This window comes from Marmota flaviventris, chromosome X (genome assembly GCF_047511675.1).
Source record: "Marmota flaviventris isolate mMarFla1 chromosome X, mMarFla1.hap1, whole genome shotgun sequence".
Classification (NCBI taxonomy): domain Eukaryota; kingdom Metazoa; phylum Chordata; class Mammalia; order Rodentia; family Sciuridae; genus Marmota; species Marmota flaviventris.
In genome coordinates this window covers 35233850-35305938 of record NC_092518.1, presented here as the reverse complement: position 1 = coordinate 35305938, position 72089 = coordinate 35233850, and the positions used below count along the sequence as shown (strand labels likewise).

Sequence of the window (72089 nt, the reverse complement as noted above, 5' to 3'; positions counted from 1 at the left end):
TGGAAAAAAAGAATCCATTAATTATTTTAAGGATAATTCTTCACAGAGCTGTTGGTAAAATGGATTGAGCTAAGATATGATATAAAGCAGAATTGCCTGGCAGACAGCCAAGACTCAATAAACACTGGAGATCCAATAATCTCCAATGTGGCTCAATCCTTATCAGCTATTGTTACTTCTGAACATGACCCTCCTGAGTTGTTAGGACTGCTCTTTAGGGTCAGGGAAAACAGAAAGACCATTTGTCATATTTCAAGTCCAGAATTCCATAAGATTGGAAGATCATCCTGATCTATCTTGATTTCATTTTCTCCAGAGAACCATTCCCCTATCTTGAAGGAAATTGCAGTTGCAGGTAGGAAAGCAATTAAGTCTGAGCCTATTAGCTTTCCTCCTGTTGGTCTGGCCCAAACAGCCCCATTTGTTATCATCACTCCTCTCTCATGCAGGAGGAGCCAGGTGCAGGGGAGACAAGATGGATATAAAGGAGTCCCATGGCAACTTCAGTGAAGTCCAGAGCAGCACTCATCAAAATCCTCTTGAAATTCCTTGGAGAAATGCTTCCAGATGTATGAGGGGAAGGAAAAGTCTGCCTCGTTACAGCCTTACATAATATCAGTGCATAAACCAGCTGGGTCCTAGCAACTGCAATATAGTCATTCTCATTTAAGTCCTGTGCACTTACCAGAGGCTATATTATTAATGATCTGAGAAAGAGGGCAAATTGTAATTTGGAGGAGGTGAGCGCAGAAGAAGTAACAACCATCTGGATCAAAGGAACAAAACATTTAATGCAAACTGCCTATGAATTTCCTACCAGAAATAACTTATTTACAACAGGGGTTTTTGGCTTTTAGATAACTAAGCCTGAGTGTGTGTTTTCTATAGTGGCTTGTTTTATAACATAGGTTGAGCTCTGGAGAGATGTTATGGAGCCGGTTCTTCTTATATATTCTTAATGATTGTAAAGTGTCTGGATTTATTGTACAAAAAATGTAGGCTATAAAAGCAGAGTGGTGCATGCTATCAAAACTGCTATTTGTTCCTCTTTAATAGAATATAGTCAAACTGTGGCAATATTCAGTCACAAGTTGCAGTGGGAGAGCAATAATAAATAAAATATCCCTTAATAATATAGTTAAACAAGAGATGTCTAATCATTAAAGTTTTCTTTAAGTACACTGTATGTTTACTATCTAGAGCAAACTGAGCACACCAAACCCTATGCAAATGATAATTCTAAGGAATTTGGGGGCTCTTCCCTGTTGATGTGAATGATTCTGATAACCCTGCAAATACTAATGGTTAAGACATCAAAATAATGTACAACATTAAAGAGACAGGAGAAGCCTGCTATAATAGATCCACTTTTATTAATGCTGCTGCAGAAATCCATGAAGTAGCCATCTTTTCTTCCTTCTGTCTCTTAACTGGACATCCTTGATTGCATACAATCTTAAAACTCAGAAAAATCAGGAAATATTGCCATTAGCATGTGCCAAAGCTGTCTGCATCACACTATAGGATATATATTAGAAGCTTTTGCCAATTTGTTGCAGCTGATAAATATCACTTTTCCTTGCAGATCCATTTTCTGAAGTGTGCATTCTGTTTCTATAGCAACTTTCATTTTGTTAACCTGTTACTCACATTAAAAGTCTGTTATTTTTAGCATAACATTTCCAAAAATCTTTGACAAAGAAAAATGGGGAAAAAATTGCAGCTTGAAGATGAATATGATGTCCAATATGAATTCTAACATGTAGCATATTTAGCCAGTACCTCATCTATGGTGAGATTGCATAAATATATAGATTTTTAAAATGTATTTGTTTACAAACTTTGCATAAAAACACTGTATCTCATGTTTGTTTGGAACAATGTAGAATATAAATAAAAAAAATATCCAAATAGATTTATTTTCTACAGATTTTCACCGAAATACAGTCAAAGGCAAGAAACATATTACTGAGGATTTTGTGGATGTTGTATATTTTTTGCTGTTGGATTATAGTTATAAAGATACTGCCATAATATAAGGACATGTGTGGTTAATTGGATAAATTGTAGGTATAAAAATCACATAATAAGAAACTGAATTATGAGGGAAAGCAGTTCTGTATATATATGACATTCATCATGAATTGTGACATGGCCTCCCCTGTGGCTTCCCACAAATTGTCTTCTCTTTTTCCAAAATACTGACTCAGTATACTGACTAGTGTAATTTGATATAAGATTGTCAGGAATGAGTAACTTCATGAACACTCTGCCTAATTTCTCCCTTTGGATTTCAGTAAGGAGAACATTGCCCTTTGTTTATTAGAAGTGATCCTGAAAATCAAACTTCACTTTAATTCTAGATGGAAACAATTATTTTCTAATGTTCTAACCAGTATTCCATATCGATTAGAAGGGGGCTGGAGTGGAGTGGAGTGGTATGGAGAACCTGGCTTCTGGAACCAGGCTGCCTGGATTTGAATCCCAGCCTCATTGCTTGCTAACAGTGATTTTAGGCAATTTACATATCTCTACCAGATCTCAGTTTTCTCATTTGTGTAACAGAGATAATGATAGCATCTGCCATAGAGGTGTTGTGAAAATTAAATAATTAATACATATAAAATACTCTTGCAGAAGAATACCTTGCACATAGCTAGTTTTATCAGTAGTGTCCTCATTTTTATTCCTTAATTTCAAGCAGGATAGCTTTCCTTCACTGCCTTAAATGGGATGAACACACACACACACACACACACACACACACACATCTTTTTGCTAATTGGCTGATTTGTGTAAATCTGTGTAGTAGGAATATGTATTACCACAAGGTTCACAGTACTCAACATTCCCCCAATACATACAGACATCATGGCAAAAGTGGGTTGCAGACTAGAATGTTCACCTCATAGCAGGGAAGCAAAAGGAGAGATAGGAAGGGGATAGAGTCCCACTATCCCTTTGAGGGCATACACCCAGTGACCTATGTCCTCCCTGTAGGCTCCACCTCTAAAGCTTCCTTCACTTCCCAATAGTACTAAGCTGATGACAAAGCCTTTAACACAAGAGCCTTTGGGGAACATTTCAAATTCACAGTATAGCAGCAGGAAGGTAGGTAGATTGATGGATAGTTGTATTTGCTGATAGATACATATCTAAATTTAATCAAGGGAATGTTTTAGGAAGACATTTGAGAATAATTGACTATTAAAATTCACTATTTTCTTTCCAGTGGGACTGTAGCCTCTTCTTATTTCTCCTTTTCTTTCTTTCTTTTTTTCTTCTTTTTTAAAAATATTTTTTAGCTTTTAGGTGGACACAATATCTTTATTTTACACTTACGTGGTGCTGAGGATCGAACCCAGTGCCTTGTGCATGCTAGGCAAATGCTCTACCACTGAGCCACAACTCCACCCCTTTTTTTCCTTCTTTTAAGTCATAAGGTATTTACATGTGGTGGAGTTGGGGCAAGGGCATACCTTTCATGTAGTCAATGGTGATACCCCTGGTAGAACCTTCCAACTTGGTTCTGAATGGTCTTTTCCTATTATTTTGCTAGTTGTACTTATTCTTCCCAGCAAAACTCATGCTGATTTCACCTCAGTTGTTCCCCTGTATGTCCTACAAGGTTCCTTGTGTCAAGCCTGAATCACAAATTACATTAAATTCTCAGAAACCAATAAATAAATTCTCAGAAACAAATAGGTAATTAATTCTAAAGAAGAATATGAAAACTCTTCATATTTCTTGTCATTTACTCATTATCCTGATAGTGGTTTAGCTATTTATTTTCTTGGTTCTTCCCACTCCCCCCCAGCTTTTAAGGACCTTTTGTCGCTTTAGTGCTCAGCTCTAGTTGAGTGATGGAGTGGCAGAAGCAGAATAAACATCTCTGCTTTTATTAGCAGCTGTAATTTCCAGATTGGCCCCAAATATAAAAGCAGATTATTCAGTTGGACAGAATACCAAGAAAGATGTAAGCACCTCCTTTCTGTGTGACACTCCATTCTCTGCAGCAATTGGTGGGTTTTCCCGGTCATGCCTACAACTTTTACAGTTGTGGCATGCTCAAGGTTTATTATTGGACTATAAATAACTTTTAAGTTCTTTTTTCAGTGATTGATTTGCTCAGGACTATAAAAATGACATTTTTGTGTTTCTGTGCTGAAACTCTGGCCATGCATCCCAAGACTAAGGTCATACCTGCCCCTTGGCCTCTTCATTTGGCTTCACATTTGAGGGAGTCTCCCCATTTGTTTCCAGATAAGGTATACCTAAACCTACATCTCTAGGGCCTCTCCTTAGCTACCTTTGAAGTGGCTATCCTCATATGACTTGCTATATCCTAATACCAACATTTCCTTATAATTAGAAATCCCTATTTGCCCTCTCTCACACATAGATCTTCGATTCTTACTTTACACATTGCCCAGTAGAACAATGCATTCATTCATTCATTCACAACTCACCATTATTTAAAGTTCACTGGAAGCCTGATCTCCTCCAGTACTCTGTCTGTTCCCTAACATCATCATCACCACACTCATCTGGAGAGATATGTGGAAACAGCACCAATGCCAAGTGGCTGGTTTAGAACAGTAGGTCTGTGCTGTGTTAGTTGTGTTATGTTGGATAAGTCACTTAGCTTGCCTTGGCCTCTCTCTATTCATCAACAAAATGGGGATGATATAGTACTTAAACTCATTTAACTCACACAACAAGTTTGAGAAGGTCACAGGAAGAGTTTTGCAAAAGTTCTACTCATTCTTTTCTGTATGACTCATACCATTTTTGCCCCACATTGGTTCCCTAGACATGCAGGTTTATTTGTTTCATTAGTTTTAGTAATTTCTCAGAATCTATCCACAATCAGTGTGGTTACCAGCCAGCAGCATCAATACTGAATGGGAAGTTGGTAGAAATATAAATTGTCAGGTCCTACCCCAGGCCTATCAAGTCAGAAACAGTTGGGTAAGCCCTGTAAACTATGTTTTAACAAGTTATCCAGGTAATTCTGATTCACTCTAAAGTTTGACTGGCTAATTACCTTCTAATAACTCTATTCATCTACAATGGTTTAGTTCAGTTAAATTTATTTCCATACTCCCTCGAGACTGGAAACTTCCTGAGAGAAGGGATATGTCCTAGATATCTACCTCCAGCACTCACTAAAATCCTGTTGAAGGATTATTTCAAGGAAAATTATCTTAAGATGAGTCTTTATTTCAACCTGAAAATATCAGTTAAAATTTTCATTTTTACAAAGAAGATCATTTGGATTCATAACACTCTCAGAAATATACCTAATTGACCCATTTATTTTTCACAAAATATTGAAAAAAGGCCAGACAAAACAGTGCCAAATGGAAATCTCAGTTGGCAACTCTTATATGCCTCTATCCTCAGATAATTTTCCCAGAACTTCACAATGTCAGAAACTACAATGAGAAAGGAATGAGGAATGGAAGTTGTAGCAACTTAATGAAAGAAACCCTGAACTTCGCCCAGAGTCTTAACATTGCAGTAAATATAGTGCCCTGTGCAATGATGCACCAGGCCTCAATAATTGACTATGATGACAAAACTAGCACCTGTACCTGTATTCTGATTTTAATTAATTCTTGTGTTTTTTTTTCAAAGTGGGATTCTGAATCAAACAAAGCTGTTTTATACACTATGTGGAAATTCTGTAGACAAAAATTCACACTTTTGGAGTCAAGATCATTTTAAATTCTAAATGAAAGTCATATTTTCCACCAGATATCACTGTACACAGAGGTTTCTTATACTCAGCGAAATCACTGAAAGCTATACACGAACAAAAAGAAAATGATGCCAATTTGTAGACCTTCAGATACATTTTAATATAACACACATCAATGTTAGAATTTTTCTGCTTCACCCTGGTTATGTAATATTAGATATCATCATTTTTGTTCTTTTTTTAACAACAAAAAGCCAAGTTGGTATTTAAATATAGTTTTACTTGACTCTGATAGGCAAGAAAATGTTCTATACATTATGCCCACTCACCCTAGATTCTACCAAATAGTAAGAAAACCATACTGTCAAATAATCTTTTTGTCTTAGCATAGATGACATTTCTTGTCATGATGCATTCTGAACATTTAGGATTTAGAAAAAATATAAGTCCATGAAGGATTCTCAATATTAGTTTTTATTGGCATCTCTGTATTTCTGGTTTAATTTACAAAAGGAGGATAATGGAAAACTAAGAAGCAATATCTTCCTGACTTGTATGATTACAAAAAGGTCTTGCATTGGACTCATGAGGCAAGTAAATGCAATCTTTTCTATTATTCTGTCAATATTGACTTTTAGGAAATTGTTCCTTTCAGTGTAGGCTGGTGTTCTATGAAGCAACTTTAGTAATAAAACTTCCAGTCCTTTATGACTACATACATTTACTTTTTAAATTTAATATTAATTTCCTTTTCTTAACACCATGTTGTCCTTTTCTATTTTTTTCCTTATGCTTTTGTCCTTCAAATGAATTTTCTTATTTTTTTTAGATTTACCATTGTGGTGGGTTGATAATTTAGAATTAGAAAAACATAGGAGGTTACATTTTCTCTGATTTATAGAGCTTTGTTTTTTAAAAAAAAACTCTGACCCCTTTGAAATATTTTCCTGAATATTTATCCTCCAAGTATTCCTGACACATCTCAAAAAATGTAAAATTGAATTGGATAAACTTTTCAGGTAGTTTAAAAAACTAAGGGAAATCGTAAGAATAGAAAGACCAAATTTGAGGCATCATTTCATGTCCTTTTGCAAATATCAAGATAAAAAATAATTTTATAGTAATATGGTCAAATTCCCCTAATTTTCATACTTATAACACCAATATTTATTGGGCCAGAAAAGATTAAATGGGAGAACTAAAACTTAAATGAGAGTTTAAAAATATAACATTTAAAATGTTTCAATAAAATATGTTTTGAGTCAGCCTCCTTATATCAGAGAAAACATTCACCATTTTTTTTTTTTTTTTTTTTTTTGCGGGGGGGATTGGCTAACTTCACTTAAGCATTATCTTCTCCAACGCCATCCATTTACCTGCAAGTCCCATGATTTTATTCTCTGTTATTGCTGAGTAATATTCCATTGTATACATGTACCACAGTTTCTTTATCTATTCATCTATTGAAAGGTATCTAGGTTGGCTCCACAGTTTAGCTATTGTGAATTGTGCTGCTATAAACATTGATGTGGCTGTATCCCTGTAGTATGCTGTTTTTAAGTCTTTGGGGTATAGACTGAGGAGAGAAATAGCTGGGTCAAATGGTGGTTCCATTCCCAGATTTCCAAGGAATCTCCATACTGCTTTCCATATTGGCTGCACCAATCTGCAGTCCCACCAGCAATGCATGAGTGTTCCTTTTTCCCCACATCCTCGCCTGTTAGAGTCTGTAAACAAGTCAAAAATAACACCTGGCATTTAGCCAGGGGAATGTTAGAGTTCGTAAACAAGTCTGGATGGTGCCTGGCAAAATGCCAGAGGGAGTGGTTTGAGAAGTAACAAAAACAAGCCATTGAGTGTGGAGATTCCTTATTGGTTGACTGATGTATCTAGTTTATGCTAATTAGATAAGCTGTGTGGAATGTATAAATACTGCTCCTGTCCTGCAATAAACGGCTCCTACTCCTGCTGTATCAACGTACACAAGTTGTTCGTCACCCCCCGGTTATTTTGCAGCCAGCCGGACTGCGGCAGATGGTGGCCCGTTACGGGGAGCCCCGGGACACTCGGGGGGTAAGTGACGAAAAAAGCTGCCCATCCATAGATAGGACGGGAGCAAATCTGCTCGTCCCTAGGCAGATAGGGCGAGAGGAAAAATGGTCATTTCAAGAAAATGGAGAAGATTGATACAGTATGTTTGTGTCTTGTTTTGTCTCAGTGTATTGTATTGTCTTTGTGATGAAAATATGGAAGGGGTGAGAAATAAATTACTAAGGGAAGAAGGCACCCCAGTGGAATTGTTAGGGCATATGTTGATAAAAGCCCAGGAACTCTAGTCAGAAAGAAAAAGAAAGTTCAGAAGAAGAAGGATTATCAGGAAAAAAGTTGCAGCAAAAGGCTATTACTAAATACTTTTCGTTACCGGAGGGTGCGTGAAGCGGAGAGGCGGCTGCGGAGTGTGCAAGCCAGTCACAGTGCAGCAAGGATTTTCCAAGAGGCGGCGGCAACTGGCTCTTCCCGGCCTCCTGGCCAGGGAGCTGGCTCTTCCACTGCTGCGAGCCCAAATCTAGACCTGACCTGGAGGCACAGTCTCGCAGGCTCTTGCTCCCTGTGCCCAGTAGCAGTTTGAGTCCGGGACACTCCCCAGGGCGATCTGGGGCTACCCGGATGCTACAGCCAGCAGAAGACGCTACCAGCGTCCCTGATGTTTGCTCATTTTCAATGCCAATAACTAAGCTACAATGGTTCTCCCATACCTGGAAGCTAATGAGTAATGCGCACTATTAATGCTTATTTCAAATGTAGAAAACCTTGAGATAATGTACTAAATTGTTCAGAAGGTTGTTTTCTTAGTAGAATGCTACAGGATTTTCTTTAGCCATCCGGAGTTCCTGCCTTCGTCCCAGTGCCGGTGAGGATGAAGGTGGAAGAATTTCCAGTGTTGCTGAAAACCGGACAAGACTTCGGCTGAGAACCGGAGGAGACTTCGGATTAAGCTAGCTGCCTGCAGAACTTACCTGGACTGTGATTTAAGCTAGCTGCCTGCAGAACTTACCTGGACTGTGATTTACCTGGACTGTGAGTTAATCTATTGAGACACTGCTTTACCTGGACTGAGACAACAAACTGTAATCTATAACAAATTGTAACTCGGTGTCTTTGCTAAAGGTGTCATTGCTGGTATAATTTTTCCAAGGGCTTCTTGCATGGAGCCATCAATTGGCTTGGTATTGTGGCATTTTGTATCCTCCCTTTCTGTTTGTAGCAGGTTATTTATGGTGTTTCTGTAAAAACCACTATGGTTGTTATTTAAATTAAACAAAAGGGGGAAATGTTAGAGTCTGTAAACAAGTCAAAAATAACACCTGGCATTTTGCCAGGGGAATGTTAGAGTTCGTAAACAAGTCTGGATGGTGCCTGGCAAAATGCCAGAGGGAGTGGTTTGAGAAGTAACAAAAACAAGCCATTGAGTGTGGAGATTCCTTATTGGTTGACTGATGTATCTAGTTTATGCTAATTAGATAAGCTGTGTGGAATGTATAAATACTGCTCCTGTCCTGCAATAAACGGCTCCTACTCCTGCTGTATCAACGTACACAAGTTGTTCGTCACCCCCCGGTTATTTTGCAGCCAGCTGGACTGCGGCACTCGCCAACACTTATTGTTGTTTTGCTTTCATAATAGCTGCCATTCTGACTGGAGTGAGATGATATCTTAGAGTAGTTTTGATGACTCATAGTGGGGTAGGAAGGGGGAGCATGGGAGGAATAGATGAATTCTAGATAGGGCAGAGGGGTGGGAGGAAAACAGAGGGGGGCAGGGTATTGCCAAGGATGGTGGAATGTGATGGACATCATTATCCAAAGTACATGTATGAAGACATGAATTGGTGTCAACATATTTTATATTCAATCAGAGATATGAAAAATTGTGCTGTTTACATGTAATAAGAATTGTAATTCATAAAAAAAGTGTTTAACAGGAATGGTGAGAATAGAAAAACATGCTTCCTTCAAAACTTGGTGGAAAACCATTCAGTCTTTTACCAGTAGGTGTTATGTTCAGTAGGGTGTGTTTAAATGAATTTTATCATATTAAAGAGTTTGCTGAGAAATTTTAAAAAGTATGTTTTGAAATATGTTTCAAAACATAATAGTTTCAATCTCAAGTAAAGATCCATAGGTCATTGACTCATACCCTTCTAATACCTTTTTTGAGAATTCAGCTTTTGGTAGAGCTTGGTCTTAGTCCATTTTCTGTTGCTATAACAGAATAACTGAGAAGGTAATTTACAAAGGAAAGAAGTTTATTTAGCTCATGATTCTAGAGACTAGAAATCTAGTAAGGGCCTTATGCTGAGTCATAACAGAGGAAAACTGGGAGTACAAGGGAGCATGTGCAAAAGAGAAAAAACACCAGATGCAGACTTTATTGATAACAACTCACTCTTATGATAATTAGTTCAGCTCTGAGAGAGCAAGAACTCACTCATCCAAGAAAGACATTAATCTTTCTTAATGACCTAATCACCTCTTAAAGGCCCTACCACTTAACAACCCTGTTATATTGAGGACCAAATTTCAACATGTTTTGGAGGAGAAAAACCAAATCCAAACACTATAATCTAATTATCAAGCTCAAGACCTAATTCTCTGCTTTTTCTGCTCCATGGCTCTCAAGCAGACCATCTAAATTGCACATTTAGTTATAAATTACTGATCCATCAATTTCAGTCTTGCACTGCCTTTATCTCAATAGCTATCCATTTCCATAACCCCTGAAATTAATATTTCCCCTGTATATCTGAAATGCTTGGATATTGCACCCACTAATGTATTGTGCTCCACCAATATTCCACACAAGTTCACAACTGGTGAAAGTTTTAATAATTGTACCAACAAAACATTCCAGACTTTTGATATTCCACTTATCAGCAGTATTGAGGTCTTTATTGCCAACCAACCTGCAGGTGTCCATCACCAGAAAACCCTTTTAGAGTCTGCTATTTGGGACTACTTCCTATGTGAAAAGTCACATGTCAGGTGTCTGGAGAAATAGACTCTGAGACTCTGAGATTTGCATATAAGAGGATTATTGGGGAATGCTCTTGGATAAAAGTACCTGAGAAAAAACAAGGGAAGCGAGATTGGACAGAGGGAGAGGTTAAAATATGATATCTTTATACCAGTAGCCTCAGCCAAGCTAATGGGGGAACTCTGAAGTTAACATGGCCTTTCAGATAGATATACCACTTCAACATAAGGAAGCCTCACCTCTGTACACCACTATCAACCAATCCTGAAATGAAAGTTTGGGTTAATCAATCATGAAATGCAACCTTAGTTGATGAAGCATCCTCTGGCCAAAGATAATCTCCAGAGAGGGCAATGCTATGATCTTTCAGTAGCAACACTCCAGGAAAAACTTGAGGGTAAGGTTTTTCTCCTGAAGTGGCATCTGGGTGGTTTAGTGTAGTATCCACTGCATTAATGATATACAAAGAGACCTATAAATGAATTAAGAAAAATAATTTTAAGGAAAATTTAATTTCTAAAAAAGCTAATTCTGATGGAAAAATATTTTTAAATGCTCAACTTCATTTGAATTTAGGAAAATTTAGTCCTCTCATGCTCCCCCTCCCTACCCCACTATGAATCAGCCTCTTTATATCAGAGAAAACATTCAGAATTTTTTGGGGGGATTGGATAACTTCACTAAGCCTTATCTTCTCTACCTCCATCCATTTACCTGCAAATGCCATGATTGTATTCTCTTTTATTGCTGAATAATATTCCATTGTGTATATACACCACAGTTTCTTTATCCATTCATCTACTGAAGGGCATCTAAGCTGGTTCCACAATTTAGCTATTGTGAATTGTGCTGCTATAAACATTGATGTGGCTGTGTCCCTGTAGTATGGGGTTACAAATGATGGTGGAATGTGATGGTCATTATTATCCAAAGTACATGTATGAAGACACGAATTGGTGTGATTATACTTTGTATACAACCAGAGATATGAAAAATAATTTATGCCCTATATGTGTAATAAGAATTGTAATGCTTTCCACTGTCATATATAAATTTAAAAAAATAATAAAAAAGGAAAAATAGAATTTAGGAAAATTAAATTAAAATGGCAAGATATTATTTTCATTCAACAAACTTTATGCATGCACAAACACACACACAAACACACACACACACACAACATGGATTGAACCCTGAGATGCTTAACCACTTAGTCACATCCTTAGTCCATTTTTTAAAAATTATTATTTTGAGATAGGGTCTCACTAGGTTTCTTTGGGCCTCGCTAAGTTGCTGAGGCTGGCTTTGAACTTGTGATACTCCTGTCTCAGCCTCCAGAACTGCTGGGATTACAGGCATTTGCCACAGTGTCTGGCAATTTTATATATATATATATATATATATATATATATATATATATATATATATATATAAATATAAATTTTTTAGACATTGATGGACTTTTATTTTATCTATATATTTGTATGTGGTGCTGAGAATTGAACCCACTGCCTCACACATGCTAGGCAAGAGCTCTACCACTAAGCCACAACCCCAGCCCAATAATATATATATAAAATGCTTAGTGATGACAAGAACACAGAGAAGTAAGCACTTCACATACTGCTAAGACAACTGTGTCTAGGAACATAATTGGACAGTATTTAATAGCATTTAAGTTGAAAACTAAATGCCAATTTACCTCCAATTTATTTAGAGACTTAATGCAAACCCAATGAAAACTCAAGAAAATTGTGCAAATAGAAATAAAAAAGATCAAAAATTATTGAGTTGGATTTAAACAAGAAAAACAGTTGGAAAAACTGCATTGCCAATATCAGTGTATAAAAAACAGGAATTAAGATTGAATGGTATTACATCAACAGATGAATGGATAAAGAAGTTGTGGTATATATACACAATGGAATATTATTCAACCATAAATAAGAATGACTATGACATTCACCAGTAAATGGACAAATCTGTAGACTATCATGCTAAGTGAAATAAACCAATTCCAAAAAAACAAGGTCAAATGTTTTCTCTGATATGAGGATGCTAACCCACAATAAGGTGGGGGGAAGGGAAGAATAGAAGTTCAGTGGATTAGACAAAGGGGAGTGAAGGAAAGCAAGTGGGTAGGCATAGGAAAGACAGTAGAATGAACCTGACCTAACTTTCCTATGTACATATATGAATACACCACAGTGAATCTCACCAGCATGTACATCCACAAGACTGGGATCCTAATTAGAATAAGATATATTCCATGCTTGTATAAATATGTCAAAATAGATTGTACTGTCATGTATAACTAAAAAAAAAGTAGAAAAAATTATAATGAGGAGATTATTTGTGATGCCTGGCACTATTGCCTCACAGATATTTTCTTCTATTTTTTATGATTTGTGAATCATTAGCTCAACAAATAAAGAAGTGAATTGTAATGGGTGAAAATTGGTACTGTGAATCCAAATCAATACAATAATTCCAGTCTGGCTATAAATCATATGCTAACATAATGGGATACAAAGGAGGAGAAGAAATACTGTTCTTGTCAGCAATCTCTAGAAATTAAAATTTATCTCTTCAATCAAATGCTTGAGTGAGATGCACTAAAAAGTTATAATAATGTCACATTGTACTTATATTAAGACTCTATACAGTTGTTAGTCAATAAAATAATTAACATCAGAATTGTCTATTCTACTTTTAAATAATCTTTTTTATTATACATCTATTGGGTTGACTATTAATGATGGAGAACAATGTGGATAATATACATCTCACAGCTTGAATTATTTCTCCATGTTTAGCCATGCAATGAATTATATTTATACCCTCAAAAAAGATTGAGTGATATTATATAGATTGAATAATCTATGTAATATCAGACCAGACAGATTGCCACATATATGGTCATTCAACTCACAGCAAAGGTACCAGCCACTGAAATGCAGTGAAAATGAGTGAACTTTTCAATAAATAATGCTGGGTCAATTAATTAAACCTAATAAATGAAAAAAATAAATCTTGATCCCTAACTTTCCCTATAATTAAACATGAACTCCAAACAGGAGACTGACTTGTGAAATAGCACTGTTCAGTAGAACTTTCTCAGATGAAATAGAAATACCCTTTCTCTGTGCTAACATAGTAGCCACTTGTGGTTACTGAACACTTAAAACTCAGATTGTGTGACTGAGAAACTTAATTTTTAACTTTATTAAATTTAAATTGAAGTAGCCAAATGTGACTACCATATTGGACATAACACTTCTAGATGATGGCATAGAAGATATATATGATGATTATTGATACGTTAACTTGGCTAGGTTGAATTCTTTTTTTTTTTGGTACTGGACACTGTACCCAAAGGCACTTACCATTCAGCCACAACCCCAGCTCTTTTTATTTATTTATTTAGTTTTTGAGACAGGGTCTTGCTAAGTTGCTGAGGCTGGCTTTGAACTTTTGATACTCCTGCCCCAGCCTTCCTAGCCATTGGGATCATAGGTGTGCACTCTGCACTCTATAAATTCCATTTCTAATGTGTTTCTGGATGAATGCAAAGCAGCTATAAGGGAAATTTGCTTGCAAGAGTTGGGAGTGAATGGGAGGTCGTAGCCATTTTGTGATATACACAGGCCTTTTCCCAGTTATTGAATCAAATGCTAATCTGGGTGTTGCTATAAAGGGATTTTGGAGATGTGATTCAAGCCATAGTCAGTTGATTTTAAGTTAATCTCAAGGGATATAATCTTTGTGGACCTAATTTAACACATTGGGAGAAGGGGGTCTTTAAAAAAGGGCTCAGGCCTTCCATTAGCAAAGAAACTCCAAAGAGCACCTGGGTCTGCAGTTGCTCTTCCTTTCTTCTAACTGCTGCTTATGAACAATAAATAGCTCACACTTGTGCTAGTCCAGTCTTCTGATGGTCTTTGCTTCTTGCCTGCCTGCCTGTGGACAAACATCAACTCATGTCCATGAGGTTCCAATCTGTTCATGACCCTACCTTCTCAATTGCTTGCTCTGCAGATTTGGGGCTTGCTTAACTAGTCCCCACAAAATGCACTAATAATTAAGGGAATGATCAGGCAACTATATTCCATTAAAATTGGCAATACTCTTCATCAAAACACTGAAATAGTGAAGAGGCAAGGTCCAGATATTTTATAGTGAGTCCAGAATTTATTTAACAATTCCTCCAAGTCAATAAGAGAGAGACAAACCATTTGTTTCTGTATTTTTTTTATGAACAAAGACTTTAACAGATACTCCACAAAAGAAACTAAACAAATAGCTAATGAAAAGGTACTCACTTTCATCAGTTATCCAGGAAGAACATCCAGAGTGATGATGAGATTCATACCAATCAGAATGGCTAAAATGAAGACAACGGTCATAATAATAAAGATTAAAAACCTTACAATACCATGTGTGGAAGAAAATGTGGAACAACTAGAACAACCATATGCTATTGATGTTATTATAAATTGGTACATTTGCTTTGGAAATCAGAGCAGAAGCTTGTGTGTGTGTTCAATTTATCAAGTCTTATCATCTATGATTAGTGTTTTATCGGTTCTGTTAAGAAACCTCACCTACTGCAAAGTCATGACTGTATTCTCCCATGGGTTCTTCTAGAAGCTTTATAGTAAAAGCTTTAACATTTAGGTCTACAATCCATATCAAAATAATTATTTTATGTCTGTGAGGTAGAGGTTCAAGAATCTTATTTTGTCCATATATATATTTAGTTGCTCCAGATCTATTCAGTGAAAAGACTCTTTTTCTGGTGTTGAATTGCATTGACAACTCTAGTTCTACATATCTTAGAGTTTCATTTCATTTTGTTTTGTGTTTTTTTAAGAGGAGTTGCACAAAAAGATACATAGGATGATCCTATTTTTTTCTGGCAAAAGAATAAAAAAGTTTGAATATCTTAATATGAAAATCTAGAAATTTATGGAAGTTACACATCAAATATTTGACACTGGTTACCTTGAACAGAGGCAGAGCTGAAAAGATGGAGGAGCAGATTATGAACTACTTCTTTTTATGCTTCTGTGTTATTTGACCTGTTATACCATATCCCTTAACTCTTGTAATTTACAAAATTTTGGATAAAATAGCAAAGCATCAGAAGCAAAACAGGGAGTGTGATCTTTCCTTCCTTTGAAATTTCTCTTCTGGGCCCTAACAATTTCTACATTATATCAAAAGTATTTGTATATTTGTTCTGGTTGCTGTTCTTAAATAACTTGTCAAGTAGTGGGACCATATTACATCCCTCTTTGCAACCCCTGTACAGTCCTTTCCAACAAATAGCAGGTTATAATTGGATCAAAGAGGATGAGCAAAGCAGGGGTTTCTCCTCAGTTTGTTTCCTTGGGTTACATCTGTGAATTAATTCTTTTATGGTAAATAATTATTTCTTTTGCATGAATCCTAGATCATTATATGGATCCCTTTCATTTTAAAATTTCATTATGAATAGGAATACAAGTCTTTTAAACTAGATACATAATAAGATGAGTTCAAAAGGCTAGCTTTGAAAACTAGCTCAGCCATTAACATGGACTATACTTCTTATATTCTAAAAGCCATGCTGAGGATTCATCTGTTTCTCTCTTTTAACTTTTGCATCTAATTAATCTTTGTCTTAAGGGCATGTTCCCAGTATTCAGAAGCATGCCTCAGTGGTGCCAATGTGAAGCAGAGTGATCTTGAGTGAGAAAACAATTTTCACCCCATCATTTTCCAGCCAATTATCTCCAAAGGTATAGAGAAGGAGTATTTATTATGCTCTCCTCTCTCACAAGGGAAGAACATCAAAAAATTAATTTTGTTTCCTTAGGAGATATTATAAACATATAGAATAATATGTTATGAAAGAGAAATATATTGCTGATGTGATTGCAATATATCTCAGAATATTCAGGCAGCCCTAAGGGGCATCTCCGGATATTGTTTAGTTGTCTATAATGTATGCTTAGTAAACAGGAAACTGCTAGAACAAGGACCTAAATATTGAGATGGAAGTGTTTTTTTGAATACACGTGGAATTTTTACATTTGCAGTACAGAACTCATACTAATGAGCATTTTACCAAGTGGTATCTTGGATCTCAAAGAAGGAGCATAGGTTGGCAAGAAATTGTTCCAATAAATTAAAAGCTTTCAGAGCAATAAAAGCTAAAATCCATGATGCTATGCTTTTGTCTTATAATTTTTATCAACACTAGGAACACAGGAAAGCAGCACAAAGTTGAAAATTCACAACCCAGTGAAAACTGTTTTGGATTAAGAGAAAAAATTTTAAACCTCTTTACTGGACCATAGTGAAGGCCCCCAAATGCAGAGTTTAGCAATGGAAAGTCTTAAATGTCTTGCTTTGTAGTAAGTGGTGAGTTGATATGAAGATGTTATATTCATATGACCAAACATGTGTTTTCCCATTTTTCTTTTTATTAGTTCTTTTTAGTTATACACATAACATTTGGATTCATTTTGACATAATTCTAAAAGCATGGAATATAATTTGCTCTAATTTAGTCCTTAGTATTTCCTCTGTCCCTGTCTTCCTCCCTCCTCCCTATTCTCTTCCCTCTATTCTACTGATCTTTCTGCTGTTTACTTATAGTTTATTTTTTTAGTTAGTGTTTTGTAAACATACATGAGTCACTGTGAGATTCACTGTGGTATATTCACATATGTACATAGGAAAGTTAGGTCAGATTCATTCCATTGTCCTTCCCTTAGTGCATCCCTCTTTCCTCCTCTTCAATCCCCTTCATCTAGTCTACTGATCTTTCTTCTGTTTTGATGGAATCTCTTCCCCCCTTTTCTTTTCTCTCTCCTCCTTTTCTTTTCTCTCTCTCTCTCTTTTCTGGCTCTCTCTCTTTTTTTTAATCACCTAATTTTGGACTAACTTCCCAATATCAGAGAAAACATCCGACTCTTGACTTTTTGGGACTGGCTTATTTCACTTAGCATGATAGTCTTCAGTTCCATGCATTTACCAGCAAATGCCATAGTTTCATTCATCTTTATGACTGAGTAATACTTGACTGTGTATATATATATACCACATTTTCTTTATCCATTCATCTGTTGAAGGATGAATGAATATGTGATTTGTGCTACTATAATCATTGATGTGGCTTTATCCCTATAATATGCTGATTTTAGATCTTTTGGATATATATACTGAGGAGTGAGATAGATGGGTCATACGGTGGTTCCATTCCTAGTTTTTAAAAGAATCTCCATAATGCTTTCCAAAGTGGCTGCAGTAATTTTCAGTCCCCCCAACAATGTATAATGTATGAATGCACCTTCCCCCCTACATCCTCAACAATATTCATTATTTGTATTCTTGCTAATTGCCATTCTGACTGCAGTGAGATGAAATCTTAATGTAGTTTTTATTTGCATTTCCCTAGTTGCTGGAGATGTTGAACTTTTTTTTCAAAGATTTGTTGGCATTGATCACACATGTATTTAGAAAGATAATGTAGCTCAGTGGTAGAGCACTTGCCTAGTATGTGTATAACCCAGGGTTCAATCCTTAGCACCACCAAAAAAAAATTTTTAATTAAAAAATAGAATTAACTCTATCAAAATGTCAGCTAAACATCTATACAAAGGCCCCAAATGAACTTGATAAAATTTAATATATTACTTATTTTAATAAAACATAACTATAGAAACACATACTGTATTTACACTCTCCAGGTATTATTATTCTCTATATTTTACAAAAATTTGAAATGCATAAATTATTTAATAATTACAATAAATCTAATGGTAGAACTATTCTTGTACAGGATGATAGCTTTATAGAGCAGACACTTTAATATATATATATATATATATATATATATATATATATACAGAGCAGAGGATGCAGAGCAGAAGTAGGTAAGGATGGAAACAAAAGTTGGGCTTATATCAAGTTCTTGAATTTCCTTCTAAGGAATAATACATTATCTCATGCAGGTATAGATTAATCCAAAACACAAGTGGAACATGATCAGATGAGTGTTTACAAATACGAATCCATGAAAGAAAAATGCCATATGAATATTGCCATAGATGCCACAATGACATAAAATCTAACTTGATAAAATCTAACTTCTTGTTCTGATAAAATTATTGATTAGGGCTGGGATTGTGGCTCAGTGGCAGAGTACTTGCCTCACATGTATCAGGTACTGGGTTTGATCCTCAGCACCACATAAAAATAAATAAAGGAATAAAGGTATTGTGTCCATCTATAACTAAAAAAAAATTTTAAAAATTATTGATTAAATCAGAATGGAGGCATAATATCTATGACATATGAAATATTGTTTTGTTACATTGTATGTTCTAGAACTGTATTATTATAATATATTATATTGTATAATGAGGTTATTTATTATGAACCAAGCACCGTTCTAGGTATTGTGTCACATTTTTAACACATATTTTAATGAACTTAGTAATGACAAAGATCTTTGAGGTAGTGTTATTATTGCCATGATACTCAGATGAGTAAATTAGTTCCAAAAGTCTAATAGCTTAGTCAAGGTCACAGAGCATATTAAGAGGCAGAGCAAGAATTTGAACCAAGAGAATTCCTAACATAATATGCATCTCAAACCAAAGGCTGGCATCATGTTTAATAACGAGAAACTTTAAAAAAATTCCTGTTAAAGTACAAACAAGCAAGCATACCCATTATCACCAGAAATATCTTTTATGCTCTGTAAGTACTAATTAATGCAGATATACTAGATATAATTATAGAAATAAGAGGGATAAATGCTGAAAAGTAGAGGTAGAAAATTTTTCATGATTTTGTAAATGTTGTTTGTTTGTTTTGTGGTACCAGGGATTGAATTCAGGGGCACTTGACTACTGAGCCACATCCTCAGCCCTATTTTGTACTTTATTAGAGACATGGTCTCACTGAGTTGCTAAGTGCTTCGCCATTGCTGAGGCTGGCTTTGAACTGTGATCCTCCTGTCTCAGCCTCTCAAACTGCTGGGATTACAGGCCTGCACCACTGAGCCCAGCTGTAAAAGTTGTTCTGAAACCTTAAGTAATAAGAAAAATCAGTAAGGAGGCTATTCACACAACTAATTAAACTAATATACAGAAAATCTTATCTATCATTACACAAATAAAAATAATTTAGGAAATACAAAATGTCAGTGTCTTTTTAGGCATAGACCACCATGAACACATCTGAAGTCAAACAAGTTGAGCTTATTGTTCATTGAAGAAAGGAAGAATGTACATTATGAGGGGACATCTGCATCTCAGTAAAGGTCGTTAAGAAAGGACTTATTATAGAATTTGTCTGGTGCTTTTGTGATAGGATTGAAGCCAGTCTTTACTCCAAATTTCACCCTCTTAGGCAGAGAGGGAAATTTTGTGATTATCTTAATATGCCATTGGAAAGAGGGAAGATTAGAGAGAGGTCAAATGTTTAAATGATAAAGAAAAAAACAGCAGTAGTTGCTCATGGGATGCCTGCTCTTTGTTTTGTTTTGTTTGTTTGTTTGTTTTGGGGTTTTGTTTTATTTGAGAGAGTATATGTGTTTGTCTGTGTTCAGACATGATTACCAAGTGCATTTGTCATGATCCATCAGGATTGCAGTATGGCATTGTTTGACTTGGTGTTATGCTGTCGCAGAGTCAAAACTTTATTTCTCCCTTCTTAGGATTATATCTGCTGAGCCTGATATGTTGACATAAAACAGAGTAACAAGAGAAAAGTTTTTTTTGCTTTTGTACTGGGGATGGAACCCAGGGTACTCTACCACTGAGCTACATCCCTAGCCTTTTTTAAAATTTTGAGACAGGGTCTCCCTAAGTTCCCCAGGCTGGCTCCAACCTTGTGATCTTCCTGCCTCAGCCTTCCAAGTCACTGGAATTAATTATAAGCATGCACCATCATGCCCAGCTACACTTGTTTAATATAAGTTTTATGTGACCAGGGAGCCTTCATAAGGTAACAGAAATAAAAAGAAGTGGCAATATAATACTTTCATATTATATTTTATATTACATATTATAATTAATATATTAATATATAATGCAACATATTTTCTATTAATTTTAACAAAGAGAGGCAATTTCAGAAAAGTAACCAAACTGGGAGGCTAAAGGAAGGTAAGAATAATTGTAACAAGGTTTGTTTATATATAATTCTCTTGTTCACAGCTTCTCATCCTTGATGATAGTAAGTATGTTACTCTCCTTCTGGTATAGAAAAGGCATCTTCCACATGAAGCTTTCACTTTTAGGAAGAAAAATAGAGAGGGTCAAGGTGCCCTTCTTTCACCAGCTGTTTGTTCTAAATACCTTAAGCTCAAAATAAACTTTATTTCAAAATGGCACATTTTGGGTGACATGTTCTGCAACCCTTCATGTGAAATTGGTTTTGCTTATGTTTTGTTTTGTTTCATTTTATTTTTGTTAATGTTCAACAGGAAAGGGCCAGGCCAGTTCCCAGAAGTAGGGACTGCTTTCCTCTTTTTTCAAAAGGGATGAAAGATACTACATACAGTACCATTATACAAGGTAAAACACTTGGGAGTAAATTTGACAAGGACAGGAATGTAATTGGGGAAGGGGCCCACAGAGAGTCTCTAGGCTCCAGGCAATGTTTTATTTCTCAACACAAGTGGTGGTTGCACATGTCTTTGTGTTATAACAATTTTGAAGTTAGACATGTATGGTTTGGGGGCTTCTCTCTGTGTGTTGAATTTGGGAATTTTTAAATTCCTTGATTTTAATAAAATGTATTTAATTTCATTTAAATTTGGTAAATTTAAATTTATTTATTTAGATACACACCTTCTCAAAAGAATTATGGTTCATAATTAGTAAATAAGCAAGTAGAATACAGAGGAGCAGACCTAGGATTAAAATTTCAGAAAATCCAGCCAGGTGTGGTAGCACATGCCTGTAATCCCAGTGGCTCAGGAGGCTGAGGCAGGAGGATTGCAAGTTCAAAGCCAGCCTCAGCAATGGTGAGCCACTAAAGCAACTAAGTGAGACCCTTTCTCTAAATAAAATACAAAATATGGCTGGGGATGTGGCTCAGTGGTTGAGTGCCCCTGAGTTCAATCCCCAGTACCAAAACAAAACAAAAAAAATCAGAAAATCCAATATTTAATTTTGTGTGGAACAAGACAGGCCTGTAAAGAAGTCAGAGAACCAGTGGTCAAAGAGATACGAGGAAAGTAGGAGTGTTATGTCATGGAATCTGTGGTAGTCTAAATAATGTCCTCCCAAAATATCTGGGTCCTAATCCCCACAATCAGTGAATGTTGTTTTATATGGCTAAAAGGACTTTGCGGGTGTGATTAAATTAAAAATCTTCAGATGGGGAGATTAGACCAAGTTATCTGGGTAAGTGGTAAATTTAATAACGAGCATCCTCATTAGAGGGATGCAAGAGGAAATTTGACTACAGAACAACAACAACAACAAAACAATGGGACAACTGAAATAATATGCTGCATGGCTGGCTTTCACAATGGAAAATGGGGACGTGAGCCAAATAATTCAGGTGGCCTTGAGAAACTAGAAAAGGCAAAGAAATGGATTTTCTCTAGAGAATTCAGAGGGAACATGACTCTGCCAACACCTTGATTTTAGCTCAGCAAAACTAATTTTGGATTTCTGCTGTCAGAACTCTGAAAGAACAAAGGTGTATTATTTTAAGTCTCCATATTGGTGGACTTTTGTTAATAGTAGCTTTAGGAAACCGATACAGAGGCCAAAAAGTGAGTTTCTTAAAGGAGCATGCAGCCAACCATTTCACATGAGGCTGAGATGGCAAGTGTGTTGCATTTAGAAATGCAGGTGATATTACCGTCTCTTCACAGCTATTTTAATTGATTGAGGAACCAAAAGCCAAATGGGAGTGTAGAGAGAAAGAAATAGAAGGATAGGAGAAGTCTCCTATACTCTGGAATCATCACTGGAAAGAAATGAGCTTCTGAGGTAGCAAGGCCAGTCATTGTCCATTTCCTGACATTCCCTACTGTTGGAAAGAATAACATAGGTCTTTGCTTTAAAAAATTGGAAAAAAAGGGTATAGTTAAAATGGTATAAATAAAAAAGAAGTATCACTGAAATAGCCAAATGAAGACTAGATATTTCCTTGCTTAAGTGACTGGGTAGGTAGGAATAACATTCATCTCCACAGAAAATAGAGCAATCAGAGAGTCTGCATTATTCACTTGTATTTTCTGTGTGTTCATTTTCTTTTTCCCATCATTTCTTGAGAGCAGAAATGTTTTGTTTACATTGGCTTTGCCATTATTTGCTCCAGATCCCTGGACCAAAATCTGCAGATAAGCTCCCTCTATTCAGATGTACCTTATTAATTATGTTCAGCTTTTGTTTCATCAAAAAACAGGTTGGCTATACTTGAAGAAAGATTAATGAGCCGATAATTTATAATGGAATAGTCAAAGTAGAGGAAATTCAGGTATTGGCAAAGCAGGAATTTGTGTATGCTCAGTCCTGTGCTAGATGTTGTACAAGGTACAGGTTTAATAGAATGTGGAACTGAGGTCCCAGCCAGTGCCACCAAGACATCTTAATACCTCAGAAGCATAGGCTATGGTAAAAGAAGACTAAACCATGACTGGTAAGTGTGGGGAAGCTATAGAGACTTGCCCTAGGTAGTGTGTCTAGACAGACAAAAAGCCATTGTGAACATGGTGGCATGTTCAGGCAAATCCAGATATTCTACCCTTGGAGACCCACTGTTAAAGTTGGTAAGGTCTTTAGAAAACTCTAGTTTGAAAGTCACAGGGCAGGGGTTAGGTGAATGTAAATCAGATTGCACTATGTATCTGAACACTGTCCATTCACAGACAGATCTTCCAGGAGTGGTGGAGGATACAGGAAGTTCTAGTAACTTCAGAGAAAAAAATTGACAAGTATTTACTAGGACCTTAGGAATCTAGCTGTGATGGTGAATTCAGGGGGAGACTGTAGGACTATAGTCACATAGGCCATAGGCTGTTGTATAGGGATTTGAGAACACACATACCTAGCATACTTGCTCCTGAGTTCATTACATTAGAATTTAATTCTAACTTCCTCCTGATGACTGGGCTGGAGATTCATATATTTACTGTATCCAAAATTGGTTCAGAGCCTTAGATCAATCTTTGCCTAAAAGGAAATCCTTCCAATGGTTATAGGAAGTTGGACAAGTGAAAGAAAAATCAGGAGTTGTGGGGCAAACAATGATTCCCAGAAAGAATTTGCATTTAGATCAGGGAAAGAAATCCAGCATTCTTGTGGAAAAATAACAAGTGGTACATAGCTGCCCAGGTAGTCATCAGTCTACCACAATGCATTCTGGCATTTCTAGGGTCACAACATATAGTCCTAAAACAGGTTATCTTTTCTCCCCAAGGGATGGTACAATAATTTGGATTGTGTTTCTCACCAATAATGTGATATAAAATAAATTATAAATGAGATGAGCAGCATGTTTAGAAGCAAAGACACAACTATGAGCCTCCATAACTTTTAAATTAGTAAACTGCTCAGCATGGTAGAGCATGCCTATAATCCCAGTGGCTCAAGAGGCTGAGACAGGAGGATTGTGATTTCAAAGCCAGTCTCAGCAACTAAGTGAGGCTCTAAGCAACTCAGTAGGACCCTGTCTCTAAAATTAAAAAAAAAATGGCTGGAGATGTGGCACAGTGGTTGAGTGCCCCTGAGTTCAATTCCTAGTACCAAAAAAGAAAAAGAGTATAAGACAGTGTGCGAAGTACTAAATAATGGGCATAAATATATAGGACACATTGATTACCCAATGGGGACTTTAATACACCATAAAAATACATGGAACATATAAAAATACAACTCTTGTGAATCATAAATTTGACCTAAACTATTGTACTAAGTAAGTATAATAAACAATAGTTAAACTAATTTACTTCACATTACTTTCATGTACCTTCTTAAAAATTAAAGGACTTTAAAAGGATGCTTTAACTGACTCCTTTCTTTGGAAAGATATCTAGGAACACTTAAATAGAAGTCCTTATTTTTATGTTATTAAACTTCATAATAGTATGATCATCTGTCAAATATTATGTTACTATCCTTATGGATACTTTAATGAATGTAGGGTGGTAGGATTTAATTCAATATATATTTATTGTATATCTTTTAAAGGTTGGACCCTGTGTTAAGCACTAGAAACATAGTAAGTATAGGACATATATATGTGTGCACTATCTCTCAGGATCAGCCTCTTCTGGTTATCTCTTTCTTCTTAGCATTTAATCTTATGGTGTTCTCATTTACATGTCTCTATACCACTAGGCTGTGAGTTACTCAAGAACATAGACCTGCTTTTTCTGTTTATATATTCTCAACTCCTAGTAGTGTGCCTGGCACATAGTAAAAATCAATGATTTATTTTAATTGAACTACTGGGTATATATATGTCCTGTTGCTTTTAAACAATTATAATTTTGAAAATCCGAGGGGATTCAGTATGAATTATTTTACTTACACTTAACTCCATAGGATATGCAGGGGTATAATGGCAACTGTTCAGTCTCTAACCAAACTTTACCAGACATGGCACCAAAGTAGTGATGATGGAAGAAAGAAAAAGCCCCTAAAGATTGTAAAAGTCCTCTTTATTAGTGTTCACAGCTACAGGAGAGATAGCTATTGACAGCTATTAGAAGGACTTCACACTCCATTGGAAAACCATAAAAAACAATTACCAGGTCTTTGGTGCAGATATTTCAAGAAGAGCTTCAAAACATCTTTCACAGAATTGCTAAGACAGGCATAAAAGTGGAAACCCATTGTATGCTTCTTTTGCCTTTTATGCTTTGATTTTGACAGGAAGACTCCAAAAGACTAGATACAGAGAGAGAGAATTGAGGTACTGGTGTTAATTAAGGAGAATATTTTACTGGAACTCATCAAAAGACAGAGATTGCCTTAGAATTAGTACCCATGACCATGGGCAATCAATAATAGAGCCATTGTGTTAAGTAAGGTTTGATGAAGGGGAAGATATATTGAACTTTGAATATGAGAAAGGATTATCAGACGTAAGGACATCAGTATATACAAGGATTTTTAGGAGGCTCATATGTTCCCCAGGCAGTGAGTAATCCAACGTACATGTAAAATGTTGAGGATGTTTTCTCTCGTAGTTTGAAGGCTTAGCATAGAGAAAAATTAAAATCAGGTTCCTGAGATGATTCGATGTTTTCTTCAATTGACAATTATATTCCACTGAGGTGACTATAGTTCACAATAACACATTATATATTGTATAAATAGCTAGAAGAAAAGAGCTTGCAGGCTCCAAACATTAAGAGATGGCAAGGAAATGGAAATGCTGATTACTCTCATTTGATCAGTACATGCTATATACATGAAATATTGCATTGTATGCCATAAAATTTACAAGCTTTATGTTAATAAAATTTTTTTAAAAATTATATTTCCAATATGGGCTCTTAGTTAGTATAAAACAATTAGAGCTTTGGGAACCAATTTCTGTTATGAAAATTCCAATTCAAATAACTTCTAACTACTCCTTCTGCATATATCAACTGGAAGTTCCTGTTTAATCATAGCCAGAACTCATGAGAGAGTACACATAGTGGAATATGTGTGCTGGCCTTCTCCGTCTATGGATTAATGAGAAGGTTAATTTCAGGTTAATTAGATGGGATGTGGGAGCTTTCTCAACAGCAGACTCAGCAAAATCCTAGGAATCTGACAAAAAAAAAAGCATTGAAATGTGGACAGGGAAATTTCCCTTATTTTCCTTCTAATTTGTGCAAGGCTGAGCATTGAACTTTTAGGGCCTTGGGACATCTTTAAAAAAGAAGACATGAGTGCTTTCCCAGGCTCTGGAGATAAAATGTGGCATGTATGACTAGAGGCAAGGCAATTAATCTCATTATAGAACAATCAGAAGTGTTCATCAAATAAAATTTCCAGCAACTTCCAGCCCTTCATGGCCTATGAAACTCAGGGTAGTTGGATAGTTAAATACTCATTTGGAACAGAAGGAGGTAACATCTGATAAAGTTTTTGGCCTATCTTCCCCAGGGCTAAAAAATGCTATGCTGCTACACACATAAAATCCTTCATGTTTTGGTCTCTGGAACTAGACATGTTTAGCTCAGCGGGTCAACTAAGGCAGCTATAAGAAAGACCAGTGGGAGATAACTGGGCAATAAAGTCCACCATAAAGGAAACTGCCATCAGCCAACACTAACCTAGAAAGCAGCCTATTATGTCCCAAGGCTTCAAACACTTGTTGTGTTACTTTGAATCTTTTCAACAAGGCTATTTATTTATTTATGCTCATTCTTATTCTGGGAATAAGATGATGCTTAGAATGAGAATGTGTCACTGATATACAGGCTCCTGAACTTGACACCCAGTAAGTCACCAAAGAAGCAATTCAGTAGAGTATAATGTAGAAAATCGTTCTCCCACAGGAACCCAAATCGAGTGTCCTGGTTATCAAAAACTTGGTAGTGTTTGCTTCTGTTCTATGAAGTATAACTCAGAAGGTGGACTGGTCCATTTTTCCTTTGTTAGGTATCTAGTAATACCTGACTGTAACACAAATGTGAATGTCAGTTGGATGCCAAGTAATGTAACATTTGCAGCTTTACAATCAGATTTTTACATGAATACAAAATAAAATAAATCATTCTCATCTCTAGTCCGAGCAGTAGAATGAGCTCAGAAATTCTTTTTTAAGTTTTACTTTACCATTTTCATATTTTAAAATTTTAGCTCACTTTTGTTCTAAGTATTGTGTTATTCTATTTTCTGTTCATATAACTGAATGTCACATATTGGATAACTTCTCAAGAATAAAGGTTTATTCAGTTTATAGTTCTAGAGGTCTAAGGTCAAGAACAATGAGAATCTTTTTGCTGGTGGGGACTCTCAAGAGTCCCAAGGTGATGTAGAATATCACGTTCAGAGACAAAACAAGCTTTGGGTTCTCTTCCTCATTTTATAAAGCTGCCAATGCAATCATGGGATCTTCCCTCGTGATTCCATCTAATCCTAATTACTGCCTAAGGGCCCCACTTCCAAAATCACCACCAGCATACAACTCTGGTATTAAGATTCTAAGACACAAATTCTGGAGAACACACCCGAACCACAGCACACACAAAACAAGTCAAATAACATTCTATAATTGTTAGAATTACTATCATTCTTTCCAAGTTCTTTACCCACTATTATTCTTGTACTGTATATTTGCCTTTGGGATTATTATTATAGCACAACCTTTCATTGTTTCTGAGAGTTTCTTTGAATAGTAAACTCTCCTGGTTATGAAATAACTCTAATACCTTTATTACACGCAGAATTCTAGTATAAAAATATTTCCTCCAATATTTGAAATACTGTTCTTCCATCATAACTGGCCAAAAGTTTTCAGTCTATCCTTCTAGGAAAGGTCTTTTTTCAAATGCTTTAATTTTTTTCTCTTTATTGTCCTACACATTTATTATAAGGTATTGAGGTTATATATTTATTTTTATTAATTCTATCTTAGACTCCACATGTAATTTTAGTTTGCATTTCCTCCTGAAAAGTGATTAGACTTTTTTTTTAATTTGGAGGAGATAGGGATCTTTTTCCTAATTATATTTTAAATATCTAGATTTATTTCCTTAGAAGAAGATAATGTTTTGTTTAGTAAGGTGTGTGTGTGTGTGTGTGTGTGTGTGTGTGTGTGTGTGTGTGTTTTTCTTCTTAGACCAATGCATGGTCATTTTTTTCATGAATGTTTAATAGATCTATCTTATTAATTATGTTTGGCTTTTGTATCATCCAAAACAGGTGGGCCTTATTGGAGATTAATAAAAAGAGAATTTAAAATGGTATAAGCAGAGTAGAGGGAAAGCACAAGGCATAGAACAGTAACTAAATATTTGGGTGGGGTATACTACTACCTCTTGTAGGCCTGAAGGTGAAGGAGGAGTGGTTACAGACAATGAAATGGAGAGGATCTGTGACAAGGGTCACCTGACGAGAACTGTGACTTCAGTAGTAGAATGCAACGAACTGGCAAGAATATAAAACAGGGAGGGAGGCATTATGGTTTAGATGTGAGGTGTTCCCCAAAAGCTCATGTGTGAGACAATGCCACAGGGTTTAGAGGTGAAATGATTGGGTTCTGAGAGCCTTAACATAATCGGTGCGTGAATCCCCTTGTGAGGTCAGGCAATGACGGCAACCAAAGGAGGCAGATTTTAAAAGGCTGCTGAATGAGGCTTTATTGAGATATCACTCCCAGGTGGAACTGATCAGACCAACAGAGTGGACAGGAGAAGGGTCTGAGGAGAAACCACGTGGGAGCTTGACCAGACTGGGATTTTATGGGGCTTAGGCAGGAAAGGGAAGGGCTTGGGACAGAAAAAGGTGTTTTTAGAGTCCCTTGTCCCACTGGAGTTGGTTGGGGGAACTGGCTGAGACCCAGGATTGGCCAGAAGACCCTGTAATTGACAGGCATTAGCCAAGAGATCCTGCTGATTGACTGGTGTTTTCATTGGTGCATGGGCTGCTTTGTCCTAAATCACCTCCACTGACCTGACACCCCTGATAGGGATTAACTGGGTGGCAACTGTAGGCAGGCAGTGTGTGGCTGGAGGAGGTGGGTCACTGGGGCCATACCTTTGTCTTGGGTGAAAGAAGTCTCCCTGCTTCCTGATTGCCAAGCCCCGAGCAGCTTTCTTGCACTACACTCTTCTGCTGTGCAACCATCTATGGACTGAGGCCTCTGAAACCATGAGCCCCAAATAAACTGTTCCTCCTCCAAAATTGTTTCTGTGAGGTCTTTTGGTTGCAATAGCGAAAAAGCTGATTAATCAGGAGGCATGGAGATTAATGTCTCTGTGTAATTTTATAACATTGTCTCTAAATTTCATTTAATTTTAAAATCACAAAAACTCTTTTGGTTTATATTTTCCTAGTGTATATTTACCAATTATTTCATATTTAAAATTTATAAATTATATATTTTTATTGTTTACATTTACTTTATGAACCAACCTAGAATCTTTTTTTTAAATATTTTTTTTAGTTGTTGATGGACCTTTATTTTATTTATTTTTATGTGGTGCTGAGAATTGAACCCAGTGCCTCACACATGCTAGGCAAGCGCTTTACCACCTAGCTATGAGCCCAGCCCTAGAACTCTTTTAATATAGGAATTTAGCCCATCTAGATTTATTGATATGAAAATATATTGTTTTATTTTATCATAATATTTAATTTTATGTTTATTTATAATTTTTCTAATATTTCATTATGTGGATTCTTTATGTTTTAGGAAGATCTTTGTTCTTATAGCAGTGATAATTTTGTAACTATAAACTGTTTCATTTTTATATAACTTCACATATATTACAAGATTATAAGCATAGCACACATGAAATCTTGTATTATGCTTCACTCATTTCACCTGTAAGAATAACAATACATTTAAATCGTATGGTTAAAAAAAAAGAAAGAATAACAATACAGTGCATTCTGTCATGATTTAAAATACTTTCTCTCTCTCTTTTTTTTTTTTTTTTTTTTTAGAACTGGGTATTGAACTCGGGGGTGCTTTACCTGTGAACTACATCCCCAGTCCTTTTTATTTTGAGAGAGGGTGTCACTAAGTTGCTTAGGGCTTTACTAAGTTGCTGCAGCTGGCCTTGGACTTGTGATCCTCCTGTCTCAGCTTCCTAGTTTCTAGGATTATAAAAGGTGTGTGCAACTGTGCCTGCTTAACACAGTCTTGATGATTACATAAAGAATGGCTGCACAATATTCCTTTGAACTGATGTGGCATAAAAATGATCTTACCGGAATTTTGCATTTAGCATATTTTCTATTAAAAATAACCAACCTAGCGAGGCATGGTAGTGCATGTCTGTAATTCCAGCAACTAGGGAAGATAAGACAGGAGGATTGCAAGTTCAAAGCCAGCCTTAGCAACTCAGTGGGGCCCTAAGCAACTTGATACCCTGTTTCTAAATAACATATAAAAAAGGGCTGGGGATTCGGCTCAGTGTTAAAGTGCTCTGGGTTCAACTCCTGGTACAAAAAACAAAAACAAAAACAAAAAAACCTAGGTGCCCTTCAACAAATGGGTGGTAGAGATAGAGAAAATATTATTTTGAAAATTTGTATTACAATAAAAGAGAAAATATCAAAAGCATTGACAAATTTAAACAGATCAATTTTAAGCAAGGAAATAGAGGATACCATCAGAAGCCCACCAACCAAGAAAAGCTCAAGACCAGATGGATACACAACTGAGTTCTACAAGACCTTTAAACAAGAACTAATACTTATACTCCTCAAACTATTTCATGAAATACCAAAAGAAGGAACACTTCCAAACACATTCTATGAGACCAATATCACCCTGATTCTAAAACTAGACAAAGACACATCAAAGAAAGAAAGCTTCAGACCAATATCTCCATGAACATAGATGCAAAAATTCTCAATAAAGTTCTGGTAAATCAAATACAAAAACACATCAAAAAGATAGTGCACTATGACCAAGTGGGGTTTATTCCAGGGATGCAAGGTTAGTTTAACAAACAGAAATCAATAAACATAATTCATCACATCAGTAGACTTATCTTTAAGTCTACTGATGTGATGAATTATGTTTATTGATCATCTCAATAGACAGAGAAAGAGCATTTGAAAAACACAGCACCCCTTCATAGGGATGCTGTATCACCCCTTCACTAGGGATAAAAAGAACATATCTCAACATTGTAAAAGCTATCTATGGTAAGCCCGAGGCCAACATCGTTGTAAATGGAGAAAAATTGAAAACATTCCTTCAAAAACCCGGAACAAGATAGGGATGCCCTCTTTCACCACTTCTATTTTACATAGTTCTTAAAAGTCTAGCCAGAGCAATTAGACAGATGAAAGAAATTAAAGGGATACACATAGGAAAAAAAAAAAGAACTCAAATTGGCACTATTTGATGATGATATGATTCTATACCTAGAAGACCCAAAAAGTTTCACCAGAAATCTTCTATAACTAATAAATGAATTCAGCAAAGTAGCAGGATATAAAATCAACACCTACAAATCAAAGGCATTTCTGTACATCAGGGACAAATCCTCAGAAAGAGAAACTAGGAAAACTACCCCATTTACAATAGCCTCAAAAAATAAAAAATAAAATACTTGGAAATCAACGAAAGAGGTGAAAGACCTCTATAATGAAAACTACAGAACACTAAAGAAAGAAATTAAAGAAGACCTTAGAAGATGGAAAGTTCTTCCTTGTTCTTGGATAGGCAAAATTAATATTGTCAAAATGACCATACTACCAAAAGCACTATATAGATTTAATGTAATTCCAACCAAAATCCCAATGACATTCCTCATAGAAATAGGAAAAGCAATCATGAAATTCATCTGGGAAAAAAAACAGACCCAGAATAGCCAAAGCAGTCCTTAGCAAAAAGAGTCAAGCTGGTGGCATTACTATACCAGATGTTAAACTATACTTCAGGCAATAGTAACAAAAAAAGCATGGCACTGGCACCAAAATAGACCTGTAGACCAATGGTATAGAACAGGACACAGAGACAAACTCACATAATTATAGTTATCTCATATTAGACAAAGGTGCCAAAAACATATATTGGATAAAAGATAGCCTCTTCAACAAATGCTGCTGGGAAAGCTGGAAATCCATATGCAACAAAATGAAATTAAGCCACTATCTCTCACCATGCACAAAACTCAACTCAAAGTGGATAAAGGACCTAGGAATTAAACCAGATACCTTGTGCCTAATAGAAGAAAAAGTAGGCCCAAATCTCCATCATGTTGGATTAGGCCCCAACTTCCTTAACAAGAATCCCATAGTGCAAGAATTAAAACCAAGAATCAATAAATGGGATGGATTCAAACTAAAAAGCTTTTTCTCAGCAAAAGAAATCAGTGAGGTGAATAGAGAACCTACAGAATGGGATCAAATCTTTACCACATGCACATCAGATAGAGCACTAATCTCGAGGATATATAAAGCACTCAAAAACCTTAACACCAAAAAAACAAATAACCCAATCAATAAATGGGCCAAGGATCTAAACAGACACTTCTAAGAAGAGGATATATAATCAATCAACAAATATATGAAAAAATGTTCAACATCTCTAGCAATGAGAGAAATTCAAATCAAAACGACTCTAAGAATTCATCTCACTCAAGTCAGAATGGCAGCCATCAAGAATATAAACAACAATAAGTGTTGGCGAGGATGTGGAGAAAAACGCACACTCATACATTGCTGGTGGGACTACAAATTGATGCAGCCAATCTGGAAAGCAGTATGGAGATTCCTTGGAAAACTTGAAATGTAACTACCATTTGACCCAGCTATCTCACTCCTCGACTTAAAGCCAAAGGACTTAAAAACAGCATACCACAGGGACACAGCCATATCGATGTTTATAGCAGCACAATTCACAGTAGCTAAATTATGGAACCAAACTAGATGCCCTTCAGTAGATGAATAGATAGGGAAAGTTTGATATATATACACAATGGAATATTACTCAGCATTAAAAGAAAATAAAATCATGGCATTTGTAGGTAAATGGGTAGTTAGAGAATATAATGCTAAGTGAAGTAAACCAATCCCAAAAAAACAAAGACCGAATGTTTTCTTTGATATGAGGAGGTTGACTCATAATGGCAATGGTGGGGAGCATGGGAGGAATGAAGGAACTTTAGATAGGGCAAAGGGGAGGGAGAAGAAGGGTGGTGGCATGGGGGGTAGGAATGATGGTGGAATGAGATGGACATCATTACCCTAAGTACATGTATGAAGACACAAATGGTGTGAAAATACTTTGTGTATAACCAGTGACTTGAAAAATTGTACTCTATATGTGTAATATGAAAAGAATTGCATTCTGCTGTCTTAATAAATAAATAAATAAATAAATAAATAAATAACCTAGGTGCTCTTCAACAAATGAATGGATAAAGAAAATGATAAAATATTGTATATATACATGATAGAATATTACTGAGCCATGAATGACATTTGCCAGTAAATGGATGGATCTGAGACTACCATGCTAAGAGAAATAAGCCAATCCCCAAAACCCAAAGGCGGAACATTGTCTCTGATATATGGATGCTAACACACAACAAGGGTGTAATGTTAGAGTCTGTAGACAAGTCAAGATGGCACCTGGCATTTTGCCAGAGGGAGTAGTTTGAGAAGTAACGCCAGCAAGCCATTAAGTGTGGAGATTCCTTGTTGGTTGACTGCTGTATCTAGTTTATGTTAATTAAGATAAGCTGTGTGGAATGTATAAATACCCCTCCTGTCCTACAATACACGGCTCCCACTCCTGCTGTATCAATCTACACAAGTTCCTCGTCACCCCCTGGTTATTTTGCCCAGCCATCCGGGCTGCTGCACAAGGGGGTAAAGGAAGAATGGAAGTTCAGTGGATTGGACAGGTGTTAATGAAGTGAAGGCAGAGGGGATGAGAATAGGAGGGACAATGGAATGAATCTGACACAACTTTCCTATGTACATATATGAGTATACAACAATGAATCTCCACATCATTTACAACCACAAGACTGGGATCCTAATTAGAATCAGATATACTCCAGGTTTGTACAAATACCTCAAAATATACTCTACTGTCATGTATATCTAAAAAGAACAAACAAAATTAAAAAGTAAAAATAAATAAAGCTATTCTCTCTGTTGAATTATGCCCTGGAATAAATCTCTTGAGCACATTTCACAGATAGAGAAAGTGAGTTTCCAGTGAAGTCAACAGTCCTTGCTTCACAAGAGTATCAAGTTCTCATGATGTAATGCAGAGAAAGACTGTAGATTAGGAGTAATTTATAGTGCCTGGTAATCCTCTCTTTCAGTCTTCATCACAAGGGAAAGGTTGTGTTCCATGTTTGTCTTTCTCTCTGGTCTAAAATCTCAAAAGGGACAGGGACTGCTAGTCTCATCAACATGAGACCTATGGCAATAGAAGGACCTCCATAAAAATGCACCAAAAGTATAGTGGTGCTGAGAAAAGATTGATGGCTAAATTTTTACTGGATCACTATTTATTCCTGTGGAGTAAAGTTAGTATCTACTATCTTTTTATCTCAGTCTGAAGGACTCTCTTTTGTATTTATTTTTAATGGCTTTAATGTAATATGATTTGCATATCATATAATTCACCTTTTTAGAGTATACAACTTAATTATTTCAGTGTACCCCAGATGTGTGCAACCATCAGCACAGCCAATTTCACAACATTTGATAATCTGAAACAGAAACTCCATATCTTCTAGCTAATACACTCATATTCCCCGACCCACTCCCCAGCATTAAAATAACCAGTAGGCTAGTTTCTGTCTCTATAAATTCCCCTATTTTGGATTTCCATATGAGTAGAATCATATCCTCAACATAATATTATGAATAGAATTGTAAACTTTTGTGACTAGCTTCTTTCATTTAACAAAGGCGCAAGAACCTTCATGACTCTGGTGTAAGTCCTGTGGTCCAAAGTCTAGAGTTTTAATTTCCAAGGGCAGGAGAAGAAGAGTGTTCCAGTTCCAGGTGAATGTTAGGAGAAATTGCTTTTTCTCTTTTTATTCTGTCTGGGATTGGAGCCAATTGGATGATGATTTCCATGTTCGGGCATGGTTCTCTTCCTCAGTCAGTCTACTGATTCACATAGAAATCTCTTCTGGAAACACTATTACAGAAACACCTATAAATAATGTTTTACCAGTTCTCCAGGTATTCCTTAATGCAGTCAAGTTGACTTGTTTGGCTTAGTAGTCAGCTATTTATAAGACCAAAATTTTCATAAATGCATGGGATCAATAAATCTCTCCTAGTCTTTGCTGAGAGATTCTGTGATGTGTTGGGATATAACTCCAACACTCAGCTAAGCAGTTAATAATTTTGCCTTGGTTTCCATTTCTTGCTCTCATAGAGCCTCAAAGGCAGCCAAAGGTGAAGGCTTAGGGCCTTCTTAGGTTTTTGCTAAGCATGTACACAACCCTTGGTATGCAAGTAGCCTTAGACTTGTAGCTTTCTTATTTTCCAGGAGTATATCAGACTTACTAAAAGCTTCTAAGAAATCTCATTCCTCAGCTTCTCCTTTCAGGCTTTTTGATTAGTCTATTATTTGCTTCAACTGTTATCCACTGCTTCAAGCAGACAAGAAGTTAAGCAATTGTCTATAATTTCTTTTTGATACATGTTCCTAGGGAAAAGGCTTTTCATGCTAGGAAGTCTCTGAATCAGAGATTTCTGATACAGATAGCTTGCAAGTATGGTCTTCCAGAAGACCAACAGTAAGATCACAAATTGATATTTCTTGACTGATTTTTTAAAATTATTTTTAGTTGTAGTTGGACACAACAGTTTTATTTCACTTGTTTATTTTTTTATGTGGTGCTGAGGATTGAACCCAGGGTCTCACACATGTGAGGCAAGCGCTCTACCACTGAACCACAACCCCAGCCCCTTGACTGATTTTTTTTTTGAGAGAGCTTCATCCCAGTTTTCCCTTCAGTAGCTGCCAGTCTTCACTATCAATGGGGAATGCTATTTTTCAAGACTACCACAAGCTGGAAAGCAGGGAATGAGACCAGGACAAGTTAAAATGCTCCAAAACTCACTGACTTTTACCAAAATTCAGCCATTTTTCTTGAATAAACATTCTATTGGTTGCTTCAAGTCTTTCATTAATTCCCATAGTTTTAAAAAAGCTATTTCTGATTATTTTTGCATTTCTCACTGCTTTATAAAGGAGAAAGTTTTGTGAAGCTCTTCTTTGCCATATTAGTTCTATAACTATAAATTTATATAATACCCTTAATCTTCCACTACTTAAGCATTATCTATTATTTACTGAATCTGAGTAATGATAGTTATTTCTTCTTCCTCTTCCTTTTCTTGCTTCACTTATACTACTCAATTTCAGTTAATTGTGTTACTTTTGTTTACCATTTATATTTAACTATGTTTATGCTTCTATGACTTCATTTGCAACTTTAAATTATCTCCTTGGACTCCCAGCAATTACAGATGAAGCAATTAGATATGTACAATACCTCCTGCTCTCTTCCTTTCTCCCCCAATCAATTTTGGCTAGTTATATTGTCTTAATTTGGGTTCCCTCAGAGGCAGACCAGGAGATAATGATTTAAGTATAACTGCTTTATTTGTGAAGGGCAAGAAACACCAGTAGGGAAGTAAGAAAGTACACAGAAACATAAAGCAACCAATAAAAGAAGTATTATGTCAACTAACTCTGTGGGTGACTGAAGCTTAATCTTGTGAGGAAATTCTAGCAAAGACTGTAATACACATGCCTCATCGTTATCTCCCCAAGGATCAAGGGATCTGAGGTATTTATTCACTAACTCCCATCAATCATTTGTTGAGGGCTTCTCCTGAGGGGATTTAATTCCCTGGCACTTCTTGAATATTGCTCTCAGGAAAAAAGGTGTATATATTGGTAGATGGAAGTCAGCTAGAATAAACCACAATGATAAAGATGGGACACTGACCAAGTCGCTTACACATAAGATTTCCCCATTGTTATTATATATAACTTTTATAATCTATTTTGTACTTTATTTCCCACATGTGTATTAGTCTTGATTCTACTATATTCTACTATACTATTTTTAGAATTCACTTTGAATTTTTTTTCTCCATAATTTTCTTGGTCACTTTAATTTGTTCTCCCCAGTAGTTTTCAAGTAGTATTTGTGAAAATGATATTCTTTGAGCTTTTGCATGATCAAAACTATTTGTCTTTATCCTTTTGTGCTTCAAACACAATTTGGTTAGAGATATAGATAATATTTCTGGCTCATATTTTTATTTTTATTTATTTTTAATTTTTTTTAATTTTTTTTATTGGTTGTTCAAAACATTACAAAGCTCATGACATATCATCTTCCATACATTTGATTCAAGTGGGTTATGAACTCCCATTTTTTACCCCAAATACAAGTTGCAGAATCACATCGGTTACACATCCACATTTTTACATAATACCATATTAATGACTGTTGTATTCTGCTACTTTTCCTATCCCCTACTATCCCCCCTCCCCTTCCCTCTCATCTTCCCTCTCTACCCCACCTGCTGTTGTTTAATTCTCTCCCTTGTTTTTTTTTCCCCTTTCCCCTCACAAACTCTTATATGTAATTTTGTGTAACAATGAGGGTCTCCCTCCATTACCATGCAATTTCCCTTTCTCTCCCTTTCTCTCCCCCCACTCGTCTCTGTTTAATGTTAATCTTTTCCTCATGCTCTTCTTCCCTGTTCTGATCTTAGTTGCTCTCTTTATATCAAAGAAGACGTTTGGCATTTGTTTTTTAAGGATTGGCTAGCTTCACTTAGCATAATCTGCTCTAATGCCATCCATTTCCCTGCAAAATCCATGATTTTGTCATTTTTTAGTGCTGCGTAATACTCCATTGTGTATAAATGCCACAGTTTTTTAATCCATTCATCTATTGAAGGGCATCTAGGTTGATTCCAAAGTCTAGCTATTGTGAATTGTGCTGCCATGATCATTGATGTGGCAGTATCCCTATAGTATGCTCTTTTAAGGTCCTCAGGGAATAGACCGAGAAGGGCGATAGCTGGGTCAAATGGTGGTTCCATTCCCAGCTTTCCTAGGAATCTCCATACTGCTTTCCATATTGGCCGCACCAGTTTGCAGTTCCACCAGCAATGTACAAGTGTACCCTTTTCCCTACATCCTCGCCAGCACTTATTGTTGCTTGACTTCATAATGGCTGCCAATCTTACTGGAGTGAGATGGTATCTTAGGGTGGTTTTGATTTGCATTTCTCTGACTGCTAGAGATGGTGAGCATTTTTTCATGTACTTATTGATAGATTGTATGTCCTCCTCTGAGAAGTGTCTGTTCAGGTCCTTGGCCCATTTGTTGATAGGGTTGTTTGTTATCTTGTTGTTTAATTTTTTGAGTTCTTTGTATGTTCTGGATATTAGGGCTCTATCTGAAGTGTGAGGAGTAAAAATTTGTTCCCAGGATGTAGGTTCCCTATTTACCTCTCTTATTGTTTCTCTTGCTGAGAAAAAACTTTTTAGTTTGAGTAAGTCCCATTTGTTGATTCTAGTTATTAACTTTTGTGCTATGGGCGTCCTATTAAGGAATTTGGAGACTGACCCCACAATGTGTAGATCAGAGCCAACTTTTTCTTCTATCAGGTGAAGAGTCTCTGATTTGATATCTAGCTCCTTGATCCTTTTTGAATTAACTTTTGTGCATGGCGAGAGAAAGGGGTTCAGCTTCATTTTGTTGCATATGGGATTCCAGTTTTCCCAGCACCATTTGTTGAAGATGGTATCCTTTCTCCATTGCATGCTTTTAGTGCCTTTATCAAATATAAGAAAGTTGTAATTTTTTGGATTGGTCTCTGTGTCCTCTATTCTGTACCATTGGTCCACCCGCCTGTTTTGGTACCAGTACCATGCTGTTTTTGTTACTATTGCTCTGTAGTACAGTTTGAAATCTGGTATCGCTATACCTCCCGATTCACACTTCCTGCTTAGAATTGCTTTTGCTATTCTGGGTCTTTTGTTTTTCCATATGAATTTCATGATAGCTTTATCTATTTCTACCAGAAATGCCGTTGGGATTTTGATTGGCATTGCGTTGAACCTGTAGAGAACTTTGGGTAATATCGCCATTTTGATGATGTTGGTTCTGCCTATCCATGAACAGGGTACATTTTTCCATCTTCTAAGATCTTCTTCTATCTCTCTCTTAAGGGTTCTGTAGTTTTCATTGTATAAACCTTTCACCTCTTTTGTTAGGTTGATTCCCAAGTATTTTATTTTTTTTGAGGATATTGTGAATGGGGTGGTTTTCCTCATTTCCATTTCAGAAGTTTTGTTGCTGATATACAGGAATGCCTTTGATTTATGCATGTTGATTTTATATCCTGCCACTTTGCTGAATTCATTTACTAGTTCTAGTAGTTTCTTTGTAGACCCTTTTGGGTCTTCTAAGTATAGGATCATATCGTCCGCAAATAGTGATATTTTAAGTTCTTCTTTTCCTATTTTTATGCCTTTAATTTCTTTTGTCTGTCTAATTGCTCTGGCTAGTATTTCAAGGACTAAATTAAATAGAAGTGGTGAGAGAGGGCATCCCTGTCTTGTTCCAGATTTTAGCGGGAATGCCTTCAGTTTTTCTCCATTTAGAATGATGCTAGCCTGAGGCTTAGCATATATAGCTTTTACAATGTTGAGGTAAGTTCCTGTTATCCCCAGTTTTTCTACTGTTTTGAACATAAAAGGATGCTGTACTTTGTCGAATGCTTTTTCTGCATCTATCGAGACGATCATATGGTTCTTATCTTTAAGTCTATTGATGTGGTGAATAATATTTATTGATTTCCATATATTGAACCAACCTTGCATCCCAGGGATGAATCCTACTTGATCATGGTGCACAATTTTTTTTGATATGCTTTTGTATTCGATTCGCCAGGATTTTATTGAGAATTTTTGCATCTATGTTCATTAGAGATATTGGTCTGTAGTTTTCTTTCTTTGAAGTGTCTTTGTCTGGTTTCGGGATCAGGGTGATGTTGGCCTCATAGAATGAATTTGGAAGAGCTCCTTCTTTTTCTATTTCTTGAAATAGCTTGAAAAGTATTGGTATTAATTCTTCTTTGAAGGTTTTGTAAAACTCCGCTGTATACCCATCTGGTCCAGGGCTTTTCTTGGTTGGTAGTCTTTTGATGGCTTCTTCTATTTCTTCCTTTGTTATTGGTCTGTTTAAATTGTGTGTGTCTTCCTGACTCAATCTGGGCAGCTCACATGACTTAAGAAATTTATCGATGTCTTCACTGTCTTCTATTTTATTAGAATATAGGGTTTCAAAATACTTTCTAATTATCTTCTGTATTTCTGTAGTGTCTGTTGTGATATTGCCTTTTTCATCCCGCATGTTAGTGATTTGAGTTTTCTCTCTTCTTCTCTTCGTTAGCATGGCTATGGGTCTGTCGATCTTATTTATTTTTTCAAAGAACCAAATTTTATCAATTTTTTCAATGTTTTTTTTTTGTTTGTTTCAATTTCGTTGATTTCCGCTCTGATTTTAATTATTTCTTGTCTTCTGCTATATTTGCTGTTGTTTTGCTCTTCCTTTTTTAGGGTTTTGAGATGTAGTGTGAGTTCGTTTATTTGTTGGTTTTTTCTTTTTTTGAGGAATGAACTCCAGGAAATGAATTTCCCTCTTAAAACTGCTTTCATTGTGTCCCATAGATTCCGGTATGTTGTGTCTGAATTGTCGTTTATCTCTAAGAATTTTTTGATTTCCTCCTTTATGTCTTCTGTGACCTATTGATCATTCAGTAACATATTGTTTATTTTCCATGTGATGCAGGATTTTTCCTTCCTTCTTTTTTCATTGATTTCCAGTTTCATTCCATTATGATCAGATATGGTGCATGGTATTATCTCCACTCCTTTATATTTACTAAGAGTTGCCCTATGGCATAATATATGATCTATCTTTGAGTAAGATCCATGTGCTGCTGAGAAGAACGTGTATCCACTTGATGATGGTTGATATATTCTATATATGTCGGTTAAGTCTAGGTTATTGATTGTGTCATTGAGTTCTATAGTTTCTTTATTCAGCTTTTGTCTGGAGGATCTGTCTAATGGCGAGAGCGGTGTGTTGAAGTCACCCATAATTATTGTGTTGTGGTCAATTTGACTCTTGATCTTGAGGAGAGTTTGTTTTATGAACGTTGCTGCACCATTATTTGGTGCATATAAATTGATAATTGTTATGTCTTGTTGGTGAATAGTTCCTTTTAACAGGATATAGTGTCCTTCTTTATCCCTTTTGATTAACTTAGGTTTGAAGTTGATTTTATTCGATATGAGTATGGCCACTCCTGCTTGCTTCCGAGGGCCATGTGAGTGGTATGATTTTTCCCAACCTTTCACCTTCAGCCTGTGTATGTCTTTTCCTATCATATGAGTCTCCTGAAGGCAGCATATTGTTGGATTTGTTTTTTTGATCCAGGTTACCAGTCTGTGTCTCTTGATTGGTGAGTTTAGTCCATTAACATTTAAGGTTACAATTGAAATATGATTTGTACTTCCAGTCATGTTTATTTATTTATTTATTTTAGTTTGGCTAGTTTTTACTTTTTGGTTGTTTTCCTCCCCCTTTACTGAGATACCTCCCGCTGTTGGTTTTGGGCACTGTTTTTCCATTCCTCTTCTTGTAGAATTTTGCCCAAAATGCTTTGCAGTGCTGGTTTTCTGGCTGCGAAATCTTTTAGCTTTTGTTTATCGTGAAAAATTTTAATTTCATTGTCAAATCTGAAGCTTAATTTTGCTGGATACAGTATTCTTGGTTGGAATCCATTATTTTTCAGCGTTTGAAATACATTGTTCCAGGATCTTCTCGCTTTCAAAGTCTGTGATGAAAATTCAGCTGTTAACCTAATTGGTTTACCCCTGAATCTAATCTGCCTCCTTTCCCTCGTAGCTTTTAATATTCTCTCCTTGTTCTGTATGTTGGCTATCTTCATAATTATATGTCTTGGAGTTGGCCTATTACAGTTTTGGATGTTTGGGGTCCTGTAGGCTTCCAGGATTTGGCAATCCATTCCATCTTTCATCTCTGGGAAGTTTTCTAGGATTATTTCATTCAATAGGTTGTCCATTCCTTTGGTTTGAACCTCATTGTCTTCTTCTATCCCAATGACTCTCAAATTTGGTTTTTTGATGAGGTCCCATATCTCTTGGATAGATTGCTCGTGAGATTTAAGCATCTTTTCTGGTTTGACTATATTCTTTTCAAGTTGATAAACTTTGTCTTCATTATCTGATGTTCTGACTTCTACTTGATCTAGTCTATTTGTAATATTCTCATTAGCATTTTTAATCTGGTTTATGGTTTCTTGCATTTCTAAAATCACTGGTTTTTTTTAAGATCTCTATCTCGTGGTAAAGCTCGTTCTTTGCAGTTTGAATTTGTTTGTTTAGTTGGTTTTCAAAATATACTTTCAATTCTTGGACTTGCTGTCTCATGTCTTCTCTAAAATTCCGTTCCATCTGAGTTAGGTATGCCTTGATTTCTTTCCCTGTCCATGTTTCTGCTGCTTCTAGGTCCTCCTGTAGATTTAAGTTGTCCTGCATTATCTGTACTCCTTTTTTCCCTGGTTTTTTCATGTTGTTCACGTTACTTTCCAGCTCTGTTTGACTGCTTTGTAACTGCTTTCTCCTATACATTTGTTTTGGCTTTGTTTATCTCTGTTGTCTCTCCTTTGTGGTGGGAGATTATGCCTATAGATGTTGGGCTTTATTGTACTTTAGAGCTGATTCATTCAATTTATAAAGGGCTTCCGGATTTTGTATGCATATAATGATTTGTTTTTTGTTCTTAGGACTTTAGGTTAGGTGCTATGAAGGTATAAGAGTTAGTATGTCTTGGCTACTTTAGAAGATTGCTCTACTGAAGGGGGATGCTAACCGTCAATTGGATCAGGGTGTTGGTAGTAGCTAGGTATTTAGGACCACTATAGACGGCCTTGAAACATTCAACTGTTTGCATTTAGACAGTTACACGAAATAGAGGACGTAATGCTTAGGATGAAAGTTGCGGGGAAGGGGAAGGAAGGTGCTCTTGAAAAGAAAGAAGGAGGGGGAGTTAGATAGCATAGAGGAGAATGGAAAGAACAATAAAACTTGGAAGGGGAGAGAAAGAGGGAAAAAGGGAGAGAAAAAATAAAATAAAATAAGAAATAAAATTAGGTCTTAGAGATCCATTTTCTTCTCTTCCCGTAGGCAAAGCTGTGCCCTCCGGGCTGAGATTTGCCCTCAATATGTCAACAGCAATCCCTGCAAGGTGTCTCCTGGGAGCATCTCAATCCTGTTGGTCCAGAGCCGTTTCACTTCTACGGCCCCTCCTCCCCTTCCTCCTGCCAGCCAGCCAGGTCCTGTGCAACGGAGGAGGTTCTCCAAGGATTTGGTTACACTTTCAGCCCCTCCGAGTGCTCTATTTCCCTAACGACTGAGCACTCTCTCTGTCATTCATCTAAGCCCCAGTGCTGTGGAGCTGTGTTCTGGGAGTCAATAGTTTAATTTTCCGGACCCCTTTGGTGGGCACACCTTCGGAATCTGGCGGCTAAGACCATTGGTGTCGCCACTGGTGGTAATGGGAGTTGGGGGTCGAGGATCCCCTCTGCTTCCCTCAGCCCCTACAATCACGACCATTCCGCTGGCGGTAGGAGGAGTTGGGTGTCTGGAGTGTCCTCTGTTTCCCTCCGCCCCTACCGTCACACCCTCTCAGTTGGCGGATGGGGGAGTTGGGGGTGGGGAGTCTTCTCTGCTTCCCTCCGCCCCTACAGTCACGCCCACGTCACTGGCAGTATTGGGAGTTGGGGGTCGAGAGTCCTTTGGCCCTTATGGTCACACCCACGGAGAGATTTTGAAGTTTCCCAGTTGTTTGTATCTGATGCGGGTGGGAGTCACACACCTGCTAAAGTAGATTTCGCTGGGAAGGAATCTCTTTGGCCGAACTTTGGTGACTTCCCCTCTCTGCTATGGCGGGCCCCTGCCTCCTTGCTGGAGTGTCCGAAGGGAGGGGTGGAACTGGCTTGTCTCTGGTCTGACACAATCTCTGGTTTTAGTTCCCAGTTCGCTATTTCATAAAGGCTTGGTTAGATTCCCTTCACGTCGTCTCAGGGGGGGAGCCGTTTGCCGGGTGGGCGGGGCCGTTCGCAGTGGGGGCGGGGCCGTTAGCAGAGCAGGGAGGGCACGGGCCGTCTGCCGGGCCAGGCGGGGACCCTTCTCGCTGCGCGGGGCCGCCGGGGGCCGCCTGCAGAGCCGGGCCGGTGCTGGCCGCGGGCGGGGCGCCAGCAGATCCCGGAGGGCGGGGGGCCGTTTGCCGGGTGGGCGGGGCCGTTTCCAGAGCCGGGCGGGCAGGGGGCCGTTAGCCGTGCAGGCGGGGCGTTAGCAGAGCCGGGAGGGCACAGGCCGTCTGCCGGGCCAGGCGGGGACCCTTCTCGCTGCGCCGGCTGCCGGGGGCCGCTTGTAGAACCGGGTAGGCAGCGGCCTCGTGGCTAAGAGCCGGGCGGGCGGGGTGGCCGATCACAGAGCGAGCGGGGCCGCCAGGAGAGCCAGGATGGCGGGGGCCGTCTGCCGGGCCAGGTGGGGACCCTTCTCGCTGCCCCTGGCCGCTGGGGGCTGCTTGCAGAGCTGGTCGGGCAGTGGCTGCGGGATTGGACTTCTGCGCCCACGTGGCCGGCCAAGATTCACTTGTCTGGGGCCAATTGTCACCTCTAATAAACTTACTAATTCCTGGCAGGTCTCCTTTCAGCGGAATTTTGCTAGAAGTTCCTCAGTAGGTAGAATGTAGCTGTTTTAATGGGTGTTTCTGATCCGGTTAATGTGGAGATACTGAAAGTGCTGCTTCCTTGCCGGCCGCCATGTTGGATCCCTCCTATTTTTTTATTTTTGCCACAGTGCTTTCAGAACCTGTGAGCATCAATAAGCCTCCCTGTATATGGAATAACTATTGTACTAGTCAGAACCACATCTCTTAAAAACTCATGGCCATTCAAACACTCAAAATGTGACCTCATTTGGAAATAAAGTCAAGTTATGATGAGGTCATACTGGAAAAGGATGGACCCGAATCTGATGACTGGTATTCTTTTAAGATAAAGGACATTTGAATACAGACATGCACAGAGAGATAGTTTGAACAGATGCAGACAAGAACAGCATATGAAAGAGGAAGGAGAGATTGAAGTTGCTCTTCTAAGCTCAGGGACATCAGGGATTGTAACCAAATACCAGAAACTAGAAGAGAAGCATGAGACCGATTCTCTCACAGAATCTCTAATAGGAACCAACTCTATTAGTACCTTGATTTCAGACTCTAGCCTCCAAAACTGTGAGAGAATGCATTTTTTGTTATTTTAAGTCACTCGGTCTGAATTAATTTGCTATGGGAGAATATTAACATAACTATGAATTATAACTTCTTGATTACCTGAAAGCCAGAAACTGTTTCCCGTAACTGATTACCAATGAGGTTTTAAAGTTAATTTCTTCACTTAGTTCCTCTTCTATAGAGTTAATTCAGAGTTAATGCCATATGTTTTATAAGTTGTAGATTCTAGTTTCTCTTGTTTCTAGTGCACGTTAATTATATAGAATAAGGGGTTTCATTGTGGCATATTTGTATGTGCACATAACATACTTTGATCATTTCTATCCCCCATTACTCCCTCCTATTCTCCCTCTCCCCTTCTTTATTTTTAATAGCCTGTTGGGTAACACTTTACCCACAGTCCCAAATAAACTTGTAACTTGCCCAGGTTGAGGGATAGAATAGAATGTACACATACATATGCACACATAAATCCAATATCCAATATCTTCTTCAGTTTGTGAAATTGGCTTTTGATAATATTACTGCCCCTGCAGCTAAACTTTAACCAGCTCTTAAAAACACAAATAACAAAATAAATGTAGAAGAGGAAAGAAAAATTAAAGATAGAAAAAAAACTAAAGAAAATATTCATAACATTGACACTACAAATTCAGAATCAGAAGAGGAAAAAAGAAAAGTAGATTATCATTTTAAGTTGTGAGATGATTCCAATAAAGATTAATACTACAAAAGTGGAAAAGTTCTAGGCTTTTCAAAACAGATAAAAATTTAACACAAGAGGTGAAAAGAAGAAGAGTCAGAAGAGAAAGATATAAAAGGCACACACATATAGTTAGCAGGAATGGCTAAAACTCAGAAGAGGTTAAACATGAATGAGAGGAGAGAGAATTTGGAGTCAGGAAAGTGAGGAATTATGCAAATCTATTCCCCATGAAAGTAGTGAAAATTCAGGCAAATTTTATCGATTTTTTTCATAACTTTTAAAATTAACTGAGGGGCTGAGGTTGTGGTTCAGTGGTAGAGTACTTGTCTGGCATGTGTGAGGTACTGAGTTTGATCCTCAGCACCACATAAAAAAATTAAAAACAAAACAAAGGTATTGTGTCCACTAAAAAAATTAACTTAGTGATCATAATAATCTATAAAATATTAATTAAAATGTTAAGCCTTGGTTAGAATGACAATCTTTGTGGCATTTCAGCTTCCCTTACTTCCATCCTTATCTCCTTAGTTGCACAATAACCATGAAAATGAGCAGCATCACAGACATGGTAGCTAAGAAAATCAGTAGCCCTGCAGCCACTGGAGGGAGTAATTTGGATTTGGTGCTCTTCAAAAAGTCCTGTCCCTAGAACATTCTTACTATTTGACCCTCCTTGCAGGTCTCTGGAAAAGCATAACAGAAAAGCATTATAAATCAAATAGATGCAACAGACATTTGCTGTTCACTCCAAAACAGCAGAAAATATATCATTCTGATGCATATATGGAACACTTTCCAGGACCAACCGTATGTTTGGTTATAAATGAAACCTCAAAAAGTTTAAAAAGATTGAAACCATACAAAGTATATGTTCTCCAACTGCAATGAACTAATAATTCAAAATCAATAGAAGAAAAACTTGAAAATTAATAAATATGTGAAAATTAAACAGCATAATCCTAAATAACCAATGATGCAAAGAAAAACAACAAATACAATTCTATAATGAAAAATGAAAAGCCACCATACCAAAACATAAAAGCAGTGCTTTGAGGGAAATTTATATCTATAAATGCTTTCATCAAAAAGAGAAGATCTCAAATCAATAACCTAACTTTCTGCCTTAAGAAATTCTAGTGAAAGGACAAAAACCTAAGCCCAAAGCAAGTAGAAGGATGGAAAATAATAAAGATTACAACGGATATTGTTGGAATAAAGAATAGAAAATCAATAGGGACAAAAGCTGTTTTTTAAAAGATCAACAGCATTTACAAACCTTTAGATAGACTGACAAAGAAAAAAACACAAAACCCAAATTACAAAACTAAGTATGAAAGAGAAAAAAATCATTATTGACCTAATAGAAATAAAAATTAATATAAGGAAATACTATGAACAAATGCATGACAATAAATTCAATAACTTAGATATAATGGGAAAATTCTTAGAAAGATACAAATGACTGAAATTTACTGAAGAATAAATAGAAAATATGAATCAATCTGTAGCAGTTAAAGATTGAATCAATAATTTTTAATATATGCAAACATTATGTGTCAATTAATGATGATAATGCAACTCACAAAGAGAAGCCCAATGTCAGATGGCTACACTAGTGAACTCTACCAAGTGTTTAAAGAAGATTAACACCAATGCTTCACACACTATACAAAAGTAGAAAATAGGAAAAAACTTCCCAAATAATTCTGTGGAGGTTAGATTTACCCAATACTGAATCCCCTCAAAGATATAAAAAGAAACCTACACATGAAAAAAATCACAAGAAAACTACAAATTATATCTTAGGGACATGAACATGAAAATCCTTAACAAAATATTAAAGCCAAAACCCATAATATATAAAAATAAATTTACAAAAATCAATAGGATTTATCCTAGGAATGCATGGTTAGTTTAATATGTAGAAATTAAGAATTGTCATATATAATATTCATAGAATTAGGGACACACAAACAAAATAATCTCAGTAGATGAAAAAAAAAAAGAAAAAAAATTTTGAAAAAAATTTAGCACACTTCAATGATAAAAACATTCATCAAACTAGAAATGGAAAGGAGCTTCCTCACTTTGTGAAAAATTATCTATGAAAAACCTACAGATGATATCAGGCTTAATGGTGGGAGATTAAAAGTTTTTCCCCAATCTAAGGAACAAAACAAAGGTATATATTCCCACCATTTCTATTCAACAGTGTATTGAAAGATCTAGCAAGAACATTTAGGAAAAAGAAAAAAAGAAGAAGAAAAAGAAAGAAAGAAAAGTGATGAAAGAATTATCATTATTCACAGAGGACAGAATTTTATATAAAAGAAATTCTAAAGAATACATTCAAAGCTATGAGAATTAAAGATCTCATGAAAGTTGCAAGATACAAGGTCAACACATAAAAATCAATTGTATTCCTAAATACCAGATATTAACAACCAGAAAAAAAGATTAGGAAAAAAATCATCCACAATAAGGAAAAAATACTTAGGAATAAATTTGACCAAACATTTGCACAATTTCTATTATAAAAACTATAACCCATTGCTTACAAAAGTGAAAGAAGACCTAAATAAATGGAAACATTATCTGTATTCAAGGATTTGAACACTTTTTTAAGATGACAAAGCAGGGTAGAGATTCAGTGCAATTTCTATCAAAATCTCAAATTTTTTTTTGGATGGGGGGAAAATGGAATAGTCAGTTTCTACAATTCATATGAAATTTCAAGGGACTCAAAAGAGCCTAAACAATTTGGAAGAGAAAAAAAAGGAAAGTTGGAGGACTCTCAATTCTTCATTTCAAAACTTACTTCGTAACCATAGTAATGAAGACAATGTGATACTTGTACAATGGGAGACATATTGATCATGGGATAGAATTGAGAATCAAAAATAGACCCATAGATCTATGGTCAATTGATTCTTAAGAAGGGTTCCAACATCCAATGGGGATGAAGAATTGTCTCTTGAACAAAGGTGGTGGGAAAATTGGATATCCACATGCAACAAGATATAATTGGATCCTCACTCCATACCATACACTAAAATTAACTAAAAAAGGATCATACACCTAGGTGTTAGAGCTAAAACTATGGAATCCTAATAGGGACAATAGGAGCATATCTTAATGTCCTTGGGCTAGGCAGTGTTTTCTTAGATAACACACAAAAAGCACCAATAGAAAATAAAATATATTTTTTCACATTTCATTAGTGCATTATGATTATACATAATAGTGGGATTCGTTTGTTACATATCCATACATGCATATAATATAATTTGGTCAATATTGTTTCCTACCACCTCCCATTTCTCTCTCCTCCTCCTTCTCCTGGTCCCTTTCCTCTACTCTACTGGTCTTCCTTCTCATTTTATGAGATTCCCTCTCTTTTCTTTATCCTTTCTAGTTTCTATATATAGGAGAAAATTATGACCCTGACTTTCTGAGTTTGGCTTATTTGATTTAACATAATGATCTCAATTTCCATGCATTTTCCTATAGATGACATAATTTCATTCTTTATGGATAAATAAAACTCTATTGTGTATATATACCTCATTTTCTTTATTTATTTACCTGCTCATGGACACTTAATTTGGTTCTATGATTTGGCTATTGTGATATACGCTGCTATAAACATGGATGTGTGTGTATAACTATAGTATGATGATTTTAATTCCTTAGGATAAAAATTGAGGAGTGACATAGCTGGATTACATGATAGTTCCATCCCTAGTTTTTTGAGGACCTTCCATACTTATTTTCATAGTGGTTGTACTAATTTATAATCCCCAAAAGAGTGTAAACATGTTACTTCCCACCACATCCTCTCCACTATTTATTATTGTTTGTATTCTTGATGGATGCTATTCTAACTGGAGTTAGATGGAATCTCAGTGTAGCTTTGATTTGCATTTCCCTAATCCTAACGATGGTGAACATTTTTTTCATATATTTGTTAGCAATTTCTATTCCTTCTTTTTTTAATAATAAGGGTAAAATTTATTAACATTGAGTAAGGTGTAGAAGTTGTGAAAAGCTTAGGTTATATAGCAAATAAAGCCTCACATATTTTTAAATTTTTTTTGTTGTAGATGGACACAATATTTTTATTTATTTATTTTTATGTGGTGCTAAGGATGGAATCCAGTACCTCACATGTGCGAGGCAAGCTCTCTACCACTGAGCTACATCCCTAGCTCAAGCCTCATATACTTAATGCTGATTCTAATTTATCACAGGAGTTACTTCCCAAAAATGTTAATCACAGCTGGATTGAAACAGTGGGAAATGAGGCAATGTGATTTATATATGTATTCCATACCATATTATAAGTCTACTGGAGATCCCCAAAAAATTGCCTTTGTGGAATATGAAATGAAAGAGCAAGCAGCAAAAGCTATTGAGGTAGGTCCAGATCCTTCCAAAACTAGTTTCCAAAATATCCTGTCCTCATCTTCAAGAGTAATTTCTTCTTTTGAGAAGTGTCTGGTTAGTTCATTTGCCTATTTGTTAATTGGGTTAGTTGTTCTTTTGATGTTTTTGGAGCTCTTTATATATTCTGAATATTAATGCTCTATCTGAATAGCAGGTGGCAAATAACTTCTCCCATTCTGTAGGCTCTTTCTTCATGCTCTTAGTTATTTTCTTTGTTGTGAAGAAGCTTTTAATTTGATATCATCTCATTTATTACTTCATGGTATTATTTCTCAAGCTTTAGGGGTCCTATTGACGAAGTTGTTGCCTGTTCCTATATATTGGAGTGCTGACCCTACATTTTCTTCTAGGAGTTAAGTTTGTGGTCTAATTCCTAGATCTTTGATCCATTTTGAGTTAACTTTTGTGCGGGGTGAGAGATAGAGATCTAGTCTCATTCTTCTGCATATGGATAACCAGTTTTCCCAGCACCATTTGTTTAAAAGAGTGTCTTTTCTCCAATGTATGCTTTGGTGCTTTTTTTCAAGGATCAGATGACTGTATCTGTGTGGGTTTGTTTCTGTGTCTTTTATTCTGTTCCACTGGCCTACATGTGTTTTTATGCCAGTGTCATGCAGTTTTTGTTATTATAGCTCTATAGTATCTTATGAATTCAGGTATTCTGATGCCTCTGATTCTTTGGCTTAGAGTTTCTTTAGCTATTCTGGGTCTTTTATTCTTCCAAATGAATTTTGGAACTTTTTTCCTAGTTATGTGAAAAATCCCATTGATATTTTGCTGGGGATCACATTGAAGCTGTTATTGCTTTTGATTATATGAGCATTTTTACAATATTACCTCTGCTTATCCATGAACATGGGAGGGCTTTCCATCTTTTTGTGTCTTCTTCAATTTCTTTCTTTAGTGTTTTATAGTTTCCACTTTTAAGGTCTTTCACCTTCTTGGTTAGATTTATTCCTAGGGTTGTTTTTTTTTTTTGGGGGGGGTGCTATTGTGAATGGAATTATTTTTCTGACTATTTCTCAGCAAGTGCATTATTGGTGTATAGGAAAGCTAATTATTTTTATTTATTGATTTTTAATCTGGTATTTTGCTGAATATTTTGGATCTTCTAAGTATAGGATCATATCATCTGCAAACAGTGAAAATTTTACTTATTCTTTCCTATTCTCCTCCCTTTTATTTCTAGATGATTTTATTTTGCAGTACTGGGCATTGAACACAGAGACTTATACATGCTAGGCAAACACTTTACTACTGAGATATATCCCCAGCCCTGATAGAGACTTTGTCAAAATCAAAAACCTTTCTGCTGCCAGGCATATCATCAAGAAATTGAAAAGACACCAAAAGAACTGGAGAAAATATTTGCAAATCTGATAAGGGACTTGTATTCAGAATATATAAGGAAAACTTAAATTTTATAATAAAAACACAAATTATCCCCTTAAAAATAGGCCAACAGTTTTAATAGACATTTATTCAAAGGATATATACAAATACAAGACAAGCTTATGAGAGGACACTCAACATCACTAGACCTTAAGGAAAACCAAAATGAAATATCACTTTATGCAATAAAAGGGCTAAAATTAAAAGTACATTCAATACAATGTGTTGGCAGTAATATAGAAATTGTGACTTTCATACATTGATTGTTGGAATTTCCAAAGTGTTTTGGAAAACAGTTTGATATTCAGTAAAACATGGTTAAACAGAGTAATCATAAGATCCTGAAAAATCTACTCCTAGGTACCCAAGAGATTTGAAAACGTATGTCCACATAAAAACTGCACAGATGTGCATAGCAGCATTGCTCATAATGCCAAAAAGTAAAAAAAAAATCCAAATTTACATCAATTGATAAATATTTGAATAAACCTGATATATATATATATATATGCAGTGGGATATTTTTGTCACAAAAGGAAATAAAATATTGATACATGCTATAAAATGGATGAATCTTGAAAATAATACACTTAGTGAAATAGCCCATTGTAAGGCTGTATATTATATACTACTACATATTTTATTTATATAAAATGTCTTGAATAAACAAATACATGGAAGGAGAAAATAATTTAGTAGTTGTCTAATACTTATGTGTGGTGGGGAGGAGTGAGTGGGAGGCAGGGATTAGAAGTGACTGTTAATGAGTAGAGAGTTTATTTTGAAGTGATTAAAATGTTCTAAAATCAGATGGTACTGATGGATTCATAACTTTGTGAATATACTAAAAACATGAATTATACACTATAACTGAGTGAATTGTAAAGTCTGTGAATTATATTTCAATAAAGGTATTAAAACTATATGAGTTGAAGTGATTCAAGTTTAAGAACTGAGAATCTACCGGTTGGTGGGGTGGACCTGGGCCTAACCTGGGCCTGGGCTCCTGCAGGAGTGGCAGGGGGGTGTCTAGATGGGATGGACTCAAACTAAAAAGCTTCTTCTCAGCAAATGAAACAATCAATGAGGTGAAGAGAGAGAATACATTTTTGGGAACAGATTTTGGTCACATGCATATCAGAGCACTAATTTCAATGATATATAAAGAACTCAAAAAATTCAACACTAAAAAAAAAAAAAAAAACAAACAAACAACCCAATCAATAAATGGGCAAAGGAGCTGAACAGACACTTCTCAGAAGATATACATTTGATCAACAAATATATGAAAAAATGTTCAACATCTCTAATAATTCGAGAAATGCAAATCAAGACTATTCTAAGATATCATCTCATACCAGTCAGAATGGCAGTTATCAAGAATACAGACAACAATGTTGGCAAGGATGTGAGGGAAAAGGCACACTCATACAATGCTGCTGGGACTGAAAATTGGTGCAACCACTCTGGAAAGCAGTATGGAGATTCCTTAGAAAACTTGGAATGGAACCACCATTTGACTCAATTATCCCACTCTTTGATCTATACCCAAATGACTTAATCAACATACTATAGTAATGAAGCCACATCAATGTTCATAGCAGCTCAATTCAAATAGCTAAACTGTGGAAGCAACTTTGATGCCCTTCAAGAGATGAATGGATAAAGAAACTATGGTATACACACAACAGAATATTACTCAGCATTAAAAGAGAATAAAATGATGGCATTTGCAAGTAAATGGATAGAGTTAGAGAATATCATGCTAAGCGAAGTAATCCAATCCCCCAAAACCAAAATGTTCTCTCTGATAAGTGGATGCTGACCTATAATGGGGTGAGGCATGGGAAAAATGGAGGAACTTTGATAGGGCAAAGGGGAGGGAAAGATGGGGAGAGGCCATAGGGGCAGGAAAGGTAGTTGAAGGAGATGGACATCATTCTCCTAGGTACATGTATGACTGCACATATGGTGTGACACTACATTGTGTACAACCTGAGGAATGAAATATTGTGCTTCAATTGTGTACAATGAATCAAAATGCATTCTGCTGTCATATGTACCTAATTAAAATTAATTTATTAATTAATTTAAAAGTTCTAAAGATATAATTTGAAAAAAAAAGTTTTATTGGGAAATTTGACATTGCAAAGAGAGCTGTCAAAAAATAAATATACCAATATATATTTCATGATTCTTAATACACTAAACAAAATGTAAAAAAATACATTCTTATTTTAGTATAAAATAGTAGAATTAAAATTTTGTATATTGTAAAAAAAAGTTATGTACTATGATAAAGGGGCTTACTCTTGAGGTACAAGGCTGGCATAACTTTGAAACTCTTTTGATTAGACTAGATCTATATCAACAAAATATATATTTATAAAACTTTTATTTTATCTACAAAGTAGTAAAAATCTGTTGTCAGATTTTATTTTTCTAACACTAAATGATGATCAAATCTCCTATTTAAATGGCAATTAAAAGCATGTTCCTAATCTGATCTCTTAATGGAAAATACATGCTCACTTGTGTGCATGGAAACATCTACCCTTGCACTAAGATACATGAAACAAAAATAACAAGATATATTTTTAAAAACAGTAATGCTTCTGCATAGTAGAATTGTATGTGGCTTGAAATTTTCTATTTTTAAAATATATTTTCTACAATAGACCTGAATGAATATTTAGATTCAGGAAAACAGTAAAAGAAAATAATCTGAAGAGAAAAAAAGAATTGAGAATCTAACATTTTAAAATGAAACACACAACTTATAAATAATATGAGTTACAGAAATATTTTTTTGCAATTTTTTCAGCAATATTTTTAAAGAAAATTGAAAGCAAAAGAGAATTTACAGAGAAAGAGTAGAAATGATGCACTGTTTCAAAGCAAATAATTTTCAAAGCAAGTATTTGGTACATCACCTCTTTCCTTAAATAGTGGAGTCACTGTTGCAGTGGCAAAGTTTTTCATGGTGATGAGTCAAGGAGAAGAGAACACCATGGCAGTCTTCCCTATGTTCCCCTCAACTGAGACCCAAAGGCCCTTTTATTGATCATAATGAAAGGGCTCTGGCACCACTGAATCATCTTAAGATGCTCGTGGCTTAGCTAGGGGCAGTATGTAAAATTTCTTTCAATAACCCCTGGATAAAATTTAGTTATGCACATATTTATTCATTCTTTAATTTATCTACTTCTATTCAATAAACTAATTATTTAGGGATAATTTAGCAAAGAAAATTATCTGTGGAGTACTGAACTCATTAAAATAGGTAAACGGCTTCTGTTTTTTCATATATTAGACTCAGTTTCCTTCAAAATGATATTTCCCCACACTTTTCTGCTTAAAGCAGAAACTCTTAAAGAGATGTTGACAATAAAATAGGAATTGAATAGACTTTTGTCTTCATCTATTCATACCCTACCCTACCAACGGGACACCAATCCACAGACTTGGGAAATCTCTTTTATTACTAACCCTATCCACCATGGGATATAATCTATTGTCCACATTTCAATTCTTTCCCAAACTCCTCCCCAGTCCTTTCCTAAACTGGAACTAACCAGATCTTGGTCACTTTGTCCCTGATTACATGCAAATGAGTTGCAGCTCATTTGCATGCAACTTTATTTTTCATTATTACATCACTAACATGGGGAGGACCCATAAGCAGAGTTTATGATTTAAACAGCCTAGTCTTCACATAATTTTTTTTAGCAAAATGTGAAGCATGGGTTGTGAACAAATTTATTTTCACATAAACTTTTCTGGTACTTCACTGGGGTCACACTTTTCTGATTTATTTTATCTTTTGATTGCAAGGATGTATACAATTTGGTCATTGTTACATTTCTGTGAGTTAAGTGCTGAAGTTCTTCTCTTACATTTTCTTAAGTTGGCAGATAAGCATCGATTTTAGAACATCTCCACGTATCACCATACTATTGTCTTTTGCTTTTTGCAAGGTATCTTACTAAACAAAACTGTTATTTTATAATCTTCATGAATCATGCCTGTCCAAATTATTGTTATTCTTATGTTAAAATAATAAATATCTTTGCTTTTTACTTCATCTTATCACTGTGTGCCAAGAAATGTCAGGTGGCAATATAGAAGCTTTAAAATTTGAATTATATTTATCTAATTCATTCAAATGTATTTTTAAAACAAATGTGACAATCACTATGCTAAGTGCTAGGCCAAGTACAAAAACTTGGACATGGTTCCTGGACTTCAATAGCTCATAGTCTCTATAAAATAGTTGGATCTGTCTGGTAGCTGTGACATGAACAAAGTAGTAGAGAAGCACAGAGGTAATTATGGCTAGAGAGGACCAGGATAGCTTCATGAGAAGGTTCATAACTCATCATTGTAGTCCTCTGATAAATTAGTAAAAATTTAATGAAAAAGATGAAAAGATTATCTTTTGAATCATACAGGATGTAAGTGAAAAAATGTGATCCAATCTACTTCTTCTTTGGTATCTTCCTTTCCCCCTTCTCTTCACCCTTACCAGATGTTACTGTTCTGCCAAGCATTGGTAAGCAAGTGCATCATTCAGTTTTGAATGCTGATTCCTTGGTAAGACATCAGAGTATGTGGGCTACATTAGTTAGACTGTTGAAATACCATCTTCCAAAGAAGAAAGAAATGAACAATGAGCTTAAAGAGCAACTTGATAAATCCCAACCACCTCTGTCTGGGGATTAATCTCATGTGGGGCTGAAAAATCCTTCCCTTCATCCCATATCCCCAAATTCATGAAACTTCTATTCAAAGGAGATCAGCTATAATCAGGCAATTTTACAGAAGTGTATAGGTGATACTGACATTTGGCATCTATCTCAGATTAGATACCAATAAGAAATGTAGCAGAAACGGCCTGGTGACCAGACATTAATCAAATCTACTCCACTTGCTTGGTGGATAATCAGGATTTGTTTAGATAAAAGAAAGAAGCCTTTTCCAATTATATACACTTGTAGCATCCAAAGGCCTACCTTATTGCTTTAACAATGTTTTTTTGTGGTGCCAGGGGTGAAATCCAAGTCCTCGTGCATGCTAGCTAGGTGTTCTGCCACTGAATTATATATCTAGTCCCCTTCTTGCTTTGTTCCTTCAAAATTAAAAGTTTATTACGGTTTTTGCATGGTAAAAGTTTAAGATTAGTTAACACAAACATAAATATCTTTTTGGATCATCTGTCCCACTTTAACACCACACCCACCAACACACACACATACATACACATTCTATGCTATACTACTTCCTTGTAAACATGGTCTTGTAAAGCACTGAGAAAGACCAATCTTCTATCACTAAAAACTGTTTCTGCTTTTGCTACCAATCATGCTGGTGTAGAAAACAAAGCTTTTTTTTAAAAAAAAAAAAAAAACATTTTTTTAGTTGATGGACATATTTATTTATTTATAGGTAGTGCTGAGAATCCAATCCAATGCCTCACACACGTCAGGCACTGGGCTACAACCCCAGCCCAGAAAATAAAGCTTTAATTAATACTCTTGCAAGAATCCCCTTCCTCTTCTCCACATGGATATTTACTTTGTTAACCCTGACTTTAGTGTATGACAGTACTATGGTAACACTGCATTCTATGTGACTTCCTTTTTTTCCTCTTCCAGTTCTAACCAACTTTAAGCAGGAAATACTATACTGCATCCTGGGCTGAAATTCACAATGCCCCACCCACTTATGCCTGTGATCATGTAAGAGTCAATTTGATAGTCAATTTGTAGAGAATCTAAAGTTGCAGAGAATATATAACCTGCTTTGTTAAGAGCTACCAGCAAAATGCTTAGTGAGAAAAAACCTTCTGAAAATCTAGAAAACTTTATCTATATTTGATTATTTTACTGTCTAATGTCAATGTCCCAGCTATGCACCAGTGACTCTCCAGCTTAAGTCTGGGCCAAAATGCAAAATCTTCCTAAATTTCTTTCCTCTATCATTTCTGGATAAGAACTTGGAGGAAAGTTTGTTAGTTTTCCTGTCAAATTTATCATCGACAAAGCCTCCGGCAAAGTGTTTTTGTATTTGGAGTGTTTGTGAGAAGGTTCTCATTTTACTATTTCTATTTATTTATTTATTATTGAAGATTGAACCCAGGGCCTTGTGTATGCTGTACAAGTGCTCTACCACTGTATATCATTCTTGTTGGAGTCTTATTTTAGAAATAACCACTGAAATAAAAGTCTCACCATGTAGAAAGGCAGAAAGGTGTGACTGCAAAGAACAGAGATTCTGCAGGCAAATTTCTTGGTTTTCAGTCTTGGATCTGTGAATTATTGTGTGACCTTGCAGAGGTTATTTAGCCTCTCTTGTATCATCTTTCATATCTGTTAAAAGGAGATAATAATTATACCTACCTTTGAGCTATTATTAAGGTAAATTTGGCTTGTAGTAGCTGTAGAAGTTTGGCTACTAGTCTTATTTTGATTATTATGGAAGAAAAATTGAGTATAATAGTTAGAAGTCAAGGATCCTAGATCCAGGTCTTTGGTAAACTAAGTGCTTGACCTTGGGCAAATTATTATGCCTTTGCAACTCTGTTTCTTTACCTGCAAAATGAGTACTTTAAAGACCCATTCAGCTCTAAAATTTAACAATCTATGAAAGATTTTAGGAGGAGCCAAGTTCAACCACTGAAGGTAAGAATGGGCCCCAGAAGTATTGAAGCTTAGTGTGGCTTTAGATGCAAATCAAGGCCTCATTTTGTTTGGAAATGTGTTTTCAGTTGTAAACAGGGATATTTCTCACCTGGGATATGATGAATAAGGTATGGTAGAAATTGGAGATTAGATAACCAACTAGACAGGGAAGAGGTAGGTACTTACATACCTCTTTTTAGAAGGGCATTCAGAAATCCATGAAATAATACAGTCAGCCCTCCATATTCACATGTTTCAAATCTATAGGTTATAAATATTTTTTTTTAAAAAGTTATGTAGTTGCTAATGTGAACTATATAGTTAAGTCTATGATGGTTGCATTTGTACTTAATATGTTTGGACATTTTTTTTTGTTTTTATTACCTAAAAATACAGTATAACAACTATTTACTATACAAAGAAATAATCATACATTCATAGGTATAAAGAAACATTCATAGGTATCTGTGAATAGTCTTAAAAGGTCTAGTTTTTCTCTTCTATTTCAAAAAGCATTACTAAAGAATATAATTTTTTTTTGTATAACCTAGAGTATCCCCAAAGCTCTTACTTTGCTAAAGATGGCAAATGACCACATGTTTTTCTCTTCTCCCTTAGGAAACTCTATTAAAATAATAGAAAAACTACTGAAAAGGGGATGAGCTCACAAGAATAAAAAAATGGGAATGTACATCATTACCATAGAAGGGATTTTAAAGATTTCTAGAATATGGAAAAACTAATAGAAAAAAATCAGATGAACAAAGAAGAGAAAACCAAAGCTTAGACTACATACACAGTGGTGGCTACAGTGGAATAAACTGCCATAAAAGTGCTCTGGAAAATAATTCAGTATGGGAAATAGCAGGCCTGAGAGGGGCAGGAGTGAGAAATGATAACAAAAGCTAAATTTCTACATGGAATTGTTGGCTTCCTTCCCTTGCCAATATATGCATGGAGCTGTATATATTACCTATCTCTTAATACACAAACAAGAAGGGCTATCCAAATAAAAAAGAAATCAAATTATCTAGGGATAAACCACGGCATCTGTGATTAATCAGGGTGTCCCAGCAAACAATTCCCCTACTCTAAAATTTGGAGAGCTATAGCATGATAGTCATCTTTCTGACTGTACCTTACCTGATTCCTTTTGTAAGATTCACAACTGACAAACAGCAGTCATTTTCAAAAAGTTCTTGAGCAGAGTTCTCCATAGCAACAGAATACACACATGGAGAGAGAGAGAGAGAGAGAGAGAGAGAGAGAGAGAGAGAGAGAGAGAGAGAGAGAGAGAAGGAAAAAAAGGAAAGAAAGAAGGAAGGAAGAAGGGAAAGAGGGAGGGAGGGAGGGAAGGAGGGAAGGATGGAAGAAAGGAAAGAAGGAAGGGAGACAGAGAGGTATTATAAGGTTACAGTGGCTTACAGGATTGTGAAAGCAGACTAGTCCCATGATCTGCAGGTTGACTTGGCAGGCTTGAAAACTGGATAGTTGGTAGCTTGACTCTAGTGTGGGTCTGAAGGCCTGAGAACCAGGAGAATCTATGGTATAAGTTTTAGTTTATAAGCTGGCAGGCTCAGGCCCAAGAAGAGCCAATGTTTCAGTCTGATCTAAAGGCTGGAAAATAAACAAAACAAAACATTGTCTTAGCTCAAGTGGTCAGGCAGAAGAACTTCCCTCTTATTCAACAATTTTGTTCTATTTGGGACTTCAACTGATTGGACGAGGCCCAACCACATTAGGGACAGTAATCTGCTTTACTCAGTCTACTGATTCAAATGTTAATCTTATTCAGAAACACCCTCATAGACAAATTCAGAATAAAATTTGACCAAATGTGTCAGCACCTCATAGCCCAGTCGTCACATAAAAAGAACCATCACAGCTTAACTTCTTATATTTGTACAAAAAGCCAAGAATTTTCAGACATTTGGAGGAAAACCTATCCATGAATGAAGAATATTAGCAGATAGAGAATTAATTTCTAGAGAGAGATGATTTTAGGAGCAGATGAAACCGAAAATGCAGGTACACAAAGAATATATGGTGTTATTGTATACATAAAACAAAAAAGAGGATACAATAGTAAAGGAATAGTCCAAGATCAATTAAAAGTGCTCTGAATTTTTTAAAAATATATTTGCTAGAATATCAACTTCAACAAGAAGTTGGTATATAAAGTTCAGAAAAAAATCCCAGAATATCGATCCCAAAAGATAAAGTGAAAAGAATTTTAGAAGAATAAATTTCAGGCCAAGTGCTGTGGCACACGCCTGTAATTCCAGTGGCTCTGGAGACTGAGGCAGGAGGATCATGAGTTCAAAGCCAGTCTCAGCACTTTAGGGAGGCCCTGAGCAACTCAGCAAGATCCTGTCTCTAAATAAGGTACAAAAGGGACTGAGGATGTTATTCAGTGGTTGATTGCCCCAGGGTTCAACACCTGGTACCAAAGAGAGAGAGAGAGAGAGAGAGAGAGAGAGAGAGAGAGAGAGAGAGAGAGAGAGAGAATAAATTTCAGATGTACAAAAGCAGTCTTTCCACCAAAGAAAGTAGAAAGGAGGAAATTAATGAATAAATAATAATTTTTTCTAAACCCAGATTAGTAGTTTTTAATTGAGAAATCGACTTTAAATTCCACCACATGATATTTAAAACAGTATGTAATTTCAAAATACTGAGAAAAAATAAATAAAAACCTTCTAGAGATAGAAGTAGGTCATTTCAATAAGAATGAGAATTTAACCCTAATGCAATGATGTCAGAAGACTAGAACAACCTTTTTAAATTATAATTAAACAATTTTAACATACAATTCTATTTTAATCAAATTTTCATAATATTAATAACTAACATAAATACTTTTATAGTAAAAAAATCACATAATATGGATGAAGCTAAAATACTTCTACTTGTTTATTTATTTATTTATTTATTTATTTATTTAATTTGCCAATTTCTACAGAGAACCCACGGTTCATTTTTTTAAAATTTAGTTGTAGAAGGAAACAATAACTTTATTTTATTTTTATGTGGTTCTGAGGATCAAACCCAGTGCCTCCCACATGCAAGGTGAGCACTCTACCACTGAGTTACCACTCCAGCCCCACAGATCAGTTTTATTCAGAATAAAGAAAAAAGAAATGTTCTCTCATACTAGAAGAAATTCAGCCACAGGTTAGGAGTCTGTACTCAACTACGCATGCAATAAGGACAATATTATGCCAACACAATTGATTTGTCTACAATTTGTCTAATATTAACAATTGTAAACAGAGCTGTGCAACTAGTATTTGGAACAATCCTTATAGTGTTATGGGGGCTTCCTCCTCTTCAGTAAAGTCGTTTTGATATTGAATGCTTTGCAAATCTCCTCAGGAGTTTTCCCCTTGATCATATCGGCAACAGTCTTGTGTGTAACATCAAGCAAACCTTTAATGTCTAAGTAGTTTGCAGCCAGAATAAGTTCAAAAAGTGTTCCTTGGTCAACTTTCAGGAATTCTTGATCCCAAACAGGGATATCTTCTGTTTGCTTTTCTTTGTTCTCATCATCCTCGGGAAGAGGGGTGTCATCCTTGTGGTGTGTGCACCACTGAATGACCTTTTTTAATATTGTTGTATTAACATTTGCTACAGGAACTGGGTCATCATCTGCTTCATCATCCATTCCCAAATCATCCAACATGGTCTTGATTGTCAACAGATTTTGTTTGGCAATTTCTACATCAACTTCAAATATCTCCCACATCAGAACTCTGCAATTTAATTGAAGGCATAGAATTTGGTCTCAAGAAGCTGGAAGGCCAGAGGCTGACAGGAACAGGGTAGTGTCCATACAAGGTAAGAAAAAAGTGCAGGACAAGGCCACTCCAGTGGCACCACATAGCCTTGGCCTTTATACAAGCGGGCGCAGGTGCTGAGGACCCCAGAGCATCTGGTATCACGCCTAAAATACTTCTTGTCCATTAGATTCAATCAGACATCTACCTCTCTCAAAACAAAAACATAAATAATGAATTAATTTTGTCATGTGGTATGTATTTTAGGTTTTTTTTATATAAACAAAAATAAGTAATGTTCTATTTTTAACATACCTAGAAATTTGTCTTTTCTTTTTTTTTTTTAGAGAGAGAGAGAGAGAATTTGTTAATATTTATTTTTTTAGTTTTTTCGGTGGACACAACATCTCTATTTTTTTTTTTTTGAGAGAGAGAGAGAGAGAGAATTTTTTTTAATATTTATTTTTTTTAATTTTCGGCGGACACAACATCTTTGTTTGTATGTGGTGCTGAGGATTGAACCGGGCCACACACATGCCAGGCGAGTGTGCTACCGCTTGAGCCACATCCCCAGCCCCTTTATTTTTATTTTTATGTAGTGCTGAGGATCGAACCCAGCGCCCCACACATGCCAGGCAAGTGCGCTACCAGTTGAGCCACATCCCCAGCCCTGAAATTTGTCTTTTCAACTTAAAAAATGTTATTTGTTTTCTTTCTATTCATATATACAAGAGTGTATAGCATTGTTTTTAACAGTTGTGTTGTATTCCCGAGTATAAATGGACTATGAGTTTTTCAGTCATTCAGTTATTAGTGGACAGTTGGACTGTTTCCAGTTTTTTTCTGTTATAAACACTGTTACAGTGAACATTTTCATACAAGTATCCTAGTTCCTGAGCATCTTATTTTCTACAAAAAGTTCTGTGCTCTCTATTTTTTCTTTGACTACAGTGAATGTTCTCAATAACTCTCTTTTCCCATTTTAGTTTTCTGTGAATGTGGCAATTTTGTTATGTCACACAGGGTTCATGATCTTTTATTTCCTTCTGTGTTGTATTGAGTAAGATTAAGGGGCCTTCTGACAGGAATCTCTAAACTATCATTTCTGATTAATTTCTACATTGAGATATTTACTCAGTATTATGGAATTATGGTTTTCTATCTCATGGGACAAGGAAAGAACTAAATTCCCTAAGATGCTTTTCTTGACAAATGCTTCCAGGTAAAATCAAGCTGCTAAATCTTTACCTTGTGTGTTTGATAGCCCACATTAACAAAAATTCAAAGCTATCAGGGTAAATTAGCATTCTAGCCCTTAAGAAGGGGTCAGCATTTAGGTCCTAAAAATATATTCTTTTTAAATTTTTTTTTGGTATTTGTAAATGGACAGCATGCCTTTATTTTATTTATTTGTTTTTACACAGTGCTAAGGCTTGAACTCAGTGCTTCACACATGCTAGGCAAGTGCTCTGCCACTGAGCTTCAGCCCCAGTCCTAAAAATCTATTCTTAATGATTCCAAAATATCCATAATCCTCCTTGCATTGCATCACTCTTTAGTGGTATGTAGAAATTTTGGTATATAGAAATTTTCTTTCTGTGTCTAGTGATTGGGCTTGAAAGAAAGTCACGAAGGATGCATTAACTGTTTCACCAACTATTTAAGGAAATGGCAAGAGTCATTAACATTTATTGGTATCTTAGATGCAGTATGTAATTAGATGCACTGTGTAATTTAATCTTTAAGAACAAATATTAAAGGTGAATATTGTCTTCATTTTATACAAGATATAACTAAGCATGGAAATAAAAAGTAACTTTCTCCTAGCCTGATAAAATTTATAAGTGATGAGAATGATCTCAATATATCACATTATCTCATTTGATATCTCAAGCATTATTAGAGACTACATTATGTCCTCTCAAAATTCACCCAATGACGTCTTAACCTCTAGTGAGACTGTGTTAGGATATAGAGGCTTTAAGGAGGTAATTAAAGTTAAATGAGGTCATAAGGCTGGGACCCTAATCTGATAGGACTGTTGTCCTTATCAGAAGAAGAAGAGATGCCAAAGCTTTCACTCTTTGTTTTTGTACTGAGGAAAGACCATATGAGGACACAGCAAGAAGACGACCTTTTGGAAGCCAGGCAAAAAGACCTCATCAGAAACCAAACCTACTGAAACCATCATCTTGTGTCTTTCATTTAATAATTACACAGACTTTCAACTGTTAGAGATACTTAGGGAAGAGCTGCTTTGGCTAACAGGATCAGACTTGCATTTTGAAAAACTCACTCAAACCCTTTGTTGGATAATTATTTTGAAAGGAAAAATGGATGCAAGGAGAATAAGAAACTGTTCAAGTTAGAGATGATGGTAGCTTAGACTGGAGAGATTGTGGTAGAAATGGAGATGCGACAAACTCATATTTTGGGGATAACAGTTTAAAGGACTTAATGGTAGTAGGAATTGATAGGTAAGGTATAGGAGATAAGGGAGAGAAAGATATCAGGATTGCCTTAGGATTTTGTATTGTTTTATTTTGTATTATCATATGACTGTGATACCATTCACCAAAATAGGGCAAAATGGAATAGATCAAGAAGGAGTGATCATGAATTTGGCTTTGTAATTGTTGAGTTTGAGATCTTTAAGACATGGATATAGAAATGTCAAATAACAGGCTATCTAGATGAAGATTAAAGCTTTAAGCATGGATGAAATAGTCTAGAAGGAGAGCCCCATGCTAAGCTTTGAAGAAGATTCAAGAATTGCCAGTCATTCAAAGAATAAATACTATTTAGCCAAACAAACTAATTTATGTCAAATTTTGCCTCTTGGCATCTATAGTGTGACTTCTGTTTGAGGGAAGTTATAAAGGACCCAGGGCATAGACAGTGGCTAGAAGAAACATTCTGTGAATGACAATAGAACACCATTCCTACACAGATTGGAAAACTATTCCTTGGGATAGGAGAAGGAGAGACAGAGGGTAGGCAAGGAGCCCAGGGGTGTATATTCCCAGAGACAGATAAATAATTCTGAGTGCTTCTTTTTGGGTGAGTGTCCTAAGGAGTTGAGATGATCCCATGGGAAATTGGGAGGGTGAAAGGATAGAGAGCTTTATATCCTAAATGTCTATTTGGATCCTCAGAGTGGCAACAAAGTCTACAAGAGAAAATAATTTGATAGGGAACATGAAGAGTAGTATGAGGGACATCTTAAACTGACAGATGGCCAATGATCCCCAGGTGTATTAGCCCTTGGCAAGGATGTGCTTGCTTTCCCATTCACTGTCAATCATATGAATTATGGTTATCAAGGTAATATATGCCTCTGTTAGTACCACTACAATAAAATACCTGACATAGTTAATTTATAAATATAAAATATTTATTTTGGCTCACAATTTTAGAGGTTCCAGTCCAAGAGTGGGCAGACTCATTGCCTTGAGACTTGAGTGTGCCAGATAGCAATAGTAGGGAATGTGTGTTGGAAGAAGACACTTCTCTCATGGCCTAGAAGCAAAAAAGAAGAGGAAGTGGTCAGGACCTAAGGATCTCCCACTAGGCACCACCTTCTAAAGTTTCTATTACCTCCCAATAGCGCCATCCTGGAAACTATGCCTTTAACACAAGGGGCTTTGGGGGATATTTAAAATCCTAACTTTAGTAGTGTTTTCACCAATTCCATGTAAATATTCAATATTAAAACAATAGAATAAAATATCACTATTTCACAGTCCCAAAATATATTTAAGCATTACAATTATTGTGTTGGACATTTTGTGCGTTACCTGCTTTTATTATACTGCCTTCTGATGCAACTGGCTAGAATGGACTCTTTTGCTTACAACTATGAATTCTGAATTATGTCCTAAGAATCAGAGAATTTTTCAGCTGATAGGATACTCAGAGCCTATTTCTACCAATATCTCAATAACCCACTCAGTCTCAATAACCCATTCTCCTCCCTCCCATTTGAATGGTTTTTACTCAAAAATTAAATTATCCTTGACTTTTTGACCTGTTTTATATATAAAACATATAAAATTGTTAATTATTTGGAACTAATAGATTCAAGACAAAGACCAAAATTGATATTATATTTGCTCTTGACATAATATTGATAAAATATAAAATTTTCATCAGTATTTTTAAAATATTAAAATAGATATTATCTATTACTTAATTCTTTGTTCTAGATTGAATGATCCTTATATATTCTTCTCATTTTCATGATGAATCAAGTGCAGCCCAGCAATGTGAATGAATACTCTCTCTAGGATCCCATAGGTAACTAAAGGCAGAACTTAGATGAGAACCTGCCTCTAGGTAATAGTGCACTTTATCAGGCACTTAAGAGATATGCCACCTGTCTGAGTCATTACCATATGAATCATCCACTTGTTAAGTGTTTACTGTGTGCCTGGCACTGAATCAGGCACTTAGGATATACCAATGAATAAGATGCATAAGGTCCTGCCTTCATGCTAGTGGAAACAGACAGATAGCAAATGAAAAAAAAAAAAACAGAGATGAAGATAATTTGGGGTGATGATGGATGATGAATTAAATAATCATATAAAAATCAAAATGTAGGGGCTGTACAGAAAGGTTGTTGCTACTTCAAAGTGGGAAGTCAAGGAAGGCCTCATTAAGGAAGAACTTTGAGCTGGGACCTGAGAGCCTGGCATTGCAAATAATTCAGGGACAGGGCACTCTAAAAAGTGATGAGTGAGGGCAAAGTCCCTATACTTGAGGCAAAGTGTGCATTGGAGGAACAACAAGATGGCGATGGAAACACAGTACAAGATGGAACAGAGAGGGAAGCAGAAACTAGATAATATAAAACCTGTTAAGGAAGGAATCAGGATTATTTTCCTTGATTCATTGGAAACACAATAAAACCTTTGAGAAAGGGAACAACATAATCTGATTTACTTTTTTAAAAGATCATACTGGCTTTTGCCTAGAGAATGTATGTCACAAGGGACAAAAGCAACCTGATTTCTACTGTACATGGTTTTATTTGTTTATTTCTTTGATTGTTTATGTCAGGTTAATGTATAGACCTAATGGGAAAGACTAGAGAAAATGAGCTGAAGGCCAAGTTCATTTACCTTTTATAATACTTATAATAATGAGAGACTAATACAGGTTTAGAGGACAATAACACAACTAACAACTTTTGCTATACTAGGGAGATGCAAACTTATGACTACTGAATTATACATCAAAAATTCTATGTCATTCTGGGCACAGTGGCACAGGAGGATCGAAAGTTGAGGAATAGTCTCAGAAACTTAATGAGGCCTTAAACAAATTAGTGAAACCCTGTCTGAACATACAAAATAAAAAAGAACTGAGGATGTAGCTCAGTGGTAAAGTACCCCTGGGCTAAATCCCCAGTACCAGAAAAAGCTATGACATATAACCACACCATCACATTATGACAAACTTAAAATATTTGACTTTCTATATTGAAAGCCTCAGTGTAGTAACTTTTTTCTTCATATAAGTTTCTACCACATATATACATATTAATTTAATGATAGTTGAATGCTAAGATTGCTCAGCATAATAGATGACAGTGGCTCTGAATTAACTGAGATAATCTGCCAATTCAATAATATATTTTTCAGAAGTGCTTAACTATAGAAACTATAAAGACTCAGAATGGGTTCATTAAAGTGGAAGTCAATGTTTGACAGCTCTCTTTGAGCCAATGAGAGTGCAAAAGATGTCTTCAGTAGCATGCTCTACTGGTCTTGCCAAATAGGTTCAAGGCTAGATTGTGATAAAGTGCAATTGTTAAATAATTTTCTCTTCTGTGTTTTCCATAGAACTCAAATTTTATCCAAAATAAGATAAAATTATAGTGCTGGCCAAATGAAAGCAGAAAAGTTTAGTCTCACTTTGGCTAGAATCCTCTCCACCAGAGGAATTTAACAGTAAAATAAATAATTTCATGCTGAGCATATGTTTCATTCTTACCAGTAAGAATACTGGTGTCAGGTGATGAGCTAGTGTTCAGCATGAAATCTCAATTGATTGTCTCTCCAAACCTGTCAAGAAGATATTAACATGTAGAACCACAAGAATTGGGCGTTATACTCCATGAATGTATATATCAAAATACACTCTACTGTCATGTATGTCTAAAAAGAAGAAATAAAAAAATTAAATATATTTTTTTTCACTTTTGTACATGAGGAAATCAATCAAGATGAATAAATAATTTGTTTGGATTCATGAAGATATTTAGCTACAAAAATGGGTACAGAGTTGGCTTTTTCCACCCTTACTGCATTTTCTCCATTGTCATTTTGCAGTACCATTTGCCAGAAGTTATCCCCCCCTCTGTTAACTCCAAGTAGCATCAAAAGGAGATCACTTGACAAGACCCACACTACATAAGGCAATGTTTTGAAAATAGGCCTTTTATTAAACTGCCAAAATCCACAGTATTTTTCAACAGATCTCTGGTTTATCTGACAAAGTAATTTGCATCTTAGAAGGTGCAGAGTTGCATACAAACAAGTTCAAAGCCTGAGTGAACCTTTATAACTAATTCCCGGAAGCAAATGAATCTTTGTTTTCTTTCTTTGCACAACAACTTCAAAATTCTAGATGTCCTAGATCATCTGACTTGATTTTTTTGTCCCCAGATAGAGTCGAAGGCAACAGAATCGTGCACTAAGGGGTTGCCAGTGCAATAAAACATATTTGGTCAGGCATCTTTCTGTCCTGATTCAAAAAATGAATTCCCAGATTTCTTTTACTTGAAGGTTGAGCATAATAAATTACTGAGTGGCTGTGAAGATTTCCAGCATTCTAAGCAATAATACTATACTAAGGATGAGGGTCCTCATTTTTTTGTTGCCTCCATTCTGCTCTCATACCCTAATAGTAATGCCAAGATCTACGTGCATGTCCCCAAGGTCCTGGTGCTAAGGATAGAAATATTTGTTCAATGAAGGCATGAATCTTTTCTGAAGATTGGGAAGAACTGGGAACAAAATCCTTAATATATCAAATACACACAGATACATACACCTATGTATCTGTGTGTATGCATATCATGATAACCTTTTATCAGAAAAGAGAATATCACTAGATCACATGATAGAAATTAGTTAATTGTATAGTTTTCTCCAATTGTTTTTAAATTAATTTCCTTAGCACATTAAAAGGTGAATAAAATGCATATCCATTTTATCATATTACTAGGATCAAGAAAAAACATTTTTGCTATCTGACCAACCATTGAACAAAAATTTAAACACAAACACAATTTGCCCAACAAACATCTACTAACATCCTACCAGACAATGCCAAAAGAAACATTTGACAGATTCAGGGCATGCCTAAGTCCTTGCCCTGACTGATTTCTGAAGCTGCTCAGTTCTGATCTCCCCATTCACACCCGATTTGTCCTGAAACTGAGTGACTAATGTTGATTCATTAAATAAATATTTATCAGGTACTTACCAAGTATCAAGACCCTGGGATATATCTGATCTAGACAGATAAAGATCTTCATCAGAATTTGCATTCCAGTGTCCAAGGAAAATACTTTGAATGGTGTTGATTATCCTTTTAACAGAAGTAATTTGTGGAACACGGGAGTAGAATTAAATTACAAGAAAATAATTTTTAAACTGATTAAATTGTTAAGTAAAAAATACTTGGTAGTACTTTTCAGCAGATTTTTTACAAAATAATACATGAAAACAGAAAATAGGTATGTTTTTTTAAAAAATCATGATTTATATAAGTATAAAAGAGTCTCCATTTGAAGCATAAACACCAGTTAACACAAGATTAGAAAGGGGACATACAGTTGATTACTTCTTCCCTTACACAGACATTCATTCCTTAAATTTGTTGAATGGCAATGTATTATTTTTGTAAATTAAAGAAATTCAATACAGATTTATTTAAGGATTAATTTCACCTACTTTCAAATCATGTGGGTTATTCTTTTTCATTAGTATGATTAGATTGCCTATGTTAGCTCTTTCTTGAGGATATGAGAGTAAAAGTACTCTTGGAATCTGTGTTGCTAAAAATAAAATTTCTTAAAAAAAAGAAATTTCTAGGAATAGAATATCCAACAATTCTGTCATGGCCATATCTCACTGCATGATATATGTATTAAAGGAAACATAAATAAATAAATAAATGAGAAGAAAACAAAGAGAAGGTAAAGGTTTTTAAAAATGAAGATATTTCTAAAAATGTCAGTTAAAATAACCTGTCATTTAAATGTCCTTTCAAAGAAAACCATGGCTCAATTTCAATCAAAGCATCATGTAATAAATATTTACTCAAAAAGTAATATTCCACAAGTGTAAGACGATGAGACTTCCCATATGCTGGATTTTATGAATCCTTTAGAAGACTTTTCTGTTCTCACCTTGGCCTCCCATTCCACTTGAAACCATACTTCTCCTACACCTTGGATTAAAAAACATTTAAAAAGAGAACATAGTTAAATCTATAATAGTTAAAACAAAACACAAAAACCAAACACTCCTGTAAGAAGTGACATACTAAATAAAATACATATTAATGTATACACATAAACCAATATAGTTCTTCTTGTGTACTGTAGATTTGTGTTATGAATATATTTGAATAAGTGTTTTGTAGTGTTAGCCCCTTCTCATTATGTTATCAAAAGCTGGGTCCTTGTCCCTGATGTCAATACAATTAGGAGATCATGTTTATGTGTGTGTGTATGTGTGTGTGTGTGTGTGTGTGTGTGTAATATATATTTAGTTGTCAGTGGACCTTTTTATTTATATATGGTGCTGAGAATCGAACCCAGTGTCTCACACATGCTAGGCAAGCGCTCTGCCACTGAGCCACAACCCCAGCCCAAGAACGTAGTTTTGAGAAAAAAGAAAAAGAAGGTTTATTTTTTTGCTAGCAAAGGAGAAGTGCAAGGGACTCCTGTTCCACAGGCTGTGATTCTGCCTATCAAGGAGAACAGAGGATTTTTAAAAGAGGATTCAAAGACTTTATTCTAGTTGTGCCCTAGTGTGTGTGTGTGTGGGGGGGGCGTTCCAAGGGGCACCCTGATATTGTGTTGAAATTCTCTTGTTAGTTTGAAAGAAATCACTTCCTAGATCTCCTAGTCATTTCCTAGATCTTCAGGGTGACATCTCCTTCCTGTGGTGGTTACATGTTCAAGGACAAATAACTAGGCCTAAGATGAGGAAGAAAAGATAACTCTGTTTCTCTAATACTAATAAGGATGGGGAGAGGGAGAAGAGAGAAAAAAAATGTCCCTT

General features: G+C 35.9%; 1 pseudogene; it reads right to left on the bottom strand.

Annotated features, from left to right (window-relative positions):
- Nucleotides 1-62313: 62313 nt before the first annotated feature.
- On the bottom strand, nt 62314-62784 carry LOC114086049 (S-phase kinase-associated protein 1 pseudogene; annotated as a pseudogene).
- Nucleotides 62785-72089: the final 9305 nt, after the last annotated feature.